We start from the raw sequence: 71,892 nt of genomic DNA on the forward strand, positions 1-71,892 counted from the left end.
TGTAGAGAGAAGGCAACTGGCCCAGGTGTGAGCAGAGATGCAGTGAGGTGAAGGTCCATGGGCGCTGCTTCCATTATCCTCGATCTTCTCTGTGGGTTTGAAATATTTCAAAATAAGGGGTAGAGGAAAAAAAGCATCAACACAGGCTTTGTAAATACCAAACAACAACAGCTTAGATTTAAAGAAAGTAAAAGGATTTCTTGTGGGGAGGGAAAGATGCACAGGGAAGGCACTGCTGATTTTTATTACGGATCCCACAGAACCTCTTGCTTCTGTAAGTTATGTGCACTATAATTTGATAAAAAGAGAACTTCAAAAAATTATAGTAGATGGGACTTTAAATTTCTTTATTATGGTTAAAAAAAGAAATAAAAATTATATTTAAGAAAATAAAAAAAATATTTGCTCTCAGTTTTGAGAGCATACCTATGAAATAAAGAATGAGAAATATGTCAACATAAAGTCATCTATATGTTCACTTGGACTCCATGGAGCTTATTAAATTTAAATATTTTTCCAATGAGATTTTAAACCACAACATTTTCAAATAAAATGTAATTACTTCACCTACTATTTATATGCAAGGCCAATAAATGCATTCAGAAATATTCTCGCAACAAACAGAAGTGTCACACTTTTCCTGATAGCAAAATAGGGACCCTTCATCAACGGTAACCTTATGAACACATTCATGGCCTCGTGAAGGGAAAATGCAGGATGCTTCTATTCTGCTCATCTTTATTCTCTAACTCCTCAGATATGAGCGGATCAGCAGTCTCATGGGCTGCTAATGAGCAGGTCACTGAGGTCAAGGACAGACAAAAGATGTGGTCCCCGGGCTCTCGGAACTTCGGGCACACCTGAGCCGTCAAGTCTCAGCTGCAAAGGGATCGCCAGCGTGTGGATGGCACGGTGTTGACCAGAGTACTTCCTCTGGGAGGAGACCCCAAGGACACCTTGAGCTGAGGCGTGCTCCTGCAGGGTGAGAGAAAGAGGGCCTCTCCAGACAAAGCATCGAGCAGGGGAGGTGTGTGGAGGGCAGCCCGAAGGACAGCGCGTTCTCCAGGAGCATGTGGCAGGAAGCTGAATGTATGGGGTGGGCTCTGACTGCAGGGCTTTCCAGATCCAGACACATGGGCCTGGTTGGACTTGGTGTGAGAAAAAAGGGTAGCCGTCCAGGTTTCCCAGGACGGAACGCCTGGATTGTGAGAGCTGATTCTGGCAAGAGCATATAAATATTAAGAAAGCATTAGTAGGGCAGCCTGGGTGGCTCAGCGGTTGAGCGCCTGCCTTCGGCCCAGGGCGTGATCCCGGAGATCTGGGATTGAGTCCCACATCGGGCTCCCTGCATGGAGCCTGCTTCTCCCTCTGCCTGTTTCTCTGTGCCTCTCTCTCTGTCTCTCACGAATAAATAAAAAAAAAAAAATCTAAAAAAAAAAAAGAAAGAAAGAAAGAAGAAAGAGAAGAAAGAGAAGAAAGAAAGAGAAAAAGAAAGAAAGAAAGAAAGAAAGAAAGAAAGAAAGAAAGAAAGAATTAGTAGCCCAATGACACAGAGTGAGGTCTATGTCCCTGTGTTTATGTCATCAGTGTGCATAAAAATGGTCATCAGCAGAGGAAGGGGCCCCACGGACGCCCCACAGCCCGAGCCCTGAAACCCGTGAGTATATTACCTCCCCTGGCAGGGCATATTTAAATTAAGTCAGGGCTCTTGAGGTGGGCAATTACCCTGGGCCACCTGCGTGGGTCCCCGCAAATCACTTGTGTCCTCTAAGGCCAGAGTCTGGGGGAGGATGTGACCCCAGAGTAGGAGGAAGAGGGAGAGGTTTGAGGAAGTGATGCTCCCCTTTGAAGGCAGAGGAGAGGCCGCGTGCCAAGGAACACAGGTGCCTCTGGAAACTGGAGGAGGCAGGAAAGTGTGTTTTCCATGGAGCCTCCGGAGGAGCACAGGCCTGCTGACACCCTGGCCTTAGTCCTGAGAGTCACAAGTTGGACTTCTGGCCTCTGCCTCCATGAGAATTACATGTTGGTTTGAGCCTCTAAGAGCGGTGATCTGTTGCAACAGCCATAGGAAGCAAATAGAAAGAGTAAGAGGACACTGTTTAAAATGTGTGTGTCTGAGCCTTACCCACAGAAGTTGGGAAGTAATTGAAATGAAGAAAATCAAACACTCCAGGTCCATGAACGATAGGACCCATGTGGCACAGATAACAAGGTTCTGAGAAGGGAGGAGGGGCTGTGCCAGATGCTCTGATTTCCAACCAGAGGAAGGAGCAAGAGTGTCATCTTCCTGCTAGAAGGTAGAGAGTCTCAGATGTGGCACTCTGCAGTGTGGTCGACCAGATACCTAAATGCTGGAGGCCTTGAGGGCTGTGGGTCCCCAGCTGAGCCCCAGGGGGTCACGGCGCACCACAGACCAGTGAGGTCACGGGGTAAAAACCAGATCTGGCTGTTGGAGGCTCGAGGAGGGAAGAGCAGGGCAGGCTTTGCCCCCAGGACTACAGACCAGTGACAGGAGGAGAGAGATGACCTGGCTAAGAAAACAGTGGGAGCAGGAGAGACCCAGAGACACAGGCTTTCGGGGCACAAGCGTCGTTGGAAGCGTTTTGTCAACAGTGTCGGCTGTGGCTGGTGGTTCTGGGCATATGCAGGAAGGACAAAGTCATTAATTGGGGGAACTTGGTCCAAGCCAAGGCAATAAATCTCCAGGGGGTTCAGTTTCCACATCTGCAAAATGAGAAATTGGGGTTAATGTCTAAGAGCTCATTTGCTCCAAAACAATACTGTGATTCTGTGATTTGACAGAAAGACCATTCAGAGCTGATGACGCCCACTGAAAAAAGAGTTTGAAAATACACTAGTAACTGCCTAAAATAATCCCCAAGAAAGAACAATTGGACTGCCCAGATTATAATATTCTCCAAGTTCTGGAAAATGTCTAGTTAACTGTAGCCAAGATGTCTTGACTGTCTTGGATGTCTTGGGCATAATTGTCCCCCCACTCCACTGAAAGCTTCAGGTTGAGAAGCCCAGCTGGTCCTGAGTGGGGTCCTCTGTGAACATCAGCTCCTCTTCTCTCCCTGCTGTGGGTAGATCCCTCGTCCCGTGGAAGTTCCCTCTCAGCCTTCTGAGTATCAGGTCAAAAGACCTTTTGCTCCCTATGTTCCCCAAACTGTGAGAACTTCAGTGTGAATGTGGTTTCAGTTTTCATTTGAGTATAATAAAGGGAGAAGGGTACTGGGTGATAAAATGTGATTTCTCTATGGATTCCCTCCCCTCCAAACCCCGTGGGGATCAGCACTCGCCCAGAGGTGGGTCGGTTCATCTGGCAGCACAGCTGTGGAAATGTCAAGCTTGTCATGACCTCCAGCCCGAGAAACAGGAAAATGAGGGCTTCTCCCCAAACTCACACCTCAGTAGCCAGAGCGTGAGGACAGAGAAGGGAAGAGCAGGGGGGTGGCGCTTCGAGGGGATCAGGCTCCTAGAAGTGCATTTTAATCAGAATTAAAAACACTCCCATCCATGTGTCAGCTCCTCAGCTTGCTAACAAAGCAGGAGGCCCATGCATTTGGTGGGATAACCTGTCCCCCGTGAGTCCGCCAGAGGAGCTGCCTGGTGTCTCTCTAAAATATAAATAAATAAATAAATAAATAAATAAATAAATAAATAAATAAATAACAGACTGAATGGAGGGAAAAGCTGTATTGTAAGCTGCGTGCAGCTTGTTTCCATGAAATCCCAGAAGGAAAAAGGGAACCCTCTTACACTGTTGGTGGGAATGTGAACTGGTGCAGCCACTCTGGAAATCTGTGTGGAGGTTCCTCAAAGGTTAAAAATAGACCTGCCCTACGACCCAGCAATTGCACTGCTGGGGATTTACCCCAAAGATTCAGATGCAATGAAACGCTGGGACACCTGCACCCCGATGTTTCTAGCAGCAATGTCCACAATAGCCAAACTGTGGAAGGAGCCTCGGTGTCCATCAAAAGATGAATGGATAAAGAAGATGTGGTCTCTGTATACAATGGAATATTACTCAACCATTAGAAAGGACAGATACCCACCATTTGCTTCAACGTGGATGGAACTGGAGGGTATTATGCTGAGTGAAGTAAGTCAATCGGAGAAGGACAAACATTGTATGTTCTCATTCATTTGGGGAATATAAATAATAGTGAAAGGGAATATAAGGGAAGGGAGAAGAAATGTGTGGGAAATATCAGAAAGGGAGACAGAACATAGAGACTCCTAACTCTGGGAAACGAACTAGGGGTGATGGAAGGGGAGGAGGGCGGGGGTGGGGTGGGGGTGAATGGGTGATGGGCACTGAGGGGGGCACTTGACGGGATGAGCACTGGGTGTTATTCTGTATGTTGGTAAATTGGACACCAATTAAAAATTATTTTATTAAAAAAAAAGGAAATTCTCTGCACGGCTGGATTGTAAGTGATGTTTTTCCTATTCACGCTATAGTTGCCTATATCTTCCATATAGAAGAGGTCACTTCTGTAATCCAAAAATAATTATAAATTTAAGAATTCAATTATTAGGTTGTGAGTTTGCATGATGTTGGGGAGAACCAATCCCAATGAGGGAACCAGTCCTGATGTCCACTCTGCTCACTCAGACTTCAGAAGCTCTCCTGGGGAGGAGAGGGAGAGGACGTGTATGTGATTAGAATCTTGCCACTGGCTTCCTGAGAACGAGAATTTAAAGATCCCTTCCAACAAGTCTTGCAGCTACGGAAATGGCATTGGCCCATTTGAATGTCAGGGGAGTTAGGAGACTCTCAACTCTAGGAAACAAAAAAGGGTTGCAGAAGGGGAGGTGGGTGGGGGATGGGGTAACTGGGTGACAGGCACTAAGGAAGACATGTGATGTGATGAGCACTGGATATTATACTATTGAGTTTGGCAAATTGAATTTAAATTAAATAAGTTAAACAAATAATGAATAAATAAATAAAACTAACTTTTAAATCTAAGAGAAAAAAGAATGTCAAGGGAAAGAACAGAAAGTAGAGGAAAAACCAGCTGGGGAAGGGGGGTGGGGATGGCCACCAACCTTTCTGGGGTCCCCACCCTGATCTGGGAAGTTCTCTGTTTGTGGATAGGGAACAAGCACAAACGATAGCTATGTTTGGCACCATTTTTTTTTTTTAAGATTTATTTATTTGAGAGAGAGAGAGAGAGCATGTGAGCTGTGGTGGGGGGTGGGGGCAGGCAGAGGGAGAGAGAAAGAATCTCAAGGAGACTGTGCTGAGCACTGAGCTCAATGCAGAGCTCAATCCCAGAACCCTGAGATCATTACCTGAGCCAAAACTAGGAGTTGGACGCTTAACTTAATGAGCCACCCAGACACCCCAACACCATTTATATTTAAAAATGCATGTGTGTCCCCACTGGGGATGTCACAGCTCGTGTCTTCTGTTTTCATTGTGCATTTCCATGTTTTCCATTTTTATGCATTGAGAATCTATCAGACATATAATCAAATAACATTCAAAATCATTCTGTAAAGATTCTTCAAGGGTCATAAATGGACTGGACCATGGTCTATGTGCCACAGATTTATTGAATGAACAAATGAATAGCATACTTAAAATCATCAGGTTCACAAAAAACTATTTAAAAATTCCATATCTTGATATGTTCAATCCATTTCTCCAGCAGCAATGAAACAACACTTCTGAAAACCTGGTCCCATTCATCAAGGCTGCTGTCAGTTTTGCTTCCATCCACATCTTCCTCTTGGGCATCCACTTTGGAAGAGTTAGGGGTTTTCCATTATTCTGAACTTGAAACTCTGTTTAATTTTAACATGGGCCAAAGAAAAAGTGGCAGGGTTTTTTTGTTAGTTTGTTTGCTACGAAGCATCTTTCTATACTTGACCGGTGTTAGAGTTTGAGTATAATAACTCAAAATTTTATTTTTGTAGGACTAACATTTTTCTACAACAGTAACTTGTGTTCGTAGCGATTTCTTATGCCTGAAGTACGGGTTACATTTGTCCTTCACTCCTTTGGTGATATTCTCATTATAGAGATATTCTGCGGTTGCTAAAATTCTTTTACGGAAACCCTACATTCAGATGCGTACTCCAGGATTATCACAGTCACATTCATGTGACTTCGTGCTCTAAGATTGCACTTCCAGCTCCTTTTTCTAAAACAATACCATTTTTCTAGGAAATGACCATTGGTCCCTTCCCCTAATGAAGGCTCACCCTCCCCGGAGTGGGAGGTGAAAATAAGAGAAGTGAGGAGTCACCAAGTCTTAGACCAGGAGCCATACCCCACTGGGGTAAGGTAGATATTCTTCAGGAGGAGGGGAAGCAGGGTTGCAGGGACTGGCAATTGGATATGGCAGCAAGAAAAGAAAGCAAGATATAGTGAACTTTTGAGAGTCTCTAAGACAGCCAGTAGCCAAGGTTAAGAAAACAACCCCAGCCATGGGCCCTGTGCCCCCCGCCACACTGTCCCTGCCCCAGGCCTCATCCCAGCATCCCTGACTATAATATTCCTTCTCCTTCCCTGACCCCATTGTCCCCATCCCATTTCAGTTGTACCTACAATTTAATTTCATCATGCATTCCTTACAAATCTGTGTGTATTCCTTGGCCTTCCCTGCCAGATATAAGTCCTTAAAGTTAGGAAATATTATTAACTTTATAAATATTTGTATCCCTAGCACAAAAGGAACAACACATGACACATTCTAAATTTTTTTGAATAAAGAAATGTGTAGTAAAGTGTTTAACTTTGCTCAAAATAGCTGTGACCTTTGCCTCAGCTGGTGGGAGGTAGTCTCTGAGCCCTTGGAAGGTCATGCTGGCTAGAGATGTCTTTTCCTCAAGACCTCTGGGCCAGCCACATAGTAGTACTATGATGAGGGGCAGGGACTTTGGGCCACACACATCAGGTGGCTCCCCAGAGGGAAGAGCCTGACATGGGCCTCATGGAAAGTCAGGCACACTGATGTGTTGGACCTCAACAAGGCTGGGGGCTCCCCCAGTTGGCAATGTTGGGTGTGTGTTGTCACATATGGATTCTGGGAAAGCCACCCTATCCTGACTCAGTGGGGATGACAAAGGAACCTCTCTACACTTATTACTTCCCTGGACCCTGTCCCAAGCACCTGCTCCTTCCCTTGGTGGATCTCAACCTGTGTCCTTTCTCTGTAACAAAATGGACTTTGAGCAGAACTATGGGTCCTTCTAGAGAATTATAAAACCTGGGGGTGGTCTTGGAGGCCCTTGACTTACAGTTGGAGTCTGAGAGGAAGCAGTCTTGGGGGGACTTCCCTGTCACTCTGAAATCTACCACTGGCTAACCTCACAGCAAGTGATAGGAAAATCTAATTCAGAGTAATTATTCAGTCTTTATAAAGTATTCCATCTGGTTATCTTCAGACATAAAAGAAAAACTGGAAAGGAAAAATAGAATTAAATATGTGTGTTGGTTTGAAGCAGTGATTCAGTTTTCATTTAAATTCAAGAAAAGGCATGTAAATAAAGCATAAAAACTTCCCTGTAAGAACAGAGGAGCTTCCTTAATTGGCAGAGCATTGAAGAAATAGTAAGAGTGATTGAATATAGAGTTTTTCTGGGGATAATAAAATTGAACAAGACGATATCCCTTAGGGAGAAGCTCAAATATTAAAACTTTAAAAGACAAGAAGTAAAGAACAATTCAATCTTCTAGAAAGAAGGAAGATAAGTGCCTAATGAAGAAAAGAAGCAGAATTTTAAATTCTGTTATTTTTATTTCTTATACTGAAAAAGGAAAATATGTAATTATTAATGTTTCTGTTACCTATTGAGTTAGAATATCTATAATTTAGAAGGTTTTTGGTATAAGCTGAAATCTTCACTTAAGGGGTAATTTTTAAAATCTGTCAAAGTCTCCAGTGTGTTGTGAGAAATATATTTGAATAATTTGCATTCCTGAAGAGTTAGTTGCTTTTTTTTTTTTAAAGAGTTAGATTTTCTGGGTGTCATTCACAGAGATGGGGCATGTGGCCTCTGGGCACCCTTTGTCTGGAACTAGCTGTATTGCATTCTCTCTTGCTCCCGATGAGCCATTCACAACGGGCATGCCAAAGGCCAGTCCTCGTCCATAGAAGGCATCACTATGAAGGTGCCAGTTGGGACCTTCCCACAGTCTGAATGCTTGGAGGCCTCTCCAAATGTACCTTCTTGGGAAACAAAGACACAGGTGAACCTGCATGAAGCAGAGATGGGTGATATGTGGGCTGGTGGTCCAGTTGGAAGGGAAAACTGATAAAATTAAAGCAAGAAGTCAAATCACCTGAAACATCAGGTAAATCAATGGCCTTGGTGGGCTTCCAGAAACATGGACTTTTTATGACACGGGAATGAGCTGCAGCCGTTCGGGAGGCAGCAGAGCAGTGTGGTCAATACCTCGGGCTCTGGTTAGAATCTGGGCTGGGAGGATCCTGGTCCTGCCATTTATTGACCTGTGACCTTGAAAAATTACCTAACATTTCTGGGCCTCCACTTCTTCATCCATAAAATAGAGCTTAGAATTATACCTACCACACTTCATTATTGCACAGTTCACTGTGATAACATGGTGAGTGCAAACCTTAGTAAGTATTATTCCTGAGACATTTCTAGGTCTAAGGTCATGTCTCAAAAGGGGAGGCATCAGAGCACCCTAGAACTGATGGTCGGCGCAAAGGTGAATCACCACATTGGGAGCAAGAGGAGCTTTTTTGAAAGTCTAAGCATCACATGAGGTTGACGATGACAACTGCAAGTGGATCCAGCATCCATGATGCCCTAGGTATGGCATGAAGGGACTCCACCTGTCATAGAACCTCAGACACTGGTCATGACCCTGCAAGGAGGTACTGTCACCTTCACTTCTCACTGTTGAGGATGGTACACAGACATTCTTCTGCTTCCCCCAAATCACACTGCTGCTAAGTAGAGAAACCAGAGTTAGAAGTAAAATATATTTGACTCCAGAGCTCAAACCACACTAAACAGAACTGAGATACATGAGGGTCAACAGTTGGTCAGGACCCAGATGAGTGAAGGTCAATATTGGGGCAGGACTCAGGGGAGTGAAGATCAACAGTGGGTCAGGACCCAGGTGAGTGAATGTCAACAGTGGGTCAGGACCCAGGTGAGTGAAGGTCAACAGTGGGTCAGGACCTAGGTGAGTGAGGCTTGACAGTGGGTCAGGACTCAGGTGAGACAGGGTTGAGAATGAGTAAGGACCCAGATGAGTCAAGGCCGAGATAGGCCAGAAATAAGGTCAAGCATAGTCCACAATGGGAAGGAATGATTGAATTCATTTACTATCTCATGACCTTTCTGGTGGACTCTATGCATCTTGACCAGCCATCAGTTTCACTCTGCTCTCAGGGTCAACAGAGGCCCATAGGTCTAGATCACAACCAGGTCATGTAGGAGGGAAGGGAAGGTCTCCTCCACAGAAGATAAAATTTGACAAAATAAGAAGACAATTGAAAATGGTCAACCATGAGTGAGATGACTGGGCCACCCGGAGCATCCTCTGTGATGTCAGGGAGCAGATCAGTGCACCCATGTGTGACATGGAGCCCGATGCAGAGGAGTCTCAGCAAGTGTCCTTCCCCTGGAAGAGGAGCACCTCCCACGGGGCATAGTCAAGCTAGAGAACCCTTTGGTTTTCATCATTATCTTCACTGTATAAAGCCAGAAAGTCCTGGTGCGATGGAGCCTCTCAGGTTCCAGGGCGCCCGCCGCCAAGGCATACCTGTGCTCACCCAGAACATCATCGTTCCAGCAAAACGCCAGATGATGGGAAGCGAAACGCAATTTCCCCTTTTCAGGGCAAAACAAAACAGAATGAACTGCAAGGGTTTTCCCCTCCCCCACTGATCCTCTTTCCCCAAACAAATTTTAGTTTGCTTTTGACTTGATGCTGATGCTGGTTCAGTACTTTTTCTTATTGAGAAAATGCAGAACTCGTTCGTCCTGTGGCAGGAAAACATCTGTTTCTTTCATTTTGTGGGAAGGAGCCCAGCCAGAAGCCCGGGTTCTCTGTGCTTTGCTACGTTCAAGACGACTCCGGCAGCAGAATGGGCGTCATGGTCCCCGCCAACTGCTCCGCGAGCAGCAGGGCGGTGGAGGTGTCGGTGGCCACGCTGCTGGCGCTGGAGTGCGTCCTGGGCCTTCTGGGCAACGTCGTGGCGCTGTGGACCTTCTTCTTCCGCCTGAAGGTGTGGAAGCCCTACGCCGTCTACCTGCTGCACCTGGTCGTGGCCGACCTCCTGCTGACCTTCTGCTTGCCCTTCCACGCCGCCTTCTATCTGAGACGCAAGACGTGGAGCTTTGGGCACGTGTCTTGCCAGACCCTGCACTTCCTGCAGGTCCTCAGCCGCGGGGTGGGCATCGCCTTCCTCACGGCCGTGGCTTTAGACCGGTACTTCCGAGTGGTTCACCCTCGGCTGAAGGTCAACCTCCTGTCCTGCCGGGCCGCCTGGGGGGTGTCAGGCTTCATCTGGCTGCTGCTGCTCGGCCTCACCCACCAGAGCCTGTTCGTCTCGGAGGCGGCCTGCCCCAACCCGGACCCCGGGGTGGACCTCTCCTTCAGCATCGTTTGGCAGGAAGCACTGTTCTTCCTGCAGTTTATCTTTCCCTTCGGCCTCCTCCTGTTCTGCAACGCCAGGATCATCAGGACCCTCCAGAAGCGCCTTCGAGACCCAGACAAACAGCCCAAGCTGCAGAGAGCCCGGGCGCTGGTGACGGTGGTCGTGGTCCTGTTCGCCGTGTGCTTTCTGCCCAGCTTCCTGGCGCGGATCTTGATGGCCATCTTCCAGGGGGCCGGCGGCTGCAGGGCCCTGGGGCCGATGGTGCACGTGTCCGACGTGGCCAGCAGCCTCACCTACCTGCAGAGCGTCCTGAACCCGGTGCTATACTGCTTCTCCAACCCCGCGTTCAGACACTCCTACCGCAAGGTCTTCAACACGCTCAGAGGCCGGGGGAGGGACACCGAGGCCCCAGGGGACATCAGAGACTCCTACTCCTGAGGCTGTTGGGGCCCCGGAGCACAGGAAGGGCCAGGAGCTGAGCGCTAGCGAGCACCCCCGAGGGTCGCGGGGGGAGGACACTCCAGGGCTGCGCCACCCGGATCAGGACCCACACCTGGGCACCCCTGCGGCGAAGATGGTCTGCAGATTTCCTTCAGCTGCTCTATGGGATCGGACAGCAGATGAGATTAGCAACAGAGCCCCCTCCCCACCCATGACCATGCAGGCTGAACGGCTGACCTGGAAGTAGGCAGCTACTGACCCCCCTCACCCCAGAAGGAAGGTGACCTCATGGGCCCGTCAGTCCGGGAGGTGAAGGCTGAGAGGGGCACTGTACTGCTCTCGCTGTCTGGTTGTGGTGAGCCGTCTGCTTTCACTCTGCTTCAGCTGGCAAATGTGGAAATTCTGCTTTCTCCCCACCTGCTGCGCAGACTTGTGATCACCAACCTGGGAAAGCGGGCCCGGGGGGCTGCAAGGCAGGTTCTGGGGGGGTGCCTTATTGTGTGCCATGCCGGGCTCTGTCTGCGACACAGTGCTTTCCAGTTTATACAATCCTGCGTCATTTGCATAGATGGTACCTTCCGTCAAAGACAACAGAGTTCTCTAGTTTATTATAAGAAACACATTCCTTCTAAATTTCTCAAAATTGCCTCCAGAATTTCTTCCTCAGGTGTGAATGTCTAAATGCTTTTGAAACGCACTTTGCTTTCCTGCTCTGAGAAGTCACTGTAGTGAATGCCTCGTGGAGAAATGCACCGTGCAAGGCACCAAGCTGCGTGTGAGTCGGTGGTTTCCCCTGACACTGGAGCCTAACTGGGACAGAGGGGCCCCTGGGGACCTTCCCGGACTGGTGGGCAGAGAGTGGGGGAGCACTCAGAGCCTGTGCACTCCCCCGAGCCCAGCCCCAGCTCCCCTGCATGGTCTTAAATTATGTCCCACATCTGGAGCTCATGATGGTGACAACAGAGTTTGGAAGACCCCTTCCTGATGCCCTTGTCTCATCCTCTGTTCAACGCTGGTGCTATGGTCTCCAAAAGGGACTCCCCAATATGCTCAAGGAGGCACAGGGTCTGCTTTGTGAGGAGGTACACACCTGTCACCTTACCCATAGCTGCACCTGCTGTGCCCACACGGACAGACCGCTGCTTTTCCCAGGGCTGCCCCATGCTCTCTGTAATATTTAGGGTTAAAAATGGTGACATTAGGCAACAGGAAATGGCAATACTACCTCCAGGATCTGTTCCTAGCAGGTAGGCTCCTTCTGAGAGCCAAATTTAAAATGTGAGTGTGTTCCTATTACGATGCTCTGCCTAACGAAGTCCTCCGAGGATCAAAAATGCTCTCAGTGATGGTGTGCTACTTTTTGCAGGGTTTATGTCCTCTCAAGCGAGTGGAATTATAGGGGCCTGGAAGGGAGATGTGACCAGACCAGATGATAATGTGAGAGGTTTGAATAAAATTCTCTGCTGTGAACACATTCTACACCGTGCCTGTTTTCTTGCCCTGGGCTTACTGCATGTGCAATTGTACATGCTGCTTTCTAAAAATCTAACGTTTTTCATATCATGATGAATTCTCTGTAGGCATTCTCTACTTGATCACCCAATAATCTGTCCAGATGTTTCTTACCATTTCTCTCAGGCTAGATATTCCAGCTACCCTCTGCACAGGTAAATCACACTTTGAACTCACACAGCCAAAAAAATTAAAATAAAATAAAATAAAATAAAATAAAATAAAATAAACTCACACAGCCCCCCAACAGACCTGGCTGTGGCTCTGCCCTCACAGGTGGGCCTACCTGGGCCACTTGAACAGGCTCTCAGCCCAGCACCAGGCTCTGCAAACCTTCCCAGCAGAGCTGTCTCCTGGCTCCTTGCTGGGAGAGCCAGCTTTCTGCAGGAGCTCAGCAGCTGGCTGCACTTCCTACCAATCCCTGCTCGTGTGGTTAGCCTGGCGACTGGGAGTCTCATCACAGTGCTACACCGGGGTCCTGGGCAAAGCCCCGGCCCTCCTCTCTGCTCCAGCCTGCACAGCATCGGGGGGGTGAGGGGGCGGGGACCAGGATCTTTTCAGGAAACCCTGATGCCTTGGCCAACTCTGAAATTCTGACTCGGTAGGTCTGGGGAGTCTCAGGGCACTCTGCTAACGTGCAGCCTGAGCTGGCCATCCCTGGCTGAGTGGCCACGGTCAGGGCCCTGGGGTCAGCCTCCTGCTGTGTCACTTCCTAGCTCTGTGACCTGGGACAAACCACCCCGCTGCTCTGAACTTCCCTTGTCTGTGAAATGGGGATGACACAATCCAACCTGTGGGATTATTATACAGTTTAAGGAAAATAACACAAGAACTGTTGAGCACGGAGCCTGACACATGATCAGCATCCCGCAGGTGTTACTCCGCTGTTTGCAAATGATCGGTTTACTCCATTAACTTTATTTACACCCTGAGCAGACTGTGCAGGCTTCAGGGACACAGCTTTTTACCTGTGCGCCCCCAACACGGGGCCCAGAGCAGGACAGGTGTTCAGTGGAGCAGAGGTCACAACATTCTGCTAACTCAGAGGTCTGCTTCGATTCTTTCTTCCCGGTGAATCCTTTCCAGATCTTCTATGAGCATTCTGTAGGCCTCAAGCTTCATTCTGCACACCTGTGCAAAAGGACAACTTTTCTGTACATTGGAAGGTTCTGGAGGCGTCAAGCACCCACCTCCGAAGATGTCTCTCTGGCATCGCATCCTCTCAGTCCTACCACCAAAGCCCCGCAAATTCTGCACTCAGACGGGTGTCCTCTTTGAAGACATACCAGGGAGCGAGGTGGTTCTTGTCCTTCTCCAAACTATTTTCTCTGAGTAAGGAAGTGAGTCAGAAGGAAAGTGTCAGTAGGCAGCAAGCACTAGGCCTCAGAACCACAACAACTTTGCTGTCAGTAGCAAGTTTTACTTTCTTTTCTCTTTTGACTCACTTCTTAGAATACAGCAGGTACACGGTCTCATCTGCGAGTCTTGCAAATCTCAGCGTCATCTGGAAGGACGGCCAAGAGTCGGAATTTCAATCAGAGTGATGAATTTCTTTCCCTTTTCAGGGGAAACTGCCAGTGTTTTTTAATACTGCTAATGTTGTCATTTCTTTTTCCAAAATCCAGCAGGCCACTGATGCCTCCTTGGCTAAACGTAAGTCCTCCGGGTGCCAAGCATCCTGCACAGATCATTCGAGTCGCTGTCTTATGACTTTCTACCCACCCTTTCTGGTCGAGCCCCTGAGACCCACCCCTTTAATAAAGCCCCCTGACAACACCCCACTTGTACCCCCAACACATTCTCCCTGCCACAGGCTGCCCTCTGGTGCTCACATGTGCTTTCCCCTCTGCGTCCCCTCCCTAAAGCTTGAAAAATGGCCATCTCTGCATTCCCAGCGCTGAGCACAGGGCCTGGCACACAGCAGACACGGGCTACATTTGTGGAGTCAATAATAAATACATGAACAAGCTAGCCTGGTTTAAAGTTAATAAATTAACTGTATTGATTACTTAATAGGTTTCTTAAAATCTACTTTGACATTCCGGATCCAGAGGCAAACTTAAAACATCCTAAAGATATTCTAGGAAGACACAAATACAAATGAAAACGAGATCATTTTTCATCTATATTAGAGTAAGCTTTTCCTCTGTATTTTCAAGTCACTCCTACTGCTAATCAAGCCAATGATTTTGATTGACTTAAGGTCAGGATCTGCCTGCGGGCTGGACCAGGAGCTGTGAAGTGTGTCGGTGACTCTCCGAAGCTTCTGGAACACACCGCTACTGCTCATGGACTCCTCAAGCAATGTCATCCTTGGAAGGTCTCCCGTTTTATTTTATTTTATTTTATTTTATTTTATTTTATTTTATTTTATTTTATTAAGATTTTATTTATTTATTCATGAGAGACACAGAGAGAGAGAAAGAGAGAGAGAGGCAGAGACACAGGCAGAGGGAGAAGCAGGCTCCGTGCAGGGAGCCCGACGCAAGACTCGATCCCGGGACTCCAGGATCAGGCCATGGGCTGAAGGCAGTGCTAAACCACTGAGACACCCTGGCTGCCCAGGTCTCCCTTTTTAAATTGTGGTAAAAGACACATCACATAAAATCTGCCCATTTAACCATTTTCCGTATGCACAGTCCAGTGGCAGTAGGTATATTCACACTGTTACGCAGCCGTCACTACCATCCATCTCCAGAACTTTCCATCTTCCCAAACTGAAGCTCTGTCCCATCAAACATTAATCCCCACCCTCCTACCCTAACCCTGGTGCCTACTGATCTCTTTTATGTCTCTGGGGGGTTGGACTGCCTGAGGGACCTCACGTAGGTGGGACTGTCCAGTGTTTGTCTTTCTGTAGCTGGTTTATTCCCACACCCACACCCCAGTGTCTTCCAGATGCTTCCAAGGCTGCAGCATGGCCAGAATTTCCTTCCTCCAAGGCCGAATAATACTCCCCATGGTGGATAGACCACGTGTTGTTTACCCATCTATTTGTGGGTAGATACCTGTGTTGCTTCCACCTTTTGACTGCTGTACATCATGCTGCTGTGAACATGGGTGTGCAGACGCATCTTCAAGATCTTGTTCTCAATCCTTCTGAGTATGCGGGTTCCAGGACTGCTGGGTCGTCCAGAACTGTAGTTTGCATTCCGTGAGGACTCACCACGCTCTTCTCCACATACGGGTTCCCCACTGCACGTTCCCACCAGCAGTGCTCAAGGGCCCCAGTACCGCTACCTCCTCCCCAATACCTGTGTCTCAGCCAGTTCTGCAGCAGCCACCCTCATGGGTGTGAGGCCAACAAATGCCTCTTTGAAAAGAAGGGGAAATCCTGCCCCAAGTTTCCCGACACAAGGGCCAGGCCAGCGGGGCGTTTGCTGTGTGGCCCCAGATCTCATACAATTTCCTTTTCACCAGAAGCATCAGCCAGAGGACCAGTGTACCTTCAAATTCTGTCCGAGGAGCCTTCACGTGGCTGGCAAGCCCAGGCCCTTCCACTCTCAAGAGGGCTGCTGAGGGGCCCCAGGCCCACTGCCCCGGCTGGCCAGGCCGGAGCCTGTGCCCCCTCCACATGGGGCGTCTGCACCCTGCCCTCCTGGACATTCCCAGGCCAGGCCTCAGGGGTGCCCCCTCCTGGAGGCTGCAGCTGCTCCTGCACAACCCCGGCTGTCCACCTCCCTTCCATCCTCCACGTGAGTAGTGTAAGGGTATAGATAGTCTACACTCCACACAGGGCACGCCGTGCTTCCGTAGCACAACGGGTTCCAAAATAGTAAACACACCAATGGAGCCTCAATAATAAGTACTGTCCGTTTGCAAAACCTGTGGGGTAAGCGAAGAAAGTACTATTTCCCCATTTACAGGTAAGCCCACCTCTCTGCAGGCTTAGGAGTGTGGCCAGGACCTCAGGTCGCCAGCTGGCAAGACCGTGACAGGAGCCTGGGCCTCTGGGGACCAGTCGGGGGTCTCCCCAGTACATTCTCAGCCTTGTGCCTTTCTCTGTGTGCTTTCACTGCTGACTTACATCTTTATTCTCCTCACACCCGGGGCATCCCTGCAACTGGCCCTCTGTGACAGAGATGCGGCATCTGCTAAGCACCACGGGCTCCATGCCCACTGTGGCGGGCTCGCTGAGGCCAGCACATCCCGGGCTGAGTCACCAGCGCGGCCCTGCGGTACCCCCTGTGTCCCCTTGCGAGCGGGCACCATCCCTGAGAACTGCGGTACCCTACGGCCCCATGGGTCCCCCGCAGGCAGGACGGAGATGCCCTCGGGGCGCACAGAATTCCCCGCAGGTGCGCATAGAGGAAACAGAGGGAGCGCAGGCGGAGCTGGGCATGGGAAGACACTGCACTCCTGCACACCCACTGGTGGTCAGCAAAGCCTGTGTGCACCCTGTGGGAACTGGTAGGAACTGGTGGGAACGTCCTGCAATGGAAGCATTCGCTAAAGGCTTCCAAAAGGCAGGCCAGATCCAGGCACCCGGGAGAAAGTTAGTGAGATGCTCTGAGGAATGAGCTTGGTGAATCCAGAGGCCAAGAGGGATGAGCTTTGGTAAATCCAGAGGCCAAGAGGGATGATCTTGGTAAGTCCAGAGGCCAAGAGGGATGAGCTTGGTGAATCCAGAGGCCAAGAGGAATGGGCTTGATAAATCCAGAGGTCAAGAGGGATGAGCTTTGGTAAATCTAGAGGTCAAGAGGGATGAACTTTGGTAAATCCAGAGGCCAAGAGGGATGAGCTTGGTAAGTCCAGAGGCCAAGGGGGATGAGCTTTGGTAAGTCCAGAGGCCAAGAGGGATGATCTTGGTAAATACAGAAGCCAAGAGGGATGAGATTGGTAAGTCCAGAGGCCAAGAGGGATGAGCTTTGGTAAATAAAGAGGCCAAGAGGGATGAACTTTGGCAAATCCAGAGGCCAAGCCCCTGGATTTCTAAGAAGGCAAAGGGATGAGCTCTGGCACATGGTGCTCCTCCAGCGGCTGCTCGCTGAGGACGTGTCCTGGGCCCCAGGCTGAGCAGCCCCTTCTTCCTGCTCATGCCCAAGGCTGCCAGGTCACAGCTGGTGGGCTCACCCCGCCTTCCTGAGAGGGGTGATGGAGACAGCAGCTGCCTCCGTGGGGGAATTAAGATGATTACAGTTAAATAGTAGAAGAATATTAAGTGAAAAGGAATCTTGCGAGTGCCAGAGATATTAACCAAAAACTCGTGCTGGGCTTCCCTTTTATGTATTTTTTTTCAAAAAGGACCATAACAAGGAACGATTTATTTAATATTCTAGTCAAGGATAACAGCAGGAATACTGGGCCCAAACTATAATCTTACTTTCTAAGCTAAACGGACTGAATACCACACAGTAGGAATTGGGTTCAGGGCATCACAAGCAGGACGGTTACCAGGTTCCTTCTTTCTGTCCATCTGCCCATTCCCCTCCCCACACATGCACCCTGGGGGTTCTGGTCTCTCTCCCACCTGCTGGGGAGACCCCGGGGCCCCGCAGGACCCCCTCTCCAGGAGCGCTCCTGGCCGCGGGCTGTGGCAGTAGGGAAAACCCAGCAATCTTCCCTCCAGGCGTCTGTCTGTCTGTCCAGGGAAGGAGCCCAGAATGCTTTCTGCATTTTCATTGGCAAAGGACAGTCAGTCTAATGGGTCACTTTGAATCCAGGGAGCTGAGCCCTGTGACATTCCTGCTGTCATTCCTACTGTGCATCTGCAGCAGCTGCTGAGAGGCAGTGCGTTGGGGAGACTGTGGTCCAGGGGACGGTCTGGGGTATAGCCCAATGTGTCTCAGGTCCAGACAGGCCCAGGGTGGGGGTGGGGGGACACAGCCAGCATGTGCCAAGGTCAGGAGAGGGAGGGGGAGGGAGGGAGAGGATGGGAGACGGAGGGGGAGAGAGAGAGAGAGGATGGGACAGGATGGGAGAGGTTGAGAGGGGGAGGGAGAGGGAGGGAGGGGGAGAAAGAGGGAGGGAGAAGCAGAGGACCCAGATCCGGGGGCCCAGCACAGGCGTCACCGACAGATCCGGCAGCAGAGGGCCCGGAGGGTCTCGGGGTGTGCCTGCTGTGTAGGCTGGTGGAGCCCCGCCCTATTAGTAACAGCCCTGCCCCCACGAGGTGCAGCCTCGCCCCTCCCACGTCCACCAATCAGTGTCCTATCCTGGCCCCTGAGGGCCTTTACCTTGTAGCCTCCCTTCTATACCCTTCCGAGTTTCAAGCACATTTTTCCAGTGCCCCTTCCTCAGTAAGTGCGATGGTTCCACTTCATGTGTCCACCATGGTGGCCAGTGGGTCCTGAGATGCTAGTCCAGGTGTCGTGGGAAGGTGCTTTATGGTTGTGATTAACATCTACAGTCAGTTGTCTGTGAGTAGAGAAGATGGTCCTCACTACTGTGGTGGGCCTCGTCCAATCAGGTGAGGGCCCTAAGCGCCCAAACTCTGAGGGTGCCCCCAGACTGAGAGTGGAAACCCTACCTGGGCTTGCAGCCTGCCCTCTGAGCCTCAGACTTGCTCACCCCACAGCCACCCGAGCCACGTCATTTATGTCAATCCCTGTATCTGTGTGTGTTACGCCGCGGGCTCTGAGCAACAAGAGGAAGACGGACTGTATGGCCTGCTGCCCCACGCTCCCATGGAGCAGAGCCCGGATGTCAGCGACACCTGTCAGGGCAGATTTTCAGGTTGTCTCTGCTGTCTCCTCCAGCTCCCCACTGACGTCCCCTTCCTGTCCTCCACACCTCCACCTGGGCTCGGTCCCCTTGGCATCCAGCGGCCCCCGCCCCCGTCCTTGGAGCCTCTCCCTCCCAACACACGCAGCACACTGACCTCCAACTCTGCTATTTGAGGACAATCCGAAATCTGCAAAGCTCGTCACTTGGTTTCTGTTTGTCATCAAGCCAGTGTCCTCCTGTCACGACCACACCACACGGGGCGGCACTGCTCGCCCAGCACTGCTAAACATGGGGATGCAGCACCGGCGCCGGTTTGTCGTCAACCTCTGGACGACCGCTCACACTGCTCTGTGATCATTACACTTGTGTGACACTTTTCATATTTGGCCAGAAGAAACAGCCCAGCCTCCCCACAACCCAACCACATCTCACACCTGCCTGGAGTAGCATCACCGATTCTGAGCCAAGTGATTTACTCAGTTAACACCCAACAAAGACATATTCAAACATCAGAACTATTTCTAAACTTAAAAGACACAGGCAAAAAAAAAAAAAATCTCTAAGCCTGAGCAGGAACTGGGGGGTGCAAATGCAGTGCACATTCACATTCTAGAGAAAATACACTTCTGAAAAGTGATTCCTCAACCGCCAAGAGCGCGGCTCAGGTGGAGGCCCTGTGACGTGGGGCTCTGGCTTCTAGCGTGCGTGTCGCTGTCAGGTGGAGGAAACTCCCCAACCCTGTCATGACTCACGGTTCTCATTTTTACTAGAACTTTGGTGTGATCGCACTTCTAAGTTTGAAGGCTCCAATCAGTTGCATAATACCCAACCTGTTAGTATGATTAATACGCCTGAAACACTTCTGTGATTCTATTCTTTTACCCACAACACATTAAAAGCAACTAGAGCTTTTATTTTGGTCTAAAACATGGTGTTAAAAAAATAATAGAACATGGTGTTGCTTTGATTTCAATCACCAGCATAAGACAATATAAGAGCTAGCCGCCTGGAAAAATGCACTGCTTATTTCTTCTGCTAATAGAAAGGTAAACACTCTGAAAATAAAGGAAGGAGACTTATAAAAAGGATGTGATGAAATTCACTGGAAGCCATGGTAACTCAGTAATCACATTACTTGAAAATTAAACTCCCATCCTGATGTCTAAGGGGTTTGGGGCGGGGGTGGGGGCGATGAAAACAAACAGGGTCTTTAGCAGAGAGGGAGCTAGAGTCTGGCATCCTCCGTGGGGGAGACCAGGGCCCCCCATTCCCATGAGGATGGGAACTTAGCATCTCCTGGTGGGAAGGGGCCTCCCAGGGGCTGACAGAACTGCCCATGGGCAGATGCTCCCCTCCTGGTGCTGCCCACCTCCCTCCAGATCCCGCTGCCTGGCTGCCCTGGTAACCATGGTAACCGTGAACAGCCTGGAGAAGCCTCAGGTGCTGGAGCTGCCTGCTGAGTGGCTGCGTCTCCCTCAGTTGGCAGATACTGACCGATTCCTTAACAACCAAGGGTGCGTGCACCGGGTGTGAGCATCCCGGGGAGGGGCAGGAAACCAAAGCTGTGACTTCCCAGGAGGATCCACATCAAACCTGAAAAGAGGGTTCTGAGTTTGCTTCTCTGTGAAATGTGGTGTTCAAAACAGGTCGACTGTATCCTTTATATCCCACATCTGTGCTCAGCTTATTATTTTTAACCATGGCTTAAAAATCAGGGGGTCAAGACTGTGCTGGACCCACGAGGAGCCACGGCCAGGGGCAGCTATGGGATGCAGAGGAGAGAAGCACTCAGACCAAAATGAACCTACTGCAGACGCCTTTGCCACTTTGTGGAGGATGGCAGGGCTTCCTCTGAAGGCAACCCCCTCGGGTTAGTGCCTGCCAAAGTTGGTGGGGGGTGGGGAGGTGGAGGAGAGCGTGGGAGGAAGGTGGAGCCTGCAGGGTGGGATGCATCCTTCGCAGGAGGAGACCCGCCAGGCCCAGGTGATGCCCCACGTAGACGGGCTCGGCCCTGCGATGGTAACGGTAGAAGGCAGGTGGGCTCAAACATACCTAATTTCTCGTCCACACTGGAGCCCCAGGGGTGGGCCGGCCAGTGGGAGCTGGATCCCAGGTTTCCCAGGAAGAGGGACACACTGGTACCCAGTAGGTCTGGCTACAACAGAGTCACAGGCTGAAGGCAGTGAGGTGTGCGGTGTCTATGCCGCAGTGAGAGATCACCCGTAGCCAACCGAGGACTTCGATAGGAAGGGACCAACAGCTGAGGACATAGTTCTCAGGGCCACACACATTTCCATAGTTGGGACCCCAGAGCCTCGGCTCCCGGATCCGGTGGTGGCTACTGTGTGACTCGCTCCACGTGACTGAGGGACGCCTCCATTGAGAGGCTCTTCCCAAAGGTGAGGCTACAGTCTTGAACTCCCCTCTCCGTGGCACTGGCAACCTTTAACAAGGGGTCTCCAGAGAGGACCCCTATGCACCTCCCGTCACTCTACACAGACCAGAAGCCGTAATGATTCTCCACGCATGCTGACCCACCCAAATGCCACGCTGCTCCCCTGCTGTCCTAATACTTAGGGGGAAACAAAGCAGATAGACCCAGAATGTAGAAAGCTAAGAAAATGAGTGTTTGATTTTAGAATTAATTTCTGATGAGTAGGAAATTATAACGTCTTCTTTAAAAAAACATATTCTTGGGACACCTGGGTGGCTCAGCGGTTGAGCATCTCTGCCTTTGGCTCAGGTCCTGATCCCCGGGTCCTGGGATCGAGCCCCGCATCAGGCTCCCTATAGGAAGCCTGCTTCTCCCTCTGCCTGGGTCTCTGCCTCTCTCTCTCTCTCTCTCTCTCATAAATAAATAAATAAAATCTTCAAACAAATCTATTCTTATTACTTTAGAACACCCTAAAAACTGTCCTAAAATGTATAAAGGACATGTAGATAGATAGATACTGTATTTCAAAATCATTTATAAAATATGTGCACATTTATAAACACATGTGTACACTATGACCAAAACAAACAAGCAAACTCCTGAAAACCAAAATAAAAGCAGTCATGTAGCAAAAAAAATAAGTAAATAAGAGCCAGTCTACTATTACATGAAATTAAAGACAATTTAGAAAATTGTAGCAATGCTGCAATCTGATTTAAATTTAATAATTATCATGAGGGGTTTTAAGGAATTTATTCATTCATGAGAGACACAGAGGCAGAGACAGGCAGAGGAAGAAGCAACTCCATGCAGGGAGCCCGATGCGGGACTCGATCCCAGGACCCCGGGATCACGCCCTGGGCCGAAGGCAGGCGCTTAACCCCTGAGCCACCCAGATGCCCCACATGAGAATTTTATACCAATTCTAGAAGTTACAGTAAAAGACTCATTTTGTATATTGCATATTTTGTATGTTGGGTTCTTCCTATAGAATAGATTTATTCACTACAAATAAAATTTCTCCATTAAAAATGCAAAATCTGAAGGCACTTATTTTTTTTTATATCTCCAGTTAAAGGGTGAAATGAGACCATCTAGAATCTCCTTTTTTATTATATGCCTCTTTCCCATAAGAATGCTCATTTTAACTCCTAGATTCCTCATTGCCCATTTTGATACTTTTCCTTTCGTTTATTTCCTAAACCAGAAAGTCTATCCCCATGTTTTGCTAACATGCTATCCCCATGTTTTCCATCCTTGGACATCCTAAAGCTGGTTTCTTACTTTGGGTGCAGGTTTGGGGGCGAGGGGTGCTTCCAACGTGTATGCGCCGCACAGTCAGGTCCTTTCGCTGGAGAACTTTCTTCGATTCCCACCTTGTTCCAACACCATCTCATCAAAGCGCAAAACAAAATAATCATTCAGCAAATGCTACTATATGTGTGCACCTATGCAGCATGCATGAGTCGGACGTCATATACTATTGTGTTATCGTAATGACGTCGAACACAGGGTAGAAACACAAAGTACACCACGCTGAGGTCAGAGGCACCTCGGTGCCTACAGACTTTCAGGCACTTACTATTTCCCACTTCGTCCGTTTGTGTTTGAGCGTGACCTTGAAGTGCCCCACGCAGGCTCGCTGCACCCCCAGGAGATGCTGGGAGCGGTCGGAGCCTGCACGCGCCGCATGCGGCCACCAGGGGACGGCAGCGCCCCGCCGAGGAGCCGGCCGCAGCCTTGCAGGCTCACCTGCCTACAGGCCAGGCTCCGGAGAGGGATCCCCCCAGGGTCAGGTTGGACTCAGGAACCCAGTTTTTTCTCTCAAAACGGAGCAGAGGAATGAAAATCCCTTATGCAATCTAGTAACCCTCTTTCCAAACACAGTGCTCTGAAACTGTGGATGGACCAGCACCCCCGGGGGTTGGGGGGCTCCTGGGTGGGATGCAGGGGGGGAAGCTGCGGCCTGGCCTGCCTCCCTGGCCGGCCTCTGGCCTCAGCTGGGGCCTCAGCTGACATCCAGCCTCTCCCTGCACCCTGCCTCCTGCCTCCTGCCTCCTGGTGAGCATCCAAAGGTCCTCACTCCCCTGAAGTTCCTTTCCCAGCACCCCTGCTCCCTCCTTACCTAGTAACAGAGTTACTGTGCTTCACAGTTTCCACAGGGAGGTGACGCGGACAGCCAGTGAAGGGCTTTTCCCCAGCTTTCTTCCACCTGCTTGTAACCACATGGCTAAGTTAAGGCCAAATGGCTGGAAGAAGGGATTCCCACAACTTTCAGGTTGTCCCATTAACGGCAAGGCCCCCTGCCACCTGCTTTCCCCTTCCCCTCTTTCTGTTGGCTGGGATAGAAATGCGATGGAGGGAGCTAGAGCAGCCCCCATGCACCAAGAGGACAGCCTGCAGTTGAGGACAATAGCCTCCTACTGATCATCTTGGATTGTCTACCTGGACTCGAAAAAGAAATCAACCAAGGATTAGGGAGGTACAGCTCTGGCCTCCAGCTACCTTATGGAGTTCCATAAATAAAACATCAGGAAAATTTTTATATTAGCAAATGCAACCAAAGGAAGAACGTAAGAATGCAAGCTGGCAATTTGCAGCAGTGTGACAGGTGTATGTACCGAATTGTGAAATGTGCAAAGTGCGGGTCATTCTGAGTGGGGCATCTGCAGCCTCCCCTGCTGTACAATCTCTGAGCACGAAGACAGGGTCCCTGTAGGGCAAGGAGCGGAGTGTAGACCATGTCACAGCAGTTATACTTTGTGGGGCAAGACCCTCCAAATATCTAACAGTAAATGTGGAGCATGCTCACTTTTCCCAGCATCGTGATGGAGGATGTGAGGTCTCCCAGAACTGGGTCACCACAGCAGAGGCCACCCTGAGTGCAGGAACCCTGCTTGTACACACGTGTGGGCAGAATGGGGTTGCACAGGCACCGCCACCACCGCCTTTTGCTGCCACAGCTGCCACCACCACACCAAATACCCGGAGAAGAGGGAGCAGTGGGTTAGGGCAAATCCCACCACACTGCTGCAGAGCCAGAGGCTGGGCTTCAGGAGGCTGGGACCGAGGGCCTCAGACTGGCCTCTAGAGTCCTGGCCTCCAGAATCGTGGTGCTGAGACTTCCTCAGAGGCAGGGCTGCCCCTGGTGGGTGGGTGGGTGGGTGCTGGGCCTCAGCCACTGTACAGGTTCAGCAGCAGGTGTGGTCTGACCCCAGACAGCCGCAGTCTTTTCCCAGCTTCACTCCATGAGGATGTGCATCCAAGAACCTGAGAAACTGGGATGGGAGTGGATATTTGGAATATATCTCCTTAGAAAGGAGGAAATTGCCTGGAAAATTTATTTTTTTTTTATTATTTTTTTTTTAATTTTTATTGATTTATGATAGTCACACAGAGAGAGAGAGAGGCAGAGACACAGGCAGAGGGAGAAGCAGGCTCCATGCACCGGGAGCCCGACGTGGGATTCGATCCTGGGTCTCCAGGATCGCGCCCTGGGCCAAAGGCAGGCGCCGAACCGCTGCGCCACCCAGGGATCCCTGCCTGGAAAATTTAACATGAAAACTTGCTCCACCTGCAGAAAACGTGGTTATGGACTGGAGTGTGTCCTCCAGATTCACATGTTGGCATCCTGGCCTTCAGTTCCTTAGACTGAGATTGCATTTGGAGAGAAGGCCTTTACAGGGGAAAGGGAAATGAGGTCATGTGGGTGTCCTTATAAGACAAGGTGTCCTTGTAAGACTGGTGTCTTTATAAGACAAGGAGGTCAGGACACACACACACACTGAGACGAAGCACAGAGGGAAGACCCTGCGAGGACAGGGGGAGAGGTGGGTGTCTGCACGCCCAGGAGAGAGGCCACACCTGCCCACACCTGGACCTCAGACTTTCAGCCTCCGGGGCTGCAAGACAGGGACTATCTGTCGTGCGAGCTGCTGCTCTGTGAGATCTTGTTATGGCACCTTCCCAAACTCATGCACTGGTACACTGTTAGTGTATACTCCATAGTCAGTTAGACCAGATTCTCTGTACATATACCTACCTCCAGAGTCCCTGGAATCTGCACACATTGTCAGAAATCTTAAAAGGATTTGAAAATAGTGTACTTTTCTGGCCTCCTTTTAAAACTGGGGCAGCCCGGGTGGCTCAGCGGTTTAGCGCCACCTTCAGCCCAGGGCATGATCCTGGAGACCTGGGATCGAGTCCCACATCAGGCTCCCTGCATGGAGCCTGCTTCTGTCTCTGCCTCTCTCTCTCTCTCTCTCTCTATGTCTCTCATGAATAAAAAAATATTATTAAAAATTAAAAAATTAAAAATAATAAAACTAGATTGTTCAGAAGCAAATAAGAACGCAGTCTGCAAGGCGATACTTAAGCACCTGTCATCTAGGTGAGTCATTTGCAAGGTGATGTTTCAATGCCTAAATTTTCACCTTTGTTGAGATTTGCATATAACAAAATCTCATTTATCCAGAAATAATTGAGCAAGAAAGACCACCTCAGCTGCTTTGTAACAGGAACCAAAAGAAATTGTCTTCTGGTCAGCATAAATAGTTGTGATCATATATAAACACACACAGGTATGTAGGTAATAAATGTAAGCACATGTATACAATTAATTTATTAATAACAGGCAAGTCCTACGTGACTGCCCCTAGGGAGACAGCTGTGACCAGAGCAGATAGCTGATTCCCCACCCATAGTAGGATGGCATTTGCAGAGGTGCAGAGGACGGGTTAATGGCAGATACAGGCAAGGTCCAGCCAGAGCCTGATGGTGGGAAGGAATTTGGGGAAACCAATTAAAAGTAGATACCAAACTGTTAAAGAACAATCTAGAGCCCCTTAATAAAGGGACAAACCCCACGTAGCTCTGTGTCTCCTGAGGGCATCAATGCATCGCTGCACTAGTCGCAGATGTGCCTGTTCTGATGCCCAAGGCAGCAAGAAACAACGATGATATTGAATGAAATAAAGTGCGTATCATATTTTAGAAACACTTTTATTCATTATGGCTGAAATTTTAAATGTGTTATTGCATAAAGAAGTAAGCTTCACTTATCTGAAAATTCAAATTGTACAGAAGAGCTTATTTCCAGCCACAATAAGCGACATATTTCCGTGCCAGCTTAGAAACACAAACTTATCTCCATAGGTCCTCTCAGCGCATCAGCGACCCTGCAAGGAGCATCTGGGTAACGTCCTTGTGCTCTGGTTGCTGGAGTCCATTGCTCACAGGTGTGTTCGGGATGCGCCACCTCTGGACACCTCGGTCTTCCGGGTCAGGGGACTGATTCTGGATGACAGTTCCTACTTCATACCCAAAATAGTTTCATTTTGCAAAGCCAAAACTATGTTTCAAACATACAGACTTGGAATCCTAAGATATCACTTTGAATTTCATAGAGAGATGCAGTTAAAGCTTACAAGAACAATGGAAAGTTTCGAGAACGCATTCCTCAGGGTTAGGCATGTCAGTATCTTTGTAACTCACATTAGTACCTTCCTAATACATGCTTGCATTTTTGTAAAGTCTGGGTTTCTTTTTTTTCCTTTTTTTCCTACTTATGTTCATATGTTTACAAAGCACTCTCAAAACTTGAGTCCTAGGAACTTTCTAGAAGCTGAAGAGAGTTGTTAAAATCTGATTCCGTGATTAACCTCAGACTTTGGGTAAAACCACTTTAAAATCAGCAGCAGGAGGGGATGGTCCTAGGTCCTTGCCGCCGCCTGAAGTCCTTGGCACCGGGTCCGCTCTGTGCTGCCACTGCTCTCCTCTGGAAGCGGAACAGAAGCTCTCGCTGCTCTTGCTGTATTGCCTCAGGGAAGCCTCTTTGCACTTTTTAAAGAAGGTAATTTGAACAGCTTACACGCTAAACTGCACCATAACCCCCAATTTCACTATATTTGTCTAACAGATGTTTATTAAGCCCCTGTGTGTGCTGCATGTTTGCTGTTTGTGTGCATCTTCGTGGAACTCTTGTCTGCCTGATTTTTGGAGAAGTATTGCTTGCAGAGAACATTTTCTCAAGGCAATAAAGCAAACAGCAAATCCTGATGGCCTGGTGCTGCCCCATCTGCCTTATCCACGGGGACGGTCGACACCAGTGCTTAGCCAGCGTCCTCCTGTCTGTCCCCCATACCCCCGTGTTGCTTTTCCAGCTTGGGTGAAATGTCTCACCTTCTGCCGAAAATGAGCTGAGTGGGGGCTCCTACGTGACTCCTTTTCTGTCCTGGTTTTCTAAACCCTGCGAGTTCTGCGGCGGGCAGGAGAAATCGTGCTCTCAGGCTGCTTCGTGAAGATTCCTGAAAATGTCCACGCGTGTCCGCAGTTGGCTGTGATCGGGCCGTTCCCAGGGGGCCTGCTCTGGGGGCCAGGCGGAGGGCACCCCGGGGGCTCTGGCCTGCGGGAGGACAGGGCCCCTGAGTCCGATCGGGGCCACGGGCTCCATCCCGGCCGGTCACATGGTGAAAGACGACGCGTTGTCATTGTCCACGGTCTCACTGTTCTGCCTGGAGATGAAAGTTTCCGAGTGCAGCCTGGAGCACGAGAAGCCCGGCGCCTTCTGCCTTCGCCGCACGCACCACAGGTCCTTCACGATCTTCAGAAAGTAGCTCCTGAACTTCTGTCCGATGAAGGCGTACAGCACGGGGTTGAGACAGCAGTGCAGGAAAGCCAGGACCTCGGTGACGTTGGTGGCGTAGGCCAGCAGCTTCTGGTTGTGGCAGAGGCGGTTCATCCTGCCCAGCTGGACGGCCGTTACGAGGAGCACCATGTTGTGGGGGATCTGGCAAGCCAGAAACACCAGCACCACCGCGATGATCACGCGGATGGCCTTGTGCCGCTTGGAGTTCTGAGCCTGCACTAGGGTCTTGACGATAAACATGTAGCAGAAGATCATGAACACCAGCGGGATGAAGAAGCCAAAGAGGAGCTGCAGCCCCAGCATCAGCAGCTTCCACTTGATGGGGTTCGAGCCCTCGTGGTACCGCGGCTCACACACGTCACTGCCCTGCACGTTGTACTTCTGGTTGAACATGAACGTCCAGCCGGAGATGAGGACCGACACCACCCACACCACCAAGCAGATTATCCCACGGTGCGCCAGCGTTCTGGACCGCAGCCGGAAGGACTTGGTGGCCTGCACGATGGCGATGTAGCGGTCCATGCTGATGCAGGTCAGGAGCAGCATCCCACAGTTGAAGTTGATGGCGTAGATGCCCTTCATCAGCTTGCACGTGGCGTTGCTGAAAATCCACTCGCCAGTAGCGTGGCTAACGGCCCAGAATGGGAGAGTGAGGACAAACAGTATGTCTGCGATGGCCATATTCAAGAGATACACATCTGTCATGGACTTGGCTTTCTTATAAAAAGCAAAGGTGACCACCACCAAAATATTGCCCAGGAGGCCAAAGACACATATCAGGGAGTAAGCAATTGGCACAAACAGCTCAGAGAATTCTCTGACCTCTTGCAAGGAACACAGTAAGCTGTCATCATCAAGTAAATAATCCAAACTGCTATTACCCGACCCCAGATCATCATCGTTTATGCTGAAGACACTGACGGCATCCATTGCTTCCTGGAAAGCGAACAAAGGAAGAGTTAGTCGTAGCATAATCTGCAAGTAGCACAATTGACCGAAATCACACTCCCAGCCAAAATAAAATAGATGCTCACCCCACTCATCGTGGTGCCTGTTCTCGGCAGAAAAGGCGGGCCTGGTGCAGAAGTGGGTGGTCACTCAAGCCCTCTGGCAGAGGGGGAGGGGGAACGTGGGTCTAAGGAGGAAAGAAAGCAAGATACACTGTGGATAAGTATTCCCAGGGAGCTGGAGAATCACATTGCCAGCATTCCATTTCACTTGGACACAGAAAATGCACAGCGTGCTATTTTACATGAAAAAATTCATTTAGAACAAGGGTCAGCAGCCTCTTTCTGCAAAGGACCAGACAGCAAATATTTTAGGCTTTCCAGGCCATATAGTCTCTGTCCTGACTACTCAAATCTGCCGTGGTGGCTTGAAAGCAACCATAGACAACTTCACAAATGAGTGGGCTTAACCAGACCTGGGTTGCCATGGCTATAATTTGTCAATCTCTGATCTATAGCATAGAGAAGGGTGATAGCAGCAAAACCACAGATTCAAATCTGCACAGAAATTTTGGTACAAAATTCAATTTAATTCCATTCAACAAGACCCCACTGAACAAAATCTACAGAACTGTAGGTGTGTCTAGAACACTTATCACTTATAGTCCTCACCTGTAAGTAGTTTATGATTCAGTATTTTTCACCCAGCTGGGCATGTGAGAATCTCTTGTAGAATTTTTTAAAGTTGGAACATGCTTGGAACATGTTGGAACATTCTCAAGATATACTGAATAAGATTCTCTGGATCAAAAGGCAGTAGGAATATATATATATATATGTGTATATAATATAGTAGCAATATATATATAATATATGTGTATATATTATACACATATAATATATTATATTATATATTATGCATATACATATATTATATTAATATATACTATACAGTATATGATTCTGTATTATATATAGTATGTTATTATATATCTTAATTATATAATTATATATAATTATTGTATATTATATTTCTTAAATTAATATACATATATTATATGTATATTATATTATATGTATATTGTATTATATAGTATATATTGTATTAATATATACTATACAGTATATGATTCTGTATTATATAGTATGTTATTATATATCTTAATTATACAATTATATATAATTATTGTATATTATATTTCTTAAATTTTAATATATATAATAATATAATATTTATTATTATATATTATTTTATGTATATTTGAATTTCTTAAAAATCGCAGATATTGCCAGCGTGCACTCAAGTTAACAAGCACCAATCTGTTGGGGCAGACACATCATAATCATCAGAAACCAGACTGCAGGAAGAAAGGGCAGGACTGGCATGGTTCAGGATGGCTTTGTGGGGACGGGCGCCCTGGGTCCCTGGAGAACAGGCATGTGGCAGACAAAGGGATGGCAGAGAAGGTGATCAGGTGGAAAGGAACAGTGAGTACTGAGTGTTGGTGAAGCAGCAGTGTGGCCAACCCCTCTGGTTCAACTTGACCATTTTCAGACAAGTCCCATGTAACAAGTGATATGCTGGGAATGTCAAGAAGGGGTGATGCACGGGCCTCATAAAGTTCTCCAGGAGACAAGTAAGGATGGAGCTTGAGTCTCAGAGGAAAGGACTCTGAAAGCTAGCATTGGAAACAAACCCAAACAGTCATGAATTCTCTTATTCTCGTATTCAGGCATTCTTTGTTATTTGGTGTTAGCTTCCTGCTTTATCATCTGTCCCTCCCCCCCACACACACAATAAAATCCCTGGCCTAGAATTCTAATCATCATGTTAAATGTGTATTTATTCTTTCTCCTCCCCCATCCTACCCCTCAGCCCCACCACGGGGCTGGCAAGGTCAAGAAGAGGGAGGGACAGTAGAATTACAAGCCTCAGGGGCACAGGCAGAGAATATACCATGCTGCGTAAAGTCAGTCCTTACCCCACACGGTCAATTTTGATACCTGACATTTTGGGGAGGAAGTCAGTATAACACGAAGCTCACCCTGAGGATTTTTTGAACATACTTCTCAGATCACTTGATTCTCATTTGGTTGCTTATACAGTCATGAGTCAGGTGGCCCCAACCCCGTTCCGTCCCTGATGCCTGCAGCCATCACTTAGAGAGTGAGTCTTTGCTGCCTCTCAGCCACTAGTCTAGACATGACACTGGGGGCAAGGGAGTGGGGAATCACCTGTGCACTTGTGCAGTCACCTGCAGGTATACCTCCTCACTGAGGGCTTTAGGGTGTGCAGAAAACCCATAGCATACAAACCAAGATTTGTATTACAAAATCATACGAGGAGATAAACATATCAATTAGATTATCAGATGAAATGTCAATCAAAATAGGACTACAAGATTTACCATTCCACCCATGACAGATTAACAGAAACCAAATGTACCCTGCTACACTTAATAACCAGAAAAATTGTGGAATATATTAAATAACAGTTTTCAGATATTGGGCAACAGAGGTCACAAAATTATGGTCCCTGACAATAAGAGATGAGGTGATGTGGGCTATCACGTGAGCTCTGGGAAGCCCCCAGCTCACATGGAAGCAGTTTCCACAAGGACACAGGACCAGGGAGGTCAGGGCAAGGTGAGATATGGTAGAAGAGGGGCTAGACACAGAGAAAGGAGCGGAGCAGCAGAGAGGTGTCCTTGAGTGGAGGCAATGCAGGAATAGTGCAAGAAAGCACAGACAGAAAGAGTTCCCTCCCACAAAAAGAGCAGCAGCATCTTCTAAGTCACAGGACACTGGACAGCATCCTTAGAACAATATCATTTTGGGAGTGATACACCTAAAATAACCCTACACGAAATGCTACTCTGGGCACACCATAAGCTTGAAAGGAAGTTTCAGATGCTCCATCGGATTCCAATAACATAACTAACACTCCAGGACAAAGCCCAAAATCATTTATTTATTTATTTTTAAAGATTTTATTTATTTATTCATGAGAGATGCAGAGAGAGAGGCAGAGACATAGGCAAAGGGAGAAGCAGGCTCCTTGCAGGGAGCCTGATACAGGACTCGATCCCAAGACCCCAGGATCATGCCCTGAGCCAAAGGCAAACGCTCAGCCCCTGAGCCACCCAGGCATCCCAGCCCCAAATCATTCAAAGACATGCAACCAAATCCAGGCTTAAGCCATGTAAAATTCATGTCAGGCACCCAAACAAAAATTTCTAGACACTGGAGGCTGAATGTGTCTCCCTGAAATTCATATCCTAAAGCCTAATCCCCAAGGTGGGGACACCTCCCCTTGTAAATGTTCTCATAAGAAGAGACATGGAGAGCTTGTTTCCTCTCTGTCTGCCCCCTGCCCTCCTGAGGACAAGAAGACTGAACCGTGGCAGGTGGGGGGGAGGGGTCCTCGCCAGACACTGGGTCTGCTGGCACCTAGATCTTGTACTTCCCAGCCTCCAGGACTGTGAGACATAAATGTGTCCTGTTCAAGCTCCCCTGTTTGATGTAATCTACTACGGTCACTCACACAGGCCATGATACAGATGTTTGAAGAAACAGGAAAATATAACCCATAGTGTGCACAAAGAAACAGAAGAATGGCAGATGACAGAAAATCTGCCCTGGTAGCTACCATCAGTATGCTCCAGATGCTCAAGAGGGTAGAGGAAAGCATAAATACAATGAAGAAAATGATGCACGATATAATAATAAAGACTTAAATAAATGTTCTGTAGATGAAATGTAGAATATACATAAGATGAAAAATACACTGATGAGGATTAACATACACACACCAATTTTAATTCTACATTCTAGCAACATTTGGGATATTTGGCAATTGAAACTGGAAAAAAAAATTATAATAGCACCAAAAACAAAAGAAACAAACTACTTAGAACCACCTCTTAAAAATCAATACAAGAGGGCAGCCCAGGTGGCTCAGCGGTTTAGCGCCACCTTCCACCCAAGGAGTGAGCCTGGAGACCCAGGATCGAGTCCTGCGTCGGGCTCCTTGCATGGAGCCTGCTTCTCCCTCTGCCTGTGTCTCTGCCTCTCTCCCTCTCTCTCTCTCTCTGTGTCTCTCATGAAATAAATTTTAAAAATCTAAAAAAAAAATCGATATAAGATTCCCATGAATCTTGAAAAGTATAAAACATTGCCAAGAGAAATTAAGGTCTAAAAATAAAGCAAAGATATCAGGTTCAGGGTAATTCAACATTAAGATGTTGGTTCTCTCCAAATTGATCTACAGATACAACACGATCCAAATCAAAATTGTGGCAGGATTTTTGGAAGAAACTGACAGACTGATCCTGAAATTGATATAGAAATCCAAGGCATGGGGATCCCTGGGTGGCTCAGTGGTTTAGCGCCTGCCTTTGGCCCAGGGCGTGATCCTGGAGACCCGGGATCGGGTCCCACGTCGGGCTCCTGGCATGGAGCCTGCTTCTCCCTCCTGCTGTGTCTCTGCCTTTCTCTCTCTCTGTGTGTCTATCATAAATAAATAAGTAAATAAAGCTTTAAAAAAAAGAAATCCAAGGCATTTAGAAGAACCAAAACAATTTTGAAAAAGAAGACCAAATTATAAGATTCGTACCATCTGATTTTAGAGACACACTATAAAGCCACCAGAATCATGAGGGTGTGGTATTGGTAAAGGAATAAATACATAAATCAATGGAACAGAGTAGAGTCCAAAAATAGACCTACACATTAATGGCCAACTGATTCTTAATTCAGGTGCTAGGGTAGTCCAATAGGGAAAAAACAGTCTGTTCAATAAATGATGCCAGAACAACTGGATGTTCACAGTTGATCCTTTTTACTCATGTGACAAAAAAAAAAAACCCACCTTGAAATGAATTCTAGATCTGAATATGAGAACCAAAACAGTCTAAGGAGAACAGAAGAGGAAATCATTGTGCCTTTGAATGGTAGAGATTTCTTATCTAAATTGCAAAAGGCAACATGTAAAAAAGAACAATAAAAAATTGATAAATTGTAATTGATCAGAATAAACTTTTGCTGTTTGAAAGACACTTAAGAAAATGGAAAACAGACCATAGAAGGGGGAAAATTTTTTGAAAACTTGAATCCGATCCTGATTGTATCTAGACTATACAAAGAACTTACAATTCAACGTCAAGAAGACACAACTCGGTGAGAAACAGGCAAAAAATCTGAGGTCAGTTCATCAAAGGAAATCCATGAGTGGCAATTATGCAGAAAAAAACATGTTCAATGAGATTAGTCATTAGGGAAATGCAAATTAAAACTGCAGTGAGATGTTTCTCACCCACTCGATGGCTGAAAGTCAGAGGCAGACAAGAGTCACTGATGAAGACTGGAACCATCGAAGCACTCGCGCTCCCACGGTGGGAATACAGTCACGCAGCCACGTTGAGAAGACAACAGGGCGATGTCGTATTACGTCAAACATGCACTTAACCATGTGAACCAGCAACGGATTCTTACGTATTTAGCCAAGAGAAATGAGATTGAAAGACTGGTACTTGAATGTTCACAGCAGGTTTATACTTAATGGCCCTGGATTGGAAGGGACTGAAGCTTCTATTAGCCAGTGAATAGATAAGCGAATTGTACCATCTCCGTATGATAGAACACTGCCCGCCAACCAAAAGGAACACAGTACAGATGTGCACTCCAGTGTGGGTGATTCACAAAAGCATTTTGCTGGGTCAAGAATCCAGACATAGAAGACCATGTACTGCGTTATTGCATTTATGTGAAATTCTAGAAAAGGCAAAACAAGAGTGGTGGAAATCAAGTCAATGATTGTCATGGGTCAGGGATGAGAAGAGTCTGGCTGAAGGGGACAGGAGGACGTTTCCGTGGTGATGGAGACGTTCCACAACAGGATTGTGATATTGGTAAGCATTGGTCAAGACCTATCGAATTGTACACTTCAAGGTGGTGACATCCATTGTATGTAAATCATACCCTGTTAGAGCTAATGAAGTGACTGCATACAGTTCATACAAACGTGCCGGTTCAGAGAACAGGTGCCATAGGTCAGAGTCCTCACCAGGGACTGAGGGGCTGTGGCAGGTTCGTGAGGAGGGCAGGACCTGGCACAGCCCCTGAAGGAGGGAAGGCACAGACTGGGGTAAGAGGGGTGCAGGTGAAGGGCGGGGGTGGTAACAGAGTAGCCAGGGAAGACATGTCTCAGGGGCTGTGGCTCCTGATGGACGGACCACATGCCAAGCCCCGGGGGCCATACAGGCTTCCCAGTGAGAGACAGTTAGGTGGGTGGGACACGGCGACATTCGATCACACGGAGGCAGGTGGCTGATGAGGGAGCTGGCCCCAGCTGTGGAAAGGAGACACCCCTGTGAGCTGTGTCCTCAGCCCCCAGCTGGAACCTCACTTCAGAAAGATGATTTCTTTAGACATCCTGTGACGTATGACGGCTTCTGAATTCAAATTTAATTCCGTTCAACAAGCATTTACGAACTGTCTGTTGAGGATGACACTGGGGGTACAAAGATGAGTCAAATGTAAGCTCCAGCATCAAGAAGCTCTCGGGTAGACCGATCGTCATAAAACCATGCAACGCGAGCAGCAATCCTGAGAGGTCCAGAAAAGCAAGTGACTGGCTCCTGGCGAAGAGAAGACCAGCGTCCAGATAGGCTTCGTATTAGGTGTTGGCCTGAGGAGCTGGGGGCAGCCCTGGGCAGGGGTGGGGGCGGGGCACACTGGCCAGGTTGGAAGGCACATGGTCTCTGCACCTGCTCACTATGAACAATCTACAAATCTGGATGGTGGTCAACTTAACGCTGTTGTGGTTAAGAGTCAGCGTTCTCAATATAAAATACTGTTGTCAAGTTTACGTGGATACCAGTTATTGGAAGTGATTCAACCTGCCCCAGACCACCACTGTTACCACAAAAATCATCCCAATTGTGTTAAGGAAATTATATCGGCATCTGGGCCACCACAACCGTACATGTTTAGCTCAAACAAATTACCCCAGATCTTGAGTAGCAAATACCACTTTTTGGAGAAAAAATAAATTCTGGACTTTTTTTTTTCTACAAAAACTGAGATGGCAAAGTCATGAAGGCATTTTTGAAGACCTTCTTCATGGAACAGAGGTGAGATGTGCTATGTCTTATCTCCCAGAGTTGGCAGGAGCCTCAGGGAAACGTCAAGCCTGTCCGCTCCTGGCTAAGCCAACAAACCCACAGTCATGAAGCTTGCCCCACCTTGTTTTTAAAGCTCATCAATCTCCCTCTCTCTCTCTCTCTCTCTCTCTCTCTCTCTTATATCTTTGTTATCACCACCAATCTTACCAGGTCCTATTTTGTAGTCATTCGATCACATATAAAGGCACTGGGCTCAACTGATTCTTAAAATTGAACTTGCTTATCTTTGAAAGTCAACTATTTCCCACAGACGGGAATACAAACACGTCTACAGAACCAGTTGGTATGAAGAGAATCTGTGGGACGAACTGTCCTGAATTGTCCTGGGGAGGAAGTGTCGAAGCCTCTGAAGGGAAACCATGAGGACAGCTGAGAAATACTGCTCTATTCAACCTGGTTTTGCAGAGAAGAGCCTTCTTTCCGTCTACTCAGCTGCCTTGAGTCAAGTGTTGACTGTTGCTGCCTCAGGGCCCCACGATCACTGCCTGCCTGAGCTTTAGACCCTCACAGACTTCTGGCCCCCTGGGGCCCATGGGGTCTCACAGACAGCCCACCTTGCCATTATGGGGTCCCACCGGAGAACAGACTATGTAAAAACTCTCAGAACTCGTTTGCAGAAAGAGAGAAGATTAAGGCCTCTGGTGGAGCCACACATCTGGTGTTGATGCCAAGCCGGATGCTGACGTGGGTTAGGAAGGGTGCTCGGAGAGCCCAAGATGGAAGTGCTGAGCGCTCGGTGGGTGTGGCCCGCCAGCACTCCAAGCCTGTTTGTCACGGTCACTAGCCTGCAGAGCAGGAAGGCATTGTAGACATTGCAAATCTATGATTAAATCTGAGATTTGTAAGTCATCAAGATGTGCAAGTATGATCGAGGGGAAAGACAATTAGGTGGTTTACTGGTTGGGTGACAGCCCAGTAGAAGACGCTTACTGGCACCATGCTGTGCTCTGTCCTCAACCCTGTGCTACCTGTTATTTGTATTAATGTTAAGGACAAAAATAGAGGAGGCAGGCTCATTAGGTCTGAAGATGATAAGATGCCTACAACTATAATTATTATACTGGACAGCAGAATCAATATGAGAAAATTCTGGACAGAAACAATGGGTCGAATGTAATGCGATAGAATTCAGTGGGGAAATTGGAGGTTCTACACCTGGATTTGAATGGTCAGTTACACAGATACAAAATGAAAGCTTAGCAGCAGGATAGATGTTAAGAGTTTTATTTGATAGTCATTTCACTGAAAGACGACTGAATCTCTACAGCAGGTGCAGCACCCGCTAACCAAGTGTCTTAATGAAAGGTCCCCTTCATGTATGTCATATCTCCCCACCTGGAGCACGTATTGTTTGCGCACTTACTAACAGACACACTGTACATGACAGGGTCAGAGTGTGCAGTCTGCAGAATCAGGGCCCCAGGGATGTCCATACCCTCGTCCCCAGAACCCGAGAAGACATGCCTTTACACACCAAAAGGGACTCTGCAGATGGGACTGAGCATCTGAACCTTGAGATGGGGAGATAACCCTGGATTATCCAGGTGGGTCTAGTGTAGCTCTGAGTCCTTACAAGTGGGGGATCTTTCCCAGTCGAGATGGAGGAGGGAAGGGAAGAGATTTGAAGCATGGAAGGACTCAGTCCATCATTGCTTTGAAGACCAAGCAGTGGGTGGCCTCTGCGAGCTGGGAATGGCCCCCACAGACAGCCAACATGAAAAGTGGGAATCTCAGCCCGACAGCCCCAGAGCTGAATTCTGGCCACAATTTGAGCAAGGAGACAGATCCTCCTTCAGAAACTCTAAAAGGAACGCAGCCCTGCCAAAGCCCCCGTTCCAGCCTGGTCAAGACCTGCCTGGACTTCTGACCTACAGAGCTGTAGGGCACTCGGTCTGTATCATTGAAGCCGCTGACTTTGTTATGACAGCAATGCAAAACTCAAACAGCGCTCGGTAAATGCATCCTGTCAAAATTAACTTGCTTTCTTTTTAGGCCAAATCAGTAAAACCATAAGGTTTAGAATGAGATAGATGGTAGTTCCACTGACTCTGCTCTGGTCAGACGTACTCAGTAATGTTGATTGTGCTATGGGAAACATGAGCAACTGGAATCAGGTGAGGCCCAAGGGCCAGGTGGAGAAGCCACCACTTACTCACTTTGCATCCAACTGCCAGTCATCTTGCCTAAAAAAGAATGAAAGTCAGGAAGGAATGAGGTCATCAACTAACCTGCAAGGTTTATCATGTGATGAAGGGTCTAGCCTTACACTCCCATGAGCAGAATTTACATAGACAGATTGTGACCTAACAGCAGAAGAACAAGTGGACCGTTTAGCAAGAATGGCACTGGCTCCCCTCCCCTTGGGAGAGGCTTCTCTGTCAAGCACGGGTAGATGAGTCTTTACTGAAAATGTGGCTGTGAGGTGGATCAGACCCACTGAACCAGAATTTCTAGCAATAGAGCCCTTTGGAAAGGAAGGCTTACCAGGAGGCTGCACGTCCCTCCTCCCAGCTGGGGCCCAAGGGACCCTCAACCCCGGACCAGCCCTCCTTGGAAAGATGCTAATGGCATTTGCCGTGGGACGGAAACCTGAAGGTCCCTATGTAAATGTCTAACCATGCTTTTCAGCAGACTATACCTATGCACCCACAATCAACTGCATAGAAACTGGATTTTATGGAGTGGGAGCGCTGGCCACTGTCGGATAGGAATTAGGGACCCAGGGACCTTCTACTTTTATGATGGGTGGGTATAAACTGGGGACCTTTGAGAACAACGGTTCTCACATACACTCTCCACAACACTTCGTGTTAATTTGTAACTAAAACCCACTGGCAGTGAACCCTGTCTTGTGGTTTGGGGCTCCTCCAGGGGAGGTATGTTTCCCTGTGCCTGGTGCCCGCCTGCGTCTTCTGAATCCTCAGACAGGTCTGATGTCAAGTGAGATGTGTAGGTCCTGTGGGCATCTGCTCTGACCACTCAGCTCTTGGAGTGCACACACTGTCCACATTACTGTGGCCCACATTCATGTGTGGAAACTGCTGTCCTGAGCAAATCCCAGAGCATCAGTATAGACCAGCATTTAAAAGTGAGTTTCTAGGAAGGCTTTGGGTAGAAAGAAGGGAGGGATATTGCTCCGTGGTTACATATGTTTGAGAAATGCCATTACCGCATCCTCCTCTTGGATACTGACACAGCAGTTTCTTAACAGTGGCTCTTTGGAGCCCTGCTTGCTTGAGCAATCCCAACTTCCCAGATCCATTCACCCACAGAATAAGAGCCGGTGTTCTTTGGAAAACACTTCTAGAAAAGCTGACCCAGAGGAGATATCCATTAATTCATTCATCTCAAGAGAGGGCTAGGTGCCAGGTGCAGACACTGTTCCCTGTGATAGCTCAGTCCCGGCCAGGGCCAGCATGCAAGGGTGCCCCGAGGTGAGTGGGTAACCCATCTTAAGATGAAGTCACGCATGCTGGCGTCCTCAGTGCCTAGCCTGGCGTGTACCTAATCACTCAGAAATGACGGGAAACAGAAGGATGCAGGCCTGCAACTAACTCCTGAGTGATTCTCTTCTCATAGCAGGCATGCTTGGAAATGAAAGTCCAATCATGCCTTCGTGGGCTTCCTTCCTGTTTTAGAGGCACATTAATGATAAGTTAAATCTCTTGTGACTTTTGCATTTAGGGTTTGAAGCTGGGCACCTGGATGACTCAGTGATTGAACATCTGCCTTTGGCTCAGGTCATAATTCTGGGGTCCTGGGACCAAGTCTTGCATCAGGCTGAGGGGAACTGGCTTCTCCCCCTGCCTGTGTCTCTGCCTCTCTCTCTGTGCCTGTCATGAATAAATAAATAAAATCTTAAAAAACAATAAATAAAGTTTGAAGCCTTATGAACATATTAGGCTTCTAAAGGAAAAGCAAATGTGCCAAACCCCAAGATTACATGTGCACATGTGGTAAATGTGAACACCCTGCTTTTCGTTAACATTTCAAAGATGTTGTTGCCACACATAAATAAAAGCATTACTTTTAAGAAAAAAATGAATATTACTTAGAGTGACACTTTTAAAATAGTGATTAAAATATTCACTTATACTTTTATTGCAATGAAATAATGTGATTTCCTAATACAATTTTTCTTAGATACCACAGGCAAAAGAGTCTCAGAAATTAACAGTTTATCAATTGAGTCATTCAAAAATGAAATGAACAGGAGCACCAGAGTGGCTCAGTTGGTTGGGTACCCAACTCTTGGTTTCAGCTCAGGTCATGATCTCGGGGTCATGGGATCAAGCCCCATGTCAGGCTCAGTACTCAGTGCAAAGTCAGCCTGAAATCCTGTCTGTCTGTCTGTCTGTCTGTCTCTCTGTCTCTCTCATTCTGCCCCTCCCCTCCACACTTCTCTCTGTCTCTCAAATAAATAAATAACTCCTTTAAAAAATTGAAATGAACATCTGGTAATACATGCCCTAAAAACCAGACCCAGCCTAGGAAGCCATGGAAAGGGTGCCAGCCCACCCTCTACAGCTTAGGAGAAGCCAGACAGTGGTCCATTCACCCCAAATGCAAGTGGGTTCAGCACCTCTGTTTCTGAATTCTGAGGGCTTTGGGAATTCTTCAGTCTTGACCAGAGGCAGATGAGAAACATTTCAAGTTCTTAGGAGCAAGGGTCCTAGCCGGGAAGAGTTAACTGATCCAGGCTCAGGCCAGCTGTGCTCTGCCGGGACCTGGAGTGGGTGGCGTCAGCCAAAGGGGCAGCAAGAGGGAAGTAGGAGCCCCTAGAGAAGAGACGAGGTGCTGAGAAAGCAGAAGGGGCGGCCAACAGACCAACTTCAATCGTTTGTCCTTTGGCCAATAACAGATTCTACCCAAGAAAACCAAGTATGCCAAAAACATTGAGAAGACTTACCAAAGTACTATCAGCAAGGAAAACAGTTAAAATTTTAAAGTTGATAACAAGGTTAGCAGTTTGTTAAAAATTAAATGAAAGCAGAGGATTTTAGATCTGTGCTTACTTTCATAAATAGTGACAACCCTATTCTGAACAAGAACAAATATGAGTGTGCATGTGTGTCATGTGTGCGTATACACCTGTGTGAATACGTGTACGTGTAAATAGGTTATGTGTGTATCAATGCATGCATGTATTGCTATGTGTGTGTGTTGTATGAATGTGTGTGGTGTGTGTGTATGTTGTGTGCAAATGTGCTTGTGTGTATATTGGTATATTGGTGTGTGCACATAGGCGTGTGTGCATGCACTCGTGTGTGAGAGCACTGTGGGGGTGTGCTGTAAATTAAGCTGTCATTGCCTCCTGGACACCGAGGTCGCTGCTTGACATCTGTTATCTCTCTTAACAAAAACCCGTTACAGTAGACGCTCTACCCATTTCACAGATGGAAGACTAGAGGACTGTTCGCTCTTACCATCCTAATTCACTTTGTCGCCGTGGGATCTTCCTGAAGCGGCTGTGAATTCCCAGAAGATCGTAAATAACATACACATATTAAAACCTTATAATCGGTATCAGTCTCTTATACTGCCACGGCAGACATTCAATAAATGGATGTTTTCTCAGTTCATTTGAATTATAGGTGCACAGTGTTTTATCCTTTTTTAGCTATACATCAGCCAAGCTGAAACTCTAGGCTGGCTTCCTTCTGCTTTCGAATAAGAGCAGTTAAGAGAGAAGCCAGAAGGTTTTTTCCAGTGATTTGTATATAGGTTTGTAAATTTTTTTTTCTTTTGGTTTTTATTGCTTCTTTGGAAGCTCACTTTTACATTTTCTATTTTTGTTTGCAGAAATCATATTTTTAATTCAGACTTTGCATTTATCTCTTGAAGATGCTAATCTCCACAACCTCTATTTCTGCTTTGGGGGAAATCTACTGCAGACTCTCTTAAGATAATTACGTCTTCTTTTGTGGCCATGAGATCCTGATCATTATGGCATTTGCAACCATTATCAGAGCATTTTCTGTATTGCCCTGAGTCTCATAAAAATCTCCACCTCATCAATTTCTCTTAAATAACACCTTACAAGCTCCTTTCCATTCAACCCCCAGCTACTCAAGATGCGCACTTGCTATCTACCATTGCACAAGACCATTTTTTGCGTTGGTTTCAAAACATTTCTCAGCCTAGTTTTTATTCTGTATACTTAGTTAAATAAATGATTGCATTTCATTCAAGACCACTGCCCTGTGGGTATTTAACTGTATGAAGAAACAATGCCCAAAAAACATCCCCCAAGCTCTAGTGCAAGATGGTGAGGATAAAATCACTCACTGCACACTTGGAGGAAAAGCGAGATTCTTGAAAGCATAGTCCTGTTCCTGTTCCTAAAACCAGAAGGACAATGTCTTTGCAAAAGCAAGACTGTTTTATCAAGTGCATTCATCAGGCCTGCATTCTGGAATTCCTAAGAGTCAAGCACCTCCACTTCTGACACCCCCTTGGACAAGGGTATCCCAGAAATGAAGATGCTTGTGAAAGAAGCGAGGGGCTGGGCCATGCTCACCTTAGAAACGCTGTGCTCCGACGGGAGTTGTCCTGCTGTGCTCCTCCTGGAGATGCTTCACGTCACCACTGTGATTCTCTTTACAAGATGCAATTTCTGATAGTCATTAAGAAAAAAGCAGTGAGAGACTAGAATTGGCCAGACGCAAATTGCTGAACTACCACTTCCTACTTAAAAGTAACGCCTATTTGTCCAAATGCAGAAGGTTAACTATATATATCCTGTAGGGTATAAAATAATCATATGACTCCCTGGAAGCGGAGTCACACCCATTGGGGAGCTGAGCAGAGGCCAGAATTCTGGGTGGCAGTGCTCCTCAGAGTGACTTTGAGCTGCTTTTCTACTCATGGCAATGATTTGTGCTCAAATCTTCTCACTCCTTTGCCTAATCATTTCCCACGAATGAGGACACTTTGCAAACCATGTGGACATGTTTGGGAGCAGGTACATGAGACTGTGGTTAGGGCAGCCCCTGGAGCCCCTGTGCCTGGATTTCCCCAAAAATCTGTGCACCCACAGATAGGCTTTTGACCCTGTGGGGATGCCACAGTTCCTTCCTCTGTAAGATAACGGCCACGTGGTTCTTGCCTCAGCATATCCTTAGAAATACAGGGTCCGTCACTGTGAAGCAGTGAGAACAGTGAGAGCAGAGAGAGCATGCTCTCGACAATTATTAACTATTATTATGTGATTGAAGGTAAAAAATACAAGTCCTTAAAAGCTGGGCAAGTGATCTTTATGAGATGGCAGGTGACAGATCTGAGTGCCCTGATGTTAGATGTAACAACTAATGATTCACTTGGGGAACTCATTTTTAGGTGGAAGTGGTTTAAAAAACAGCAAAAAAAAAAAAAAAAAAAGGAAAAAAGGGGAAAGAGTTCTGGAACCATAAAGGTGTTAAAGATGTTGATCATCATACAATGTGTTGCTGTGAATCGAGTTTTAGGAAATACCAAAGGCTTTATAGCAAAGGGACCCAAAGATCCATAGCACCCAGGCCCAGGGCAGCTGGCACAGCCAGGCCTATGGAGCCTGCATCTCTGCTTCCTTCCTGAGCTCCCTGGGCACCCACAGCCACTTGGGCCTCACCCTGCACTGCCTGCACAGATGCTCATCAGCCCTCATGCCTTCCTCTGGACCCCAACCCTGACTGTCCCTGTGCCTGGGCGAGTATGAAACATGGAGCCTGTCCCCTTGGCGGCTTCCCTTGGGGACAGGCCGGCCGCAGCAGGTCTTTTCCTGGCAAAACTGCTCATTCCCTTCGTCCAGCTCCATCCCCTCCTCCAACAATCTGCTTATTCTGTTTTTTTTTTTTTTTCCCCTTAGCCTATAGAAGAAAAGTCTTTTTCTGTGTGATCCTGAGCCACTCACAGACCTTGTGGTCACAGGGATCCCCACGTCATGGTCCCTACCTGACAAGAGTCCTTTTGAATAAAAATCCCTCCTCTGTACTAATCCTGAGGTATTGCTCTTTGGCAGAGCTCACAGTGTCTATGGATGCAGGGTGCCCTGTCCCCTGTTCTGTTTGAGGGGAACACCTCCGTGTGACTTCCCCCATCACCCCTGCCCTGTGGCAGGCGGAGGGTTGGGTGCAGAGAAAAGGGGAACACCTCCGTCCGCGTCTGCCCTCCCTCACTTCATCATCATCCCCCCTCTTCACCACCTCCTCGACCTCTGAGGTTCTGCTTCTTGCGGTGGGTGGAAGCTGCTGGAAGGGCTGCAGACTGGGGGGCCCCAAAACCCTCACAGGGGAAGATGCAGGCCCCCTGGGGACCTGAGGAATGCATGTATCCTGCTCTCGCCACCTCGCTAACATCTCCTTTGATGGTCTGGTTCAACAGGCAGGTTGGAAAGTAAGCCCTTTGGTAGCGATTACAGCCCTGGACCTGGTCTGCCCTAAAGAAAAAAAAAAGGAAAAAAAAAAAAAAAAAAAGGAAAGGAAAGGAAAAGAAAGGGAAAAAAAAAACAGATCTGACTGTGCTAAGAATGCCCCCTCCCTGCAATGAGCTAGGAACCGGGAAAGCGGCCTTGTGCACCTGTGGCCAGGGCAAGGGCACCTTTCAGAAGCAGAGAGCAGGGAGGCCAAGGTGGGAGAAGCCTCCGGGGCCTGGCCTCCTCCCCTGGCCTCCTCTTCTGCCCCCGAGGAGACACGGATCAGCAGAGCATTAGGTGCAGCCGCTGAACAGCTCGGGGCCCAGCCTGTCACCTTCTCCTTCAACCACTCCAGCTCTCGGGCCACCGCCTGGGGAACTCACTGGCCTGCACGGTGCGTGCTGTGCTCCTTGCCCAGTGTTCCTTCCGTATGTCGGAGCAAATCCAAATGATACGGTGTCCTTAGGCAGCTCAGACCCATTTTGTGTTCATCTCTCTAGAAACTGGCCCTTATCAAAAACCCCGTGGAGTCTCACCCTCACGTGATCTTCTTCAAATTTAAAATTGTGTTGCTCATTTGCATAGACATTGTGAGCTACGCAAAAGCAAAAAATACAGTATGCGGTTATGCAGGCCATAGAAACAATCTTGTCAGTAACTGTGAACGTTTATTGAGAACAAAGTCCGATTGCAGTTTGGCAAATGAATATCCTGTCCATAAGGAATTGTGTTCGATTGTGGGGCTCTGTCTGCCATGGTATGAAGATGATGGGTGAGGTCTGAGCTGACCGGGGACGATTTGTCCCAACTGCTGGATGTTTTGGCCGGAGGATCCCCCCACCCCCGCCCCAAAATGAAATACAGAAGCAAGGCTTTGGCCAGGCAGACACAGCAGAGTCTACAAACTGGCTCCCTTAGGAAGGAAAAAGTTAAAAGGACAAAAAGGTTCTTGGGAAATGTGTCTAATTATGAATAAACAATTTCTTAAATTAGAAGAGCGATAAGATCATAAACATCTCAGCGATGGCAAGCAACAATTGGGTAAAGGAAGTTTTCTAGTCAAATTGAGTTCCTCATGGTGTTTCCTTAAAAGGATGACACAGGATTCAGTATGCTTTCAGCTTTGTGGATAATTTCCAAAGATGATTGACACACAGATGGTCAGCATCTGCCGAAGACCCTGGGGCTGTAAGAGTTGATGCCCCTTCAACAGTTGGGGAGGCTCTTGGCCCTTTTTGACTTAGCAATTCCCATTAAACCATTCCGCTAGCCACTGTGCAGGTCCACGACACAGGCATCTGCAATATTCCTGAGAAACACGCCTGAGTCTTGTTTCAGGTGGCCAGTGTGCTGGAATGTCTGAAATCTAGCCAGTCCTGGTGTATATCCTGTGATGGTGCTAGACAGGAAGGAGGCCACTTTCTTTTTGTTTACGCCTGATATGGTATACGGTTCACATGTCAAAAGGTAAAATCTAATTTCCATCTTCTTGAAACTAGATTGGACTTGGTGGCTCGCTTGACCAATAGGATAGAATAGAATTTATCTGGGATTTCTGTGGTGGGGTCACAGAAATGCACCTCCCCACTGGGCCTCCTGGGATGCATGCTTCCTTTGGGGACCCAGTGGAAACCACAAAAGAGGAGGCCAGATGTAGACAGCCTGGCAGAGAGTTCTGGCAGGGATCTCTGACACCAGCCAGCCCAGTGGAGCCTTCAGATGAATCGGGTAGCAGCTACCCTCTGACAGAAACTGCACCAGAACCACTCACCTGAGCCCAGTCAACCCCCAGGCCACAAAAGATGATGAGGATGATGATGATGATGATAGTAATAATAGTAATAAATCATTGTGTTTGAGCCACAACTGCAAATGGCTTACTAGCAAATAAGCAAATAACTGGAATGATTCACTACTTTTCATCACCCTATACCTCTTCTGAAATCATAAAGTTATATTAAAAATGGTTAAAAATTATAACAAAACATACAATTTGAAAGAAGAAAGAAAGAAAGAAAGAAAGAAAGAAAGAAAGAAAGAAAGAAAGAAAGAAAGAAAGAGAAACTCCCATACCCAAGAAAGGCAGCAGTTAGAACAGGTGCTGGAAGTGGGGGGATGGGAAGGGGAGGGAGGGAGAGATCTAAAATGGTAATGTTGTTGGAAAGGTAGGAGTGGGAGACATTGAAAATAGGGCATCCAACGTGGCAGTGGTTTGATCCAAGCCACCTTGACGTACCTCTTTTCTTCTATACAAAAATAAGAAAATGCTACTCATCAAATTAGGTCAGCAAGTTCCCCAGTTAGAATAAAAGTGCATTTTATATGGGGAATTATCAGCTTTGCTGACATCTCAAATTTTGGAATTTACAAAGATTTCAAGCTGTATGTCCTTCATGTTCACTGCCCGCTATAGCTTTGGGCCTGCAGAGTTTTGACACTCTATTACTCTCTATGCCCTGAAGTATCTGGCCTGGAAATCATACTCCTAAAGCCACCCCAACTTAATTTGCCTCTTATAAGTTCATATTTTCAGATAACTACCACATGTGGGATACTATGTACAGGTACAGGATGCAATTTATTTTCAGCTTTTAAGAAACTTACACAGGTGGAATGCAGAGACAAATCCCTGGTGACACCAGCACTAACGGGTGTGCCAAGGCTGAATGTGATTCATCACTGAGAAGATGGTATTGAGAGGTGGAGAGTTCAGAGGAGGGAGGGAGCACATGCTCCTGCTACTGCACCAGTCTGAGCAGTCTTTGTGAAAAAGGGAGGGCTGGTGCTCAAGCAGGAGGGATAAGGAATATGTAGCCAGGTAGCCTCAAGAGGCAAACAGCAAGAAAAGCACAGACATGGGTTGGAACGTGAGAATAAATGGAGGGATGGGACAGCAGGGGAGCTTTGTGAGTTGTGGAGGAGCAAGTTCACGGAATTGACTGGAGAAGAAGCTATACGATGCCAGAGTCACAGAGCAGAGGGAGGAATGGTAGTCTAAAGATGAGTACCTCGGTGCTTTGGCACATACCTTGACATTTCCCTTATTCTGTGAAATTAATCCTCACAAAAGATAGGTGAGGTGTTGTCAAACTGAAACTCAGAGAAATAAAGCAACTTCCTCAAATTCATACGCTTGGAGAGTCAAGGCTCAAAGTCATATCATCTGATCCCAAAGTTCATGCATGTCAGGGAGATGTTTTGAAAAATTAGTAAGAAACAAGACAAAGAAGGAAGTAAAATGATGCCAAATTTTTCATCTCAATGGGACAGATAAGAACTGGAAGGTTATTTCTAAGTTTCTAACATACTCCTGTGGAGAAGTTACAGACACTGGCTGAGGGCGAGGAAAGGAGTTTCACTTAAGGTACACAGAATGTGAGGAAATGAAGACCTGTGTAACTAGAGATTCTTGACATGACTTCAGATCCATCCCAGCCACATATTAGCTGTTTTTCAAGTTAATCTCTGGGGTCTGTCTCTTCAGTGATAAGATAAAGATCAGAGATTTATGAAGGACTATTGCGAGCTGAAGGCACAGAAAGTGCATATCACCTACAGTATTTGGCCCATAATAATAGCTGATGGTGGTGATGGTGGTGATGGTGATGGTGCTGGTGGTGCTGGTGGTGCTGGTGGTGATGGTGGTGTTGGTGATGGTGGTGATGGTGATGGTGGTGATGGTGGTGATGGTGGTGATGGTGGTGATGGTGATGGTGGTGATGGTGGTGATGGTGGTGATGGGGGTGTTGGTGATGGTGATGGTGGTGATGGTGGTGATGGTGGTGATGGTGGTGATGGTGGTGATGATGTTGTTGAGTCCTAAATGAGGAGCTATAGCACAGATGCAAGGATAGTTCTGCACAGAGAGGTTATAATTGAACTCAGAGCAAGAGTTGGTTGAGCATCCAACTCTTGGTTTGGGCTCAGGTCATGATCTCAAGGTGGTGGGATAGAGCCCTGCATTGGGCTCCATGCTCAATAGAGAGTCTGTTTAAGATTCCCTCTCCCTCTCCCTCTGCCCTTCTCCCCATGTGCTTCTCTCTCTCTCTCTCTCTCTCTCTCTCTCTCTCTCTCTCTCTCAAATAAATAAGTCTTTTTTAAAAGTTTTCATTATTCACCCTAGTGGTGAGCAGACAAGCACCTCCAACCCCCACACGGGATCCATGGGACCCAGTTCTGGGTTCCCAGCAGCGCTGGGTACAGATACAGGCCTCTGGCACAGCTCCCCCCTCCAGCACCCGCAGCTCTGACTCAAGTCACTGTCTGCTCAGCCGTCAGGCACAGCCCACAAGTGCAGAGGATCTCCAGGCCAGGGTGAACCAGCAGAGGACCCCTGAGCCCACAGGGACGGGGCTCAGCCTTTCACACCAGCCTCGACCTCCTGGCTCTCCCTGTGGAGCTACTGGGATCGGGGTGGCCGGCCACCCTGGTTTCCCAGGGAGTGGAAATGTCAGTGCTGAGACCAGCACCGTCCTAGGCAAACCAGGAAGGGTGGTCATCCCAAGTGTGATTGAAGTCACGGCCCCAAGGACTCATGGCTGGCCTCGTCCTCAGAGTTACCAATGGAAAACTTGGGCCAAAAGATATGAAGATGGTTCTGCTGAGAAACAGGAGCAGTTCTGAGGTCATCAGGCTGCCCGGTCACGGAGCACGTCCCCAGACATCCCATGCAGTGGAGTCAGGAGACTGGGCAGAAAGAGTCTCCTGCATCCTGTGCCTAAGAAAAGGAGGGCTAAACTCAAGATTAATGTGACCTAAAAAAAAATGGGGTTTAAAGCTCAGACTCCAACCACAACATCTAGAGTTCAGTGTGAAAAGTTATGAGTTTTCATAAGTAAAAGTGAGAAACTATGACAAAACTGTGTTGGGAACACAGCCTGGGATGGAAGACACTGAAATGGGGGTACTGGTTGCTGGAAAAGTTAGAAATAGAAGAAATGTCATTTTGCTTCAGACACTTTGTGCTTTCCACACATTTAACAAAAATAAAACAATTTCTAAGAACAGGGAAATGCCTATTGTAGCAACTACTACAGATACCACTGCTAGAAAAATCACACCTTCTAGCTATTTCCTGCCCATCCTCACTGAGTGAGTGATCCTGTCATTGCAGTTTCTTTGTCGGTGTCCAGGACGGAGAACGGGCTGCCTGGCTTCGAGTCCCAGGAAATGCCGGGATGGCTGGCCAACCCCCCGCCCCCCCCAGCTCAGCACGGGGCAGCTAGAGAACATTGGATTTTTGATCCAATGAGACAATCAACCAAATAGCTGTAAGAAGCTCTAAAACTAACTTCCAACTCTAAGCACTGGTCTCTCTCGGGCTTGAAAATACCACAAAAGTCTTCCAGGAGGGCTCAGCTGGTTTCAGCAAAATACAGAGCGAGGATGACAGAGGGCCTCCTAGCACCTGCTCCAGCAGGTCCAGGCCTGGAAGGACGGCGAGGCCTGGGAGGCCCGGCTCCGATCCCCCAGCCACCCCGCGAGCCACCCCGCGAGCCCGGGGAAAGACACGCAGGGCCCAGAAGCACTGGGGGCCGAGGGTGGTGACTCATTTCAGCTGGGTTCACAGAATCTGAAAAAGCTCAAGCTGACAAAAAGACCGAAGAAGACTGACTGGTTTTACCATATTTGCACTTAATTATACACACAAAACGGTGGACGGTGACTTCCCAAACATCTCTGCATCCCCAGAAAGAAACGTGGGAAAGCAAATTGGGACGTCTGCTCAAATGATCTTGGTGCTCGATAAGCCCCCCATCAACCCTCAAGGTGCCTTCCCTGACCCTGGGAAGACGTCACTGCCTCAGCTCCTCTTGGCGCTCACGGCGTGTGATAGGGGTCGGGTGCCCAGCACAGGCCAGGGGACCTCACGGAGTCATTGTGCTCCCCGGTGCCCCAGATTCACTGCCTGCGTTCTCGCTCTGAGGGCAGCACCAGGCTGACAGATAAAGGAGCTACAGAAATGACAAAGGATGACATCAGGACAGATGGTCACAGGTGGCTCCCTACACCCCCCACACCCACACACGCCCTGCACAGACACCCCCTACACACACACACCCTGCACACACACCCCCATATACCCCCCCACAGACCCTGCACAGACACCCCCTACACACACACCCTATACAGACACCCCCATATACCCCCCACACACACCCTGCACAGACACCCCCATATACCCCCCACACACACCACATACATATATACACCCCCACACACACACGCCCTGCACATACACCCACCCACACACACACACCCTGCAGACACCCCCTACACACACACCCTGCACAGACACCCCCATATACCCCCCACACACACCACATACACATACACCCCCCACACACACACATCCTGCACAGACACCCATTTACCACACTCACCATCTACACATACACCCCCACAGACACTGCACAGACACTTGCCCACATGCCCCCACACACCCCTGCACACATACTTCACACAGACACCCACACACACACACCTCACATGAATACACCACCCCCCCCACACACACACACACCAGCCCCTCCGGGAGCACAGCAGGCAGCTGCTTCGGTGGTTTGGGCCTGACAAGGGCCTTGCTCATCTCTGCCTTGTGTTCAGGGTGTGGGCAGCAGCCGCAGCCACCCCGTGACACCTGCCACTCCCTGTGCACTGTCACCTGTGAAGCTCCAGGGGTGAAAATGCGGATCCTGACTGGCAGGCTGGCTGGGGCCTGGGATCCTGCATTCCCAGCACTGCACTTGAGCACGAACGATGCTCAGAGTTCGAGGTTCATGAAACTCACCATCTGCTCACCGTCCGCTCCCCTCTGGAGTCTCAGATGGTGGGGCGCAGGGAGGAGGGGGGCGCGGTTGGGGCTGGCAGGAGCCTGGAGGGCTCACAATCTCGAAGCTGTCGAAGGAGAGGGGTGCTGGGGGAGGGGAGACCCAGGGGCCACACCCACCTCCATGCAGGACACCCCAGACCCCACATGGGCGAGCCCTGCTCTGTGACGGGGACCCTTTGCTGGATGAGGCCCTAGGGCACCCAGGGCAACCATCACCCAGCTCCCTGGCAGCTGCACCTCCCCAGCCACAGCCCCTGCTTGTCACCTCAGCATTTCTTCCCTGAATGTCCCCTCTCCTGCCCACCCTCTTTCACACCCACGCTCTCTCTTCGTGCGGTTCTCTCTGTCTCTTCATATTTCCATCTCCTCATTCTACTTCCCAAACAGAGAAAGCTGGAGAGGTTAAAAGGATTGTATCCATTTCAGGAACCCTCGGTCCCCTCCGGTGTGGAGTCCCTTCCAGCCTGTGTCCGGTGGTCAAGTGGCCTGAGCACGGGACGAGGCCCTGGAGGCTGAGCCTGCTTCACCCCGCAGCTTGGCAGCCCAGGGAAAGCTACTCTCTATCAATTTTCAGCTAAGAGCCAGGAGTGATCGGGTGCAGATTTATATTTTAAAGTTTGAGACCCAATCTATGAAATCCCCAAACAGGCCTTCTGGTGAAATCGCCATCGTCCAGCCCTGCCTCTGATGCCCTCTGTGGTCCCAGCTACAGACGTGAGCATTTCTCCTCTGCACCAGTGATGTCCCAGATGGGGCGTGGACATGGCTCACATACTTGGGGCCCCTTGCTCATCTGCATTAAGTGACCCCAGGTCCAGCATATTGAGTCCTCCTAACTCTATCCTTCCATCCCAACTTTTAATGGCAGCCTGTCCATCCACCTAGTGCACTCAGCGTCAGACAACAGCAGGTGAGGCTTCGGCTTCCAATAAGCTCTGGGCTGAGGAACCAAGCAGCCCCACTTATTAGAATCGCACCCAAAATCAGAGCCAGTACCTCTGAGTGTGCACCTGAGGGTCTCCCCTGGGAGCAAAACTCACAAGGCTCAGGGTATAGGCTTTGTGGTCTTTATTTTGGTCGCAGTCTCTTTTGGGGTTCATTTCCTTTCTCAGTGCATCTTAGAGAGTTTGTATTATTAGATAAGAAACCTCCATATGAGGGAAGGCTCATAAGGTATAAGATATTTAATAACAGCAAACATAACACACGACTAAAGCCAGTATCTCCAGTACTGTCACAGCTGTGTCAATATTGTCACGTAAATGTGGTAACAGTATTTTTTAAATGGCTTCGATTCATTAACCCACAGCGCAGTGAAACTCATTGCCACCCATTTATCACTTTCACTTGGAAGATGATGTTATCACAAGAGCATCTTCCCATGAATTACAGCACGGTGAGTTCTCTTGACCCAGACCCAGGAGTACGGCACTGTGGATACGTGCTCACACACAGCCTCACACGCTCAGCTCCCCGGAGCTGGCTCCAGGCTCGCCCACCATCACCCTGCTGGCCAGCACCCGGCTCTCTTCTCCATCCACATGGGACTTGCTCCTGCCCTGCCCCCTGACCCTTCCCTGCACTTCCACATCAGCCCCTCTCTCACTCAGCCCCCCACCTCCTCTGTACCCCATCCATGTGTAGATGCACCAGCACACTGTCCTGTAGCACAGCTGATCCCATGGCACGTGCAGTAAGGTGGACAGACGGTGCTTGGCTTGGGTTTAGAGAATCCGGATCTCTCCATTACAGTTATAGATGACTGCTCTATACAGATGATTGCTCTTTCAAAGGTGGCTATTTTTACTATGCTTTACTAGGTTCCTTGCAAATGCTACAGGCCTTTCAACATACGAGCCACCATGCGTCAGGTCACAAGCCTGAAGGTCATATTTAGATGAAGGTCCTCTCATCTGTGTGAGACGGAAAGAGCACAAACTCTGGAATCAGACAAAACTAGAACTCACATCCCTCCCCTGCCATGCACTGATGGTGTGACTTTGTCTAGCTCCTGAATCACACCTGCCTCCCAGGACTGCCATCAGAACCCCCTAAAATAACACACGAGAAGTCTCTAGAACTGCATGCAGCACCTAACTGACTCAATAAAAGCGTTCTTCTCTCTCCCCAAGGCATGATCAGAGCTGTCTAAATAAGTGTTCCATCAACATCTCACTTGATAATATGAACGTTGCAGTATTTCTTTTACCCTCAAGGCATGAAACCGTTATTAAGATCACACAGGTACAATGCTTTCTAAATTCCAAAACAAAAAAACTTACCAATAAAGAAATAGCTTTTTGTTCCACAAATGAGCAGCCACTGAGTTTTTCCTTTAATTTTCAGATTTCCTAAATCTTTGGATTTCCCTTCAGCCGTGTAAATGCCCTGGCCTGCTCCTTGCTGTGTGAGAGTGTAGATAGATGCTGTGCCACTCCAAGGGCTCCGCACTTTGGATGTCCTTATGCTCATTGCTCAGGAACCTTCTCAAGTGAATGCTCTCTCATTCTTTGCCCACAGGCTGGGTGCTGTGGTGAACTGCCTCACCACAAGTTTTATTCCTCCAGCACATACTTCAGATTGTATAAGGGTAACAAATAAAGTGGAGGAAGGAAGACAAGTTTATGCAAGTAGGTCACTTGATAATTTCAATTTTAGATATAAATTCTTTTTGTTTCAGAATTATTGGTCTGTGGAATATTTTTTTATTCTTCTCGGAAATTCCAAATCAATTAGAATGATTCTAAGGTTCTCTGAAAAGCTCCACACAATACTGAATGAACTTTATGATCAACTACCCACATTCCTATTCTTAAAAGAATAAAAAACCCAAAAAAAATATGACTAATGCTTTTATGGTAAAAATATAACTAGAGAACCTGCATGTCACAAATACTGTGGGCCTGTGACCATCTCCGAAAGAAGGCATAACCCAGTTGTAAAGGAGAAATCCCACCCAATTTGTTTCACTAACCTTTTTTCTACAGCATGTGGCTATTATATCATAACCTGACCTATTTAGGAGCAGCAGAAACCTGGGTTTTCTTAGCCCTAGTGCAACTGTCAAAATTCAGTTTGGGAATAGCCCCTTGTTTGAGAGGTAATCTGAGTTACCTTCTCCACCTCTCTAAAATAAGCAATATTTGGGATCCCTGGGTGGCGCAGCGGTTTGGCGCCTGCCTTTGGCCCAGGGCGCGATCCTGGAGACCCGGGATCGAATCCCACATCAGGCTCCCGGTGCATGGAGCCTGCTTCTCCCTCCGCCTGTGTCTCTGCCTCTCTCTCTCTCTCTCTGTGACTATCATAAATAAGTAAAAATTAAAAAAAAACAATAATAATAAAATAAGCAATATTCAAGCTACAAATGCCCCAAGAAAGGTCTCAAATTGGCCCTTGATACAAAACACAAGACTGTTGGGAAAAGTGACAACATACATCTCTGGTTTGTCCATTTCCTTTCTTTTTCATGGGATCATAAATAGTACTGTTAATATTAATTAACATTTGTGTAATACATATCAGAAGGTATTTTCACATTTATCATTTTGTTTAATCCTGGGAAGTCATTTTGGTAAAGTATTTTACAAGTAGAAATATTTCACAGATGGAAGGAAACTAGCACATAGAAATGTTAAGTGATTTGCATGAGAGCATATAAGTAAGAAATAGTGGATTCAAAACGTAAGATCTGGCTCTTCTAAGTCCTCCTTACACCAGACCCCAATTTATTTGTTCCTTCAGCAAACCCTCACTGAGCACCTACTGTGTGCTTGGCACTTAGTTTATAGGCAAAAGAGTTGTAGCAGTGAATAAAACAGACAAAATCCTTGACCTCATGGGATTCACATTCCAATCATGGGAGCTGGACAATAAACAAAATCAATAAAAAGATATATAGTATGATAGAGGGTTACAAGTGCCTTGGAGACACATCCAGGAGGGAGGTCAGATAGAGATATGGCTGAGAAATTATAAGTAGAATAAACAGGGAAAGATTCACTGATGAGACAACACTTGAACGGAGCTCTGAGAAGGGTGCAAGTGAGCCATGTGTTTACCAGGGGAAGGAGGATTTCAGGATGAAAGAACAGCAAGGGTCGTGTCCCCTGAGGCAGACACCTACTTGACATGTTCAGAGCTCGTGTAGCTTCAGTGAGCCAGGAGAGGGCACTGGGAATGGAGTCAAAGAGGCAAAGCGGTGATGGAGCTGTGGAGGACACAGGTCATGGAGCTGTGCGGTTCATGGTGATGACTTTACCTTCCTGTCGGGGTGAGATGGGAGGCTAGTGGGAGATTCTGAGTGAGAGGATCTCACTTATATTGTAAGGAGATTATTCTGGTGGCCATGTTAAAAATAGATGAGGGACAACCGGGGCAGGAGGGTGGGGGGGGCGTAGGGATGAGGACAACTGTCCCAGTGAGATATGATGGGTCTATTTTGGAGATAAAGTCAACAGGATTTTCTGACAGACTGGACATAGTGTCTTGAGAGAAAGGAAAGCACAAAGGATAACTCCAAGGTGCTTGATAGGAACGATGGAGAGATGACGTTCATCAGTATAGTGGGAAATGTTGAAGAAAATGCAGGATAGGGGCAAGGGAGACTATCAGAAAGTTGGTTAGGGACTTGAGAAGTTAGGTAACAAGTAGACCATCCCAGGGGCGACATCTAGCACACAGGTGTTTATTTGAATCTGCAGTTCAGAGAGAGTACTGGGCTGGAGGTGTACTTTGGGGGGGGGGGGGCAGTCATGAGCTTATGAGGTCACCCAAGGAGTGGGTGTAGATGGTCAGGAGAAGAGCCCCAGGGCCTGAGATCTGGAAGACAAGTGCAAATGTGTTTCAAGAAGGAGAGAAGAATCAACCATGTCAATGCTGGCAGATCAAGCAACGCAAAACTGAAAAAATTGACCACTAGACCATTTAGCAGCATGCAAATCATTGCAGCCCTGACAGTTTTTGTTGAGTGGTGTAGAGAAAAAAAAAAAACTGACTATAAGAGAGTTAAAGACAGGAGAGAATACATTTATCTCAGGAAATTTGCATGAGGGAAAGAGCTAGGCAGTAGCTGGAGATGGTATCAGAGTCAAAAATATTTGTTAAGATCCAAGAAATACAGGATGGGTTTGCATATTGGTGGGAATAGCCCAGTAGAGAAGAAAATGTTGACTCTGCAAGAGAGAGGGAGGGAGAAGTGCTTGCTCTCCATCATCGAGTAGACCAAGGCAGCTGGGCAAGAGTGGAGGGAGGGGCTGGACTGGGGCGGGGAGGGGGCAGCTTTCCCACCCGGGAGTCACAGGCAACAAGGCAGGGGGCAGGTGGGGGTGGGGGTGCGGACGTGCTTGTTCAGGCTTCTTCCTGACTGTTCCTCTGTTCTCAGTGAATAGGAAACCACGTCATCCCCTGAGAACAAAGATGGAAAAAGAGATGTCAGGACTTTGACAAGAGAGGAAAAGGGATGAGGCAGCCATTTAGGGGAAAGGATAGAAGATCCTCTGTTGCCAGGCACCACCAGCCTGCAGTCATACATTTGAAGTGACACCAGCCACCACCATTGTTTGCTACCTTTTTTCTAGACATATTCCGTTATGTGGGAGGAGAGTTTAATTCAAGTGGAGCTGTGGTTTAGCCAACTGAGTAAGACAGAGAATGTGCCAGTTGGTGGAGAATGTGTGCAATAAAACTATTATACTGCCTCCTAACCACTGCACCCAGAACACCCTAGGGATGGCCCAAAGACAGACTAGTTGAAAAACATGGTAATTCCATCTTGGCTCCTTTAAAAACCTATGATGGGGGCACTTGGGCGGTGCATTTGGTTGAGCGTCTGACTCTTGGTTTCAGCTCAGGTCACGACCTCAGGGTGTGAGATCGAGCCCCGACATCGGGCTCCTCGCTCAGCATGGAGTCTGCTTGAGATTCTCTCTCCCTCTCCCTCCTGCTCGTGCTCTCTCTTTCTCTCTCTAATAAATAAATAAATCTTTAAAAAAAAATCTGTGATGGGCTCTAACACCAAAAACATTTCAATATTGTTTTACCTTTTATTAATTTTGGCCCTGCCAAAATTCTCAGGGCCACTGATTATTGAATTTTGCTGTCATCTATAAAAGCAACACCTTTTTTCACCCTAACTTACTTTTCTTATGCATCTAGTACATTCTAATACTCTGATATTTAGCAAACAAACCTGTGTGCAATATAGTGATATCCTTGATGATAATAATTACCCGTCAGACAGTTTATACTGCATATATATTTCAGAAAGGGGAAAAAAGCTACTTTAGCAAAAGCTATCTGAAATTGCTTATTCATTCTTGGGCAGTAAATAGATTGCTTATACTAGCAATCTTGGGGTTGCCTGCCCTTATTGATATGGAAAGCTTGCTAATGGCCGCTTTTAGACCTCAAATATAGGCCCAGAGACTTACCTGGGCTGGGCTTTGGGAGACATTATTCTGATAAAATAACATGAATTTGGGAGCAGAAACTTCCAGTATCTGATTTTAGGTTGCCCTGGCTTTTTCTGTGATGTAGCCAGCACTCCAGAATCCTCAAAACTTAGGGAAAACATTGCTAGATACATTAGACATACATTAAAAGTGCTTGATGGAGATGAAGCAAAGAAATGGTCTTGAGAATTCAGCACTGAAACCAAAATTACTGTGGCTGGGGGCCAAGAGCAACATTAGAAACCCAGAGACATGAGCACAGCAAGGCTCTGAGCATCCCCTGGACGTGTCCTGCCACGGCCCGCATCACAGTGAGCACCCCCATGCGCTACAGATAGGCGAGAAGTTGGAAGGTGATTTTGAGTTCTTCTCCACTGGGATGGCTTACTTGACTTTTTACTGCCTGGAATAATAGGGTTATCTGAGCACATGGAAATAAGCAGAACTAGTCTCACCTGAAACCCAAGGTCCACTTCTAGCAAACCCCAGACTAAGATCGTACAAACTCGTAAACAATGTCCTGAGAAATGTATGCTTTTATTGCTTTAATATCTTCATTGTTTTTTTCAATACATACAATAATATTTCCAGTTAAACATTTTGTTTTGCTTTGTTGAAATACATAACTATAAGGATGCCAAATGGGACTCTGACAGAGTGAGCCACAGAGCCCCGTGGCAGTGAGCTTCCTTAGTGTTTCTGAGGAGACCAGTGCTGGTCACAACATCCATTTATTCTGAAAGAATAAAATGGGCCCAATTTCTGCCTCCTACAGCCAAACCGAGCAATGTCGTAGGATGCCATTATTTTTATTTTTTTTTACATTTTTTTATTTAAATTCAATTTGCCAACATATAGTATAACACCCAGCGCCCATCTTATCAAGTGCCCCCCTCAGTGCCCATCACCCAGTTACCCGATTGTCCCACCCACCTCTTTTTCAACAACCCTATTAGTGATAAACAACACTTGTGTTGCAAGGAGAGGGGCGTGCTGCTATGTGCGGGGATTTGGAGATTCAGCATGAGAGTGAAGAATGAAGGCTCTTCTGATCCTCAAGGTAACAGCTTCCCTTCATGTGCATTAAGGTCTCATTATTTAGAACTGTTGCCTCCCAGCACCCTTCATTGCATATTGAGTTGACATAATTATTGCCTAAAAGAAAGTTCCAGTGATTAGAACCAAAAGACTCAAACTTTCACGTGCCCTTTTGCCCTCCCACATCTCCTAAGAGAAAAGGGCTGATGCAAAGTCTGAGTTAAACCCTGAACAAGCTGAACATTGCCATCCTATCCCCAACATCACCTCCATACCTGCCAAGATTAAACCTCTAAACACGTGTCACACCTGGGCGTTCAGCTTTTCGGCGCTGTCTCCTGTTTGTCATAGTGCCTTGGAACCAACACAGGGTCCGATGGAACAGAAAGTTAAATCTCGGGAAGAAACGAAAACATTAATTGTGAAACAGAGCAGGTCCCCAAATGTCTGATGCTGCAAGGACAACTGTGATGAAAATGAAATGCTGCCTCCACGGTCTGCACCGTCCAACCACCGAATAGACTTTTCCCATGACTGGCTTTCCATGAAATAATTTCTCCCAAATGCACCTTCGTGTTTCTCTAGTTTGCTAAGATTCCATTTTTCTTACCAGCCTCATGTTTTATAGCTGTCAGTGGGCAGAAAATGTCAAAGAAACCATTTGTATGGTCTGTGTGCATTTGGCGATCTTAACAGAGAAGTAGGGTAGGGATCGGTTGATGACACAGAGATGAGAACCGACACCTCCTCGATCAGCGCAGACCCATCCCTGTCCTGCTGTCAGATGCCTCCTGGCTTCTCTGGTTGTCCCACTAAAGCCATTCAGGGCAGAAAGGTCCAGGGTACGCTCACGTGGTATGCTCAGTTCTCAAGGGCTCTTTCGAAATCAGACTTTCCCTGGTCTCATGACCTTGACACCTGACACTGTAGATTACAGGACGTTCCTTAATTTGGGTTTGTACAGGGTTGCCTTCTGACTGACACGGGATAGGCCTTTCTGGTGGAAACATTGCAGAAGTGATGTTGTGATGACGCACCTCACGGGGTCCCAGCAGGTGATACACAGGGGGGTGGGGGGGATTGTTCCCCGGGCTCGTGTCGGTAGCGATGGCAAGATGCAGGGGGGTTCTGGCAGATTCCAGCACCGTCAGGCCTTTCTTTCTCACTTTGGAATGAGTACGTATTTTAAGAGGAGAAGCCGTGAAGCTGTAAGTGTCCCTACCCTCATCCAACTGCCACCTGCCAGGTCCAGCACAGCTGGTGTTTCCTGCATCACTTACTACGAGCTTCCAGCGGTGATTCTCCGCTTCACCAGCCCTACTCCGCCAAGAGGCTGGCATGCTGCTGAAAGCTTCCTCTCTTCTCTACTCATTTTTGTCAAAACAGGCTGATGGGTTCCTATTTTTCTCAGTGGGTTATTGCAAACTTTGCTATTATTTTATCAGTATTATTATTTATTTTGGTGTAAAGTCACTGCAGATCCAACCAGTAGGAGCCCCTTCAAGCTGGCCACTGTGTCCTCTCAACAACAGGTCACCGTGTGAGCACTTTTTGCTACAGCCCACCGTGCACGTCGGCAGACCCAGCCCTGGAACCTGGAATCAGCCCGGCTCCCTTCTGTGGAGAACGATCTGTTGAAACTAGTCCCTGGGCTCTAGCGTGTTCTCTGCTACAGAGGTGTCTGCTCCCAGGCACTCTGGCCGGGAAAGCTGCACACACACACACACACACGCACACACGCACACACACACGCACATGAGTGCACACACACACATACACATTTACCTCTGTACTTGTATCTGCATCTACCCACATTTGTTGAAACAGCTCCAGTTTTAACTTAGCACTGTAGGGTTTATTCCAGTCTTCTCCTTTTCCATATTTATAATTTCTTTCTTTGACCATGAGAAACATGGCTTCTATAACCCTCAAGATATTTACCTATTTGACCAACCTTCCCTCTGTCTAAATCACCACTGCCATCCTGGGTAGCTACCCTCTGCCCTTGCTTTGGTTCTGATAACCCACCCTGGGCTGCCGTCCACACTCCCACACAAACAACCTCCTTAATCCACTTGTATTCTGGACCATGTGTCCATACCTGCACCAAGTATCCACGGCCATAGCCCCCACCCTGGGCACTTGAATGTTAACTTTTCATGTGAGTAACTGTAAGCTGGGCTGCCGCTCATAGTTGCATAGGATGTACACTGAACAACCCCAGAGAGCACCATCTGAATCACGGTGTGTAGCGTTTTCGACACTAGTTTCCTTTCCTGGCTCTTCAACCTTCTGCAGATATTTACTAACATATCAGCATTTATGAAAATATGTCTTTGAGAGTAAACTCATGAACATCGTTTCCCTGCAAGCACTGTTGAAACCTGCAGACAAACAAAACTTTTCTCAAGTATTTTTCTCTCACTTAGTCAGTACTTACCAAGTATCCGTTTTGTCCTAGAATATGAGCCTTTTGTTAACATTTATTAGGATTTCAGGATTAACTAGGATGTTCCCAAGTCCCAGTCTCTTCATTTATTCTCTAGAATCAGAATGTCTTCCAGGACCGTGGCCTTTGGCCTTTGGGACATTTCCTTGGACATACAGAAAAGACAGAAATGACTTTTGTCCATGACTAGTCCTAGCTGCTGCCACTGGAAGTCACCAGCCATGTACTCTCTAGGCAACCTGGATACAGCCTGTTTTTCTTGTTCACAAATGCTTTTGTCTCTTGTATTTCTCCCTGAGTCCCTCATTCGCTTCTTGGGGGCCACGGTTTTAACCAAACAAACCCGGTGAATGTTGGTTGTCACTGGAAATGAGAGGCCCCTGCAGACACGCACACGCATGCACACACACACACACACACACACACACACACGCGCGCGCGCTATGTCCCACACCCCTCCCCCACCCCCGCCCTGGCCAGCTTCCTCTTCTCTCACTGGACGGGGCAGGTGCTGAGCCCGGCACCCAGCTCTCCTGGGTCCTGCTCCTGCTGCCCCGTGCATAGGGCAGAGCCAGACCCATCACAGCTTTGCTTCCCTCGGTGACACAAGACTCCAACCATTGACATACTTATTTTCTGAGTCTTGAACTGGCCCACAGTGTAGCTTTTGTAGGAAAAATAGAGACAACATGCTTACATGGGGCTCTAGGAAGACAGTTAGCTGAGGGCATCACCTTTGAGCCAGCAAGACCCCCGGGAACAAGCAGCTGAAACTTCCTGATGGTTTGTTGTGTCTTCAGGTGGATGCGTGGCCCCATGGGTGAGTGACAGTGTGTGCAAGTGGTCCCGGCCCACGTTGAGGCACGAATGTGTGCAGATTGGAGCCACAAGTGCATCCCAGAGACCAACCCTCCCCAGTTTCTGAGCCCTGCTTCTCCATAAGGGTGGAAGTTTTGCCTGGACACAAGGCCCTGGGAGCAAAGCCCTATGTCTGCACGCCAGCCTCTGGGGCATCCCGCATGGCACCCAGCGGCATCCCTTGTGGCAGAGTGACAGAGCTCTGGTTCTGGGGCAGTTGAAGGTCCCCTGATGTGCACCTTTTGCCCTTCTTCTCCATCTGGCCAACCACCCCACGTGGTGAACAGAGGGCCTGGCCCCAGGGACAGGGGGCGGCAGGGCAGGGAACCCTGGGCCGCATGAGGACCACCGGTCCGGGGCCATACGTCCGCAGAACTTGAGAAAACAGCCCAAGACCAGCTGGCTTGAGACTCTGCTGCTTTCAGTTTTCTGCATGTGTGAGACCGCTCACTGCCCCCGGATACAAGGACAGAGGAGAACAGAACCCAACGACAGCCTTCCTGGGGTGCGATCAAGCATACAGGGACCCGGGGACAGAGTCCCGAGAAGCAGCCCAGGGCATGGACTTCCAAGGAGGCGAGGTCAGCAGCCAGACTCCCGCACTTCCTCCAGAAGGACAGGGCAGCAAAGTGGGGAGGAGCCAGGACATGGTTGGGGGTGAAGGATGTGAGCAAAGGAACAGAGGGAGGACACCCCAGGTGGCTGGGGAGGTGGGGTGGCCAGATTAGCACCTTTTGTCCCAGACAGGAGACAGCAATAAAGAGGCTTCAACTCTGCCTTCTAAAGCCTGAATCTGATGTGTGGGACGTCGTGCTGACCCACGTAAGGAAAGTCAGTCCAAGGTGTGAAGATTGTAAACCAGCAGCATCCTCGCCCTTCCCACTCCCCTGAACCTCAGGGTCCCTGAGCAGCAGTAGGGAGGGCTGGAGTCTGGGAATGAAGAGCAGTGAGGACAGGAGACAGCCCCGCCAATGACACTATCAGGCAAAGCTGGAAGGATGGGAAGGCAACGGGTTTTGTGCAACGTCACAATACCCTCGGGTTGTGGGGGTTGTAGGAGAATAATCCCCTACATAGGACATTAGTCACAGAGTCAGCCACGCCAAAGAGCCGGTCAACACCACGCAGGCCACACAAGCAAGATCAGGCCAGTCCCAGACAGTGAGAACCATCCACAGAGGACTCTGAACATTGAGCCAGAGGCCTTAGGAGCCCCTGAGGACCATGCACGGGTGCGCAGGTTGAGCACTGCTCTGTATTAACAGCCGTGTGCTGGAGGCAAGATGCCAATTGGGTCGAGAGGAACAGATGGTGGGTGGACGAGCTAAGCAAGCTGCTGCGATGGGCTGGATATGTGGGCGAGGTGAACGCCACACATCACCCCAAAATATGTCTCTTTGACCTGTGCATTGTTTTGAACGGAAGCCCCTGACGACCAGCAGAGGCAGGAAGAAGTCCTAAAACATGGTGCAAGTCCTCCTCCTGGAAGGAGCACTCCCCCCACTCCCATCGTGGGCAGAGGAGGACTTAGCAGTTCCATCCGTGAAGGAGGCACAGGCTGCATAACGAACCCAACTCACAGCCCTCGTCCCCACCCTTTCCTGGTCATCTCCCTACAATGTGACCCCCACCCCCCGCCCCAAAGCCTCCGCCCCAACCCTCGTGTTTAGTCCCACAGTGTCCCTGCAATGTCCTAACCAGCCCGCGGTGACTCATCTCTGGGTGCTCCCGGGAAGCACAATGCCATCCCAATAAACTTTTAAGTGGAAACCTGAGCTTGCCTCCATGAACATAACTTTTGGGTCAGTGGTCAGTCCTGTTTACAGGGCGCCAGCTGGAGAACCCAGGCCGAATGAGCAGAAGGGACAACTGAACCCAAAACTTGACAGGCCAGCATGATGCTCAGGTGGCAGGTGGCAGTCTGTGCCGGCACGCGGTGACAAGCGGGGGCCAGAAAGGCAACCCTGCCCTGGGGGAGCAGGCTCCTGGGGAGCACCGAAGAGGGCTGCTGGGTGTGGGGCTGCAGGCTTCTCCAGGGGTTACCCTTGAGCGGAGCGTTGGAGGATGAGGGGATCGGCCACCTCCCCGGGAAGCGAGCCCGGGGGGAGAACATTCTGGGGGACCTTGCAAACCAAGCCCAGAACATTACAGGGAACCCCAGGAGCCAAGCCCGAAGGCCAGGGGGGTGGTTCTCCAGCTACTCCTGTCTAGACTCCCACGGGGCCTTACTGCGTGTAGGAGGCTCGGGGGGCTCACAGGTGCAGGTGCGGGGGCGCCTGGTGAACATCTGTCACATGTCCTTCTACGAGTAGGAACATGGTTCGTAGGAGGAGAGTCAAACAGAGAGTATTAGGGAAGGTATTGACCTTTACCAAACTTTCAAGGGAGATTATTTTCACTTTTTAAATGAAAACCTGAGCTTGCCTCCATGAACATAACTTTTTATATCTGGTTTAAGACCTGGCATGGCTCTGAGGAGCTCCTGTGATTGAGACATTTCAGCAGTGATTTCTGCTGAACGAGCTTGGGATAGAGGCCAGCCGCCCCTGACCCCAACCAGGGGTGCTAGGCTGGGGTGGGGGTGCTGGGAACGCAGGTCCACAGAATCAGGATGACAAGTGTCCTGCTGCCTGAGGGTATCGGAGCCGGAGAAGGATGCTCACAGACCTGGGGACCACAGACGTCCTGAGCTCCAAAACGAAAGGTTGGGAAACAAGCCCTGAAGACCAGTCACCCGCCACCCAGACATGCGTTAGGAAGTGCTGCTGTGCGGCAGCCCAGATGGCTCAGCAGTTTAGCGCTGCCTGCAGCCAGGGTGTGATCCTGGGGTCCCTGGATCAAGTCCCACGTCGGGCTCCCTGCGGGGAGCCTGCTTCTCCCTCTGCCTGTGTCTCTGCCTCTCTCTGTCTCATGAATAAATAGATAAAATCTTTAAAAAGAGAGAGAGAGAGAGAACATGCTGCTGCATAAATACTCTTGGAGCACTTAGAAAAGAGCATGGTGGACGCTCGGAGCTCACCACCAAAAAGCCACTTCTTTTCTCTAGTTCTTGAAATTAAATGGCAGTGAAGCAGGAGAGCTGGGTTCTTGTCCCAAGGAGTTGGAGAATGAATCTCGGGGACCAAGGACACTGAGTAAAGTGATCGAAGTTTATTAAGCAAAGCCACAGAGACACTCTCAGAAGTGACAGGGGTCCCGACGGGGCCCCCACAGACAGTCCTTTAGAAGCGACCAGGGAGCCTGTGGCCTTATCATCCCTGTGACGTCTTGGTGTGAGGACTGCTGATCACATCTTTAATGGCTTCCTGGTTATTCTTTGTTGGTCACAGATGACTGTCATAAAAAAAGACCCCCTCCCCACCCACACCCAGGGCAGGGTGGTCTGGCTCGTTCCCTTCGCTCTGGATTCCTTCCACCTCAGCATTTTTTGGGGATTTCTGTAAGCCTGATCCCATAGCCCCCTACCTCTCTCTCCCTACCTGTCCCCCACCCTCCCCTGTCCCTCACTCGGCAAGATACTTAACACCTGCAATGTGACCCACTGGGCCAGGACCCCCCCTCGGAGTGAATGCATGTATCACCCCACATAACTAGCTTGGGGGCTTTTTTGGGGAGAATCTTTAAATTCTACTCTCAGCAAATTTCAATTATACGATACAGTGTTATCATCTGCAGTCGCCACGTTAGGCATTAGATCCCCAGATCTTATTCATCTCAAAACTGAAAAATCGTACTCTTAAAAACTACCTACCCCTCTCTATTCCACACCCCCCCAACCCTTTCCCCCAGGCAACCACTTTTCTGCTGTTGCTTTGAATGCAAAAAAAGGTTTTTTGCCTTTCTCAGGTGTGGCTTGTTTCACTTAGCATAATGCCCTCCAGGTTCATCCATGTTGCCACAAACAACAGGATTTCTCTCTTTTTTAAGGATGAATAACATCCTATTTTATATATATGCCACATTTTCTTTATCCACTCTTCTGTTGACACAGGTTGTTTCTATATCGTAGCTACTGTGAATAATACTGCTATGAACATGTGAGTACAGGTACCTCTTCAAGAGAATCATTGCACCCCCTTTGTTTTTTTTAAGATTTCATTTATTTATTCATGAGAGATGGGGGGCAGGGGTGCAGAGACACAGGCAGAGGGAGAAGCAGGCCCCATGCAGGGAGCCCGATGATCATGGGTCCCCAGGATCACCCCCTGGGCTGAAGGCGGCGCTAAACCGCTGAGCCCCCCGGGCAGCCCTGCCGTTGGATATATACCCAGAACTGGGATTCTTGGATCACAGGCTAGTTCCATTTTCAATTTCTTGAGGAACGTCTGTCCTGATTTCCAGAGTTGCTGCACCAGTTCACAATCCTGCCAACAACACACAGGGCTTCCTGTTCCCCACATCCTCGCCACCATTTTGTTACCTCTTGCTGTTTTTGACAGTGGACACCCTAACAGGTGTGAGGTGACATCTCATTGAGGTTTTGATTTGCATTTCCCTGATGTTGAGTGATGTTGAACATTTCTTTATGTACCTGTTGGCCATCTGTATCTTCTTTGGAAAAATCTATTTTGACCTTTTGCCCACTTTTCAATTGGGTTTATTTTGGGGGTTTTTTGTTTCTTTTTTTTTTTTTCTTTTCTTTTCTTTTCTTTTCTTTTCTTTTTTTTGGCTATTGAGTTGTCTAAGTTCCTTGCATATTTTAGATATTAACTCCTTATCAAATACATCGCTTGCAGTTATTTTCTACCACTTATTGATTGCCCCATTGATGGTTTCCTTCACTGTGCAGAGGTTTTCGTCCAACTTCTTTATTTTTGCATCTGGTGTCAAATCCAAAAAATCACCACCAAGACTGATGTCAAGTGATGTTTTCTTTTAAGAGTTTTATGGTTTCAGGTTATATGTTTAAGTTTTTAATCCATTTTGAGTCGATTTTTACGTACGGAGTAAGATAGGGATCCAGTTTCATTATTTTGTATGTGGCTGTCCAGCTTTCCCAACACCATTTATTGAAAAAGCTGTTGATTCTTGGCTCCTTCGTGGAAAATTAGTTGACCACATCTGCGTGGGTTTATTTCTGGGCTCTCTATTCTGTTCCATTGATCTCTGTGTCTGTTTTTATGCCGATACCACACGGTTATGATTTATGTGGCTTCATAATATAGTTTGAAATCAGGAAGTGTGATGCCTTCAGTTTTGTTCTTTCTCAGGACTGCTTTGGCTCTTTGGGGTCTCTTGTGGTTCTACACAAATTTTACATTGCTTATTCTGTTTCTGTGAGAAATGTCATTGGATTTTGAAAGGCATTGAACCTATAGATGGCTTTGAGTACTATGGACATTTTAACAATGTTAACTCTTTCATCCCATGAGCAGAGACTATCTTTCCATTTACTTATGTCTTCTTCATTTCTGTCATCAATGTCTTATGCTTTTCAATTCGTAGATCTTCGGGCTCCCGGTGCATGGAGCCTGCTTCTCCCTCTGCCTGTGTCTCTGCCTCTCTCTCTTTCTCTCTGTGTGTGTGTGACTATCATAAATAAATTAAAAAAAAATTTTTTTTTTTAAAGAATTTTAAAAAAAGGGATCCCTGGGTGGCGCAGCGGTTTGGCGCCTGCCTTTGGCCCAGGGCGCGATCCTGGAGACCCGGGATCGAATCCCACGTCGGGCTCCCGGTGCATGGAGCCTGCTTCTCCCTCTGCCTGTGTCTCTGCCTCTCTCTCTCTCTCTCTCTCTCTCTCTCTCTCTCTCTCTGTGACTATCATAAATAAATAAAAAAAAATTTTTTAAAAAAAGAATTCAATTTGTAGATCTTTCACTTCCTAGGTTACATTTATTTTTAAGAATTTTATTCTTTTTTATGCAATTGTAAATGGGATTGTGTTCTGAATTTCTTTTTCTGGTAATTCATTGCTGTATATAGAAATGCAACTAATGTTTGTATATTGATGTTGTATCCTGCAATTGTGCTGAAATTGTTATTAGTTCAAATAGTTTTTGGTGGAGTGTTACAGGTTCTCTCTATATAATTTTATGTCATCCTCCTTCTTTTTTTTTTAAGATTTTATTTATTTATTCATGAGAGACACAGAGAGAGAGGCAGGCTCCACGCAGGGAGCCCAATATGGGACTCGATCCCAGGGCCCCAGGATCATGCCCTGGGCTGAAGGCAGGCATCCCTGTCATCTTCCTTCTTACTTGATTGCCTTTTAATTATTTTCTTGATTAATGGCTCTGGCTAGGGTTTGCAGTACTATGTCAATAAAAATGGTTAGAGTAGACATTCTTATTTCTTACCTTTGGAATAAAGCTTTCAATGTTTCAACACTGAGAATATTGTTAGCTGTGGGTTCGTTGCATATGGCCTTTATTATGTTGAGATATGTTCCCTCCACATCCACTTTGTTGAGAGTTCTTTTCATGACAGGATGTTGGATTTTGTCAAATGCTTTTTCTGCACCTATTGAGTTGATGATATGATTTTTATCCTTCATCTTGTAAATATGATGTATCACATTAATTCATTTGCAGATGTTGAGCCATCCTTGAATCCCTGGAATAAATCCCATTTGATCATGATGTATGACCCTTTTAAGGTACTGTTGAGCTCATTTTGTTAATATTTTGTTGAAGATTTTTGCATCTACGTTCATCAGGGATATTGGCCTGTAATTTTCTTTTCTTATGATGACTTTGTCTGGATTTGGTATCAGAGTAATGCTGCCTCATAATATGAGCTTGGGAATGTTTTCATATCTTTTACTTTGGAAAAAATTGAGAGGATTGGTAGTAGTTCTTCTTTAAATGTTTGATAGAATTTCACCAATGAAGCCATCTGGTCCTGGACTTTAGTTTGTTGGGAGGTTTTTGATTATTGATTCAATCCCCTTACTAGTAATTGATCCGTTCAGATTTTCTGACTCTTCATGATTCAGTCTTGGGTAGGTCATATGTTTGTAGGAATCTATCCATTTCTCCTAGGTCATCAAATTTTTGTGTATAATTATTCACTGCTGTCCTTATGTTCCTTCATATTTCTATGGTATCTGTTGTAATGTGATCTAATGTAATGTAAATTCCTAATTTTACTTATTTGAATCATCCTTATTTTTCTAACTGAGTCTAGCTAAAGTTTTGTCTATTTTGTTTATTGTTTCAAAAAATCAACTCTTAGTTCCATTACTCTTTTGTATTGCCTTTTTAGTCTCTAATTTATGTCTGCTCTGATCTTTGTTATTTCCTTCCCTCTACTAACTTTGGCCTAGTTTGTTCTGCTTTTTCAAGTTCCTGAGGTGTAAAGTTCCTTGAAGTGTAAAATTTGGCTGTTTATTTGAGATCTTACTTTTTACTGACATATGTGTATATCACTATAAACTTCTCTCTTAGAACTGCTTTTGCTGCATCACGTAAGTTTTAATACATTGTATGTCTGTTTCTCAATATACTTTTTGATTTCTTCTGTGAACCATTGGCTGTTCAGGGGCATGCTGTTTAATTTCTACATATTTGTAAATTCTTCCATTTTCTTCTTATAATTGATTTCTAGTTTCATACCATTGTGATCAGAAAAGATGCTTGATAGGATTTCAATCTCTGACATTCATTAAGACTTGTTCTAGGATTGCCTGGGTGGCTCAGTCAGTTAAGTGTCTGCCTTCAGCTCAGGTCATGGTCCCAGGGTCTTAGGATCGAGTCCCACATTAGGCTTCCTGCTCAGTAGGAAGCAGGGAGCCTGCTTCTCCCTCTCCCTCTGCCTGCCACTCTGCCTACTTGTGCTCTCTCTCACTCTCTCTCTAATAAATAAATAAAATCTTTATTTAAAAAAAGACTCATTTTAATAAACAACATATTTTGGCCTAACATCTGCTCTATCCTGAAAAATGTTCCATGTGCACAAGAAGAATGTGTATGCTGCTGCTGTTGGGTGGAATGCTACATCTGTTAGGCCCATCTGGTCTAATAGTAGTGCAATCCAATGTTTCTTTATTGATCATTTGTCTGGATGTCCCTGTTATTGTATTGCTATTTCTCCCTTCAGCTCTGTTAATATTTGCTTTATATATTTAGGTGTTCTGATGTTAGGTGCATAAGTATTTACACTTGTCATATCCTCTTGCTGAATTGACCCCTTTGTCATTATATACTAACCTTCATTGTATCTTGTTACAGTCTTTGGCTTAAAGTATATTTTGTCTAAGTATAGCTACCTCTGCTTTTTTTTTTTTTCATTTGCATGGATTATGCAAACCTTTCACTTTTAGTCCACTTCTTTCTGTTGTAGGCAGCAAATAGGTTTTATTTTTTTTTAATTCATTCGATCACTCTGTGTCTTTCGATTGAAAATTTTAGTCCATTTACATTTAAACCAATTATTGAGAGATATAGATTTGTGCTGCCATTTTGTTCACTATTTTCTGGTTGTTTTGTATTCCTTTGTTCCTCCTTCACTTGCTCTCTTCCTCTGTGATTTGATGATTTTCTGGAGTGGTGTGCTCATATTCCTTTCTCTTTATGTTTTGTGTATCTTCTATAAGCTTTTGCTTTGTGGTTACCACAAGGCTTACATAAAATATCTTATATTCATCACAGTCTATTTTAGGCTGATAAGATCTAACTCTGAACACATGCCACACACACCCCCACATGTTATTCTTTATGTCACAGTTTGCAGCTTTTAATATTGTGTATACATTAACAAATTATTGTTATTATAGTTATTTTTAAGGCATTTATTTATTTATTTATTTATTTATTTATTTATTTATTTATGTGAGACGAGAGCATATGCACAAGTAGGAGGGAGGGACAGAGGGCAAGGGGAGAGAATTGCAAGCAGACTCCATGTGGAAAGCAGAGCCCAATGCAGGGCTCAATCTTACAACCCTGAAATCATGACCTGAGCCAGAATAAGAGTCCAATGTTTAACCAACTGAGCTACACAGGTGCCCCTGTCATTATACTTATTTTTAATACTTTGTCATTTAACCTTCATACTACAGTTATAAATGATTTACCAACCACCCTTCGAATGTTAGAGTATTCTGAATTTAACTACACATTTACCTTCCCGGTAAGTTTTATACTTTCATATGTTTTCATGTTACTAATTAGTGTTCTTTTCTTTCAGTTTGAAGAATTCCCTTTAACATTTCTGCCCTAGTGGTGATCAATTCCTTCAACTTCTGTTTGTCTGGAAAATGTTTTATTTCTCTTTAATTCTAAGGGACACCTTTGCCAGGTAGAATCTTCTTGGTTGGCAGGTTGTTGTTTTCTTTCCATGCTTTAAATATATTATCAATAAATAAATAAATAAATAAATAAATAATCCCATTCCCTTCTGGCCTACAAAGTTTCTGTTGAAAAAATCTGCTAGTGACATTATGGGGTTTTCCCTTGAACATAGCAAGTTGCTTTCCTCTTGCTGCTTTTAAGATTCTCTTCTTG

At 47.4% G+C, this 71,892-nt stretch overlaps 2 protein-coding genes across 3 annotated transcripts; one reads left to right on the forward strand and one right to left on the reverse strand.

The window, feature by feature from the left end:
- Positions 1–7,963: 7,963 nt before the first annotated feature.
- Positions 7,964–12,521, forward strand: GPR31 (G protein-coupled receptor 31). Its single transcript, XM_026015962.2, has one exon. The coding sequence runs from the start codon at positions 10,089–10,091 to the stop codon at positions 11,037–11,039; it is 951 nt and encodes a 316-aa protein (XP_025871747.2). The 5' UTR covers positions 7,964–10,088; the 3' UTR covers positions 11,040–12,521.
- Positions 12,522–26,639: 14,118 nt separating this feature from the next.
- Positions 26,640–54,225, reverse strand: CCR6 (C-C motif chemokine receptor 6). Of its 2 annotated transcripts, none has more exons than XM_026015975.2 (4): positions 53,938–54,225; positions 42,952–43,047; positions 29,335–29,435; positions 26,640–29,236 (listed from the first exon to the last, which is right to left on the reverse strand). In XM_026015975.2, the coding sequence occupies exons 3-4, from the start codon at positions 29,341–29,343 to the stop codon at positions 28,115–28,117; spliced, it is 1,131 nt and encodes a 376-aa protein (XP_025871760.1). In that variant the 5' UTR covers positions 29,344–29,435; positions 42,952–43,047; positions 53,938–54,225; the 3' UTR covers positions 26,640–28,114. The 2 variants fall into 2 exon arrangements, with proteins under 2 accessions (XP_025871760.1, XP_072622358.1); XM_072766257.1 differs by lacking the exon at positions 53,938–54,225 and adding an exon at positions 45,207–45,347.
- Positions 54,226–71,892: the final 17,667 nt, after the last annotated feature.

Source organism: Vulpes vulpes, chromosome 1 (assembly GCF_048418805.1).
Source record: "Vulpes vulpes isolate BD-2025 chromosome 1, VulVul3, whole genome shotgun sequence".
Taxonomy (NCBI): domain Eukaryota; kingdom Metazoa; phylum Chordata; class Mammalia; order Carnivora; family Canidae; genus Vulpes; species Vulpes vulpes.

Coding starts and splice junctions, on each gene's coding strand:
- GPR31 (XM_026015962.2), top strand. CDS start 10,089: ATGGGCGTCATGGTCCCCGCCAACTGCTCCGCGAGCAGCAGGGCGGTG.